At 38.7% G+C, this 72,089-nt stretch overlaps 1 protein-coding gene across 1 annotated transcript; it reads left to right on the forward strand.

Annotated features, from left to right (window-relative positions):
* Positions 1–13,704: 13,704 nt before the first annotated feature.
* LOC134530886 (protein Tob1-like) lies at positions 13,705–58,761 on the forward strand. The gene is made up of 3 exons (XM_063366163.1): positions 13,705–13,952; positions 52,740–53,792; positions 55,381–58,761. The coding sequence occupies exons 2-3, from the start codon at positions 53,029–53,031 to the stop codon at positions 55,856–55,858; spliced, it is 1,242 nt and encodes a 413-aa protein (XP_063222233.1). The 5' UTR covers positions 13,705–13,952; positions 52,740–53,028; the 3' UTR covers positions 55,859–58,761.
* The last annotated feature ends 13,328 nt before the right edge of the window (positions 58,762–72,089 follow it).

Here is a 72,089-nt window from a genome sequence, read left to right on the forward strand (position 1 = left end):
CCGCCCAACACCCAGGACCCATTGTAATAATAGGTATCTGGTCGGCATCTCGAGGACACATGAGTGAAATAAAACTTGCGTAAAGTTTTGGTGCCAAGCTAGTCAGAAATCCACTCTACCTTCTTCCTAGAGACCGGAAAAATTCGCTAATTCATTTCGCGATACGCTGGACTCGTAATTCGTTCCCCTTCATGCAGATTCAGTGATTGGACCACCGTTTATCTGAAGGACTCTGGGTCAATGAAAAACCCCTCAGTAGAAAAAAATGTATCAGATCGCAAACATCCCAGTTAACAGGTGTCTCGAGTCAGTAGCCAATAGCAGGAGATATTTTTCCCAAGTCTATAGACGATTGTGGAGTCCATCCTAGAGGTCAAAGAAGCCGCGAATTTTTCCATCCTCTGCTTGTGGTTTGAAGAAATATTTTATTTACGTGGCGTAGTTGTTTTAGGGCGAATCACGGATAGTCTGTATTAAAGTATGTGTTTTCCTCACTGAAATTATTTTGTCAATCAGAGCGACAAAGGAAAAATAATCAAATATGAAAAAACAGTATTGAATCCGATCAAACAATTTATACACACACACACACATATATTAATATATATATATATATATATATATCTTAATATATATAAATCTCGTGTCACAATGTTTGTCCTCAATGGACTCCTAAACCACTTAACCGATTTCGATGAAAATTGGCATTTATGTGTAATTTTTTCCAACTTGAGAGATAGGATAGTTTTTATTTCGATTAATGGTCTTAATCTGATAATTTTAGAGTTTTCTAATGTGATGTATGTATGAGTTGGCAGAAAATCACCACGGCAACGGCTGTAGCATTGTTGATGCTTCATTCGTCTCCATGGCAACGACTATTTCATTGTTAGTGTAGTCCTCATCACTCATTAAATACAGACCACCAATTTTTAGATATATACAGGTAAATAACTATACACTGGTAGAACAAAGTCGGTCGGGATTTGAAAGTGATATAAATTATTCAAATTAAGAAGACAATTACTAACTACATCTGATTTCTAAAAAGGTCCAGTGAACTCTTTACCAAGTCAACTGATTTCGATGAAAATTGGCATTTATGTGTAATTGTTTCCAACTTGAGAGATAGGGTAGTTTTTATTTCGATTAATAGTCTTAATAATTTATAATTAATAATAAACTGATTATCAATGTTGATTGGTGTTTAAGCCCGGGAAACAGTGGGCACTTCGTCTCCATGACAACGTTGCGTGCTTGAGAGTCGGGAAACCATCGGTGCTATTCGTTTTTTCTTCGGTACATTACAAAGCATTGTATTAAGTTTTTGTCAAAATTAATTAATTTTCATTTTATTTCATTTATTATAACTGTAAATAGGAGATTTGGTCTCATTTTTTTCCCATTAATACAACCGTGCGAAGCCGGGTCGGGCAGCTAGTATATATATATATATATATATATATATATATATATATATATATATATATATATATATATATACACACACACGCATTCATTCCAGCCTCTCTCCAAATTGTAACACGAATTTCGCAAGTATTTACTTCTTGTTAGTGATACATGTATTCAGCGATTTGCCAGGGTCATGTATTTTTCGCGTAAAAAAAATCAACGCTCATCAGTCTTCAAAAAGGTATGTCCGTGCCAACGGTTTCTTATTGTGATTGGCGGTCGTTCGCAAGAGAAGCCATTACCTTACTTGGCCAGGCCATTTAGGACGCGTCTGTTTCCACTCTGAATCGTTGTGATTCGTGTATTAACATGTAAACATGTATTTGAAAGAAACCCAACCAATTGTAAAACACAGACGCTACTATAGTTTTTAAACAACCAGTTATTGTGAAAATAATTTTGATAAAAATACATGGCCCTAGCGATTACGTAATATGTCAGGATATCTCTCAAAATACTGTGGCTTTATCTCACTGTTTTTGTTGGTAAAATTATGTTTAACTAAGAACCGAAAAAAAAAGCGAGGTTTAATTATCTCTGTGATAAACTTCACAGTTATACGCACACTCGGGCAAATATTACCCATTTATTGGCTGCTGTCTCGTGAGACGTCCCAACGTAGTAGACTGTTATTCGATTTATCTTTGTTTCAGTGTTTCTCATTGACCCAGATTCTTCCAAATGAGTTGTGAGCCAGTAGCGGAGGTAGCCTATCAGGAAATGAGCTCGCGAATTTTTCTGGTCTCTATGTTTAACATATCATAGCTATTTCCAGGTGAATTATAGACGTTTATTTCAACAGTTCTGCATCGTTATTGGTTCAGTCATGTGCGTAAAAAAAACTACCTCGATCTCAAAAAAAAATAATAAATGTAAGAGGGAAAGGATGAAGTTAGCGGTTTAAGGACCAGCAATCAAATATTTCCACGCATAAAAGTTGTCTTGACTTATGTAGTTTCTTTTAACATTGCATTTGTTTTAATATAACTATTCGCAATGCAAAGAAGAAAACTGTAAGGGGAATTCTGCCTTTGAGGAGAATATATATATACAGGATGAGTATGAATTCGACCGACCAACTTCGGCTGCAGGTTCATCACGATAAAATAAGTTGAAGAAATATACACGTATGGTTTAAAGTGCTTCCCAGGGCTGGCCTACGTCTTGAAACTGGATTTGAACAACATTTTTCTACTGTAAATAATACAGATAGTATTTAAAATGCAACACTAAGCGTCAGTATTATGTTTAATTGAATGAGGTTATATAACCAACGCGCATTTTCTCGCTGTCGCAAAATTATGTAATTAAAATAATTGGTGGTATTAAGTGGTCACAAATGTATCTGGCAAGTAAAGGTGTTACCCACAATTATTTAAAATAGGTTTTTTTCGGCAGTGAAAAAATTCGTGGTGGTTGTAGAGCTTAATTTAATTAAACACAATCCTGAGGCTTCATGTTTCAACTCACGCTTTAATAGATTTTTGTACTTTTTCAAGAAAAATCCTTGTAAACTCAGTTTCCAACGATACGACTTGTGAAACTGCAAAGCAGAACTCTGTACAATTTGTACTTTTAAAAAATATCTGGCAAGCATTACATAAAATAACAAACAACGCGTTAACGAGACAAAAATTTTAGTTCAAAGTACAACTAATTAATTCATAAGCCGGAAAAACTTTGTGTTTAAACGAAGCCTAAGAGACAGTTTGGTTGTATAAAAATATTTGTATAAAATTAAAAAACAGTACGTGTTTTTCAGAAAATATTTTAACTTACATAAAGTATTTGTTTAATTTCACGGAAACTTTATTTCAAGCGTAAGCGCCACACGAGAGTGGCATGCTGCTGGCCATTTCTGGACTACAAGTGGTTTAATTGGTAGAGAGATGGTGAAAATGCCACACTACATAAAGAACAACTAGAAACATTGACCGTTGATAACATTTTTTTATTTTTTGTAGATCACTTTCTCACAAAATTCTGAAGCGCAGTACCTATACTTAACTTTTGAGTGTTCATCACGTGCCTGGTTAAAATAAAAGTTATTGATTTTTAAATATTTAACGTATCAAAATAACTAATAACAGAATACCTGCAATATCTGCATTATCATTTGGTTACAGACTAGAATGTATAGCATTACACGTTGGTTTGTCATTGTTATTGGTTCACGGATACACGTAAAAAAAGGTTTTCTGTACTTTAACAAAAGATTCATTTTGAAACTAGTTACCAACATATAGTTTGTACTACAAGAAAGATATTGAAATCATGATAAAACGTTTTTTGAAATAATACTGAGTATTACTTACAAAAATTGGCGCATAATTTTATATTTTAATTCATGTTTCATTCAAATATAATTTTTTTAAACCATGAAAAATATAATAGAATTACAATAATTAGAGTTTATTTTGTTTCATTATGCTTATTAATGTGCGCAGTTACAAATAGAAAGCTATTCAGGGAACGGTTTACAAATAACTTTAATTATTGGAGATACTCAGACAACACAAAGCATACATTCCCGGCCAAGAATCCAAACCTTGTATTACTGCGAACAATATTTTTTAGCAATACAGTTGTTTTCAAATAAATCTACAAAATTACAAATATCTGTAATTTTACATTAATAATTATGTTCCATTAAAAAATATTTGCAGTGTAATTTGTCACGCCCCGAAGAACAAGAAACCAATAGAAAAATACTATATACAATCCAGACAGAAAGTGAAATGTGACAGCAGTCAATTGAAAAAATAAGGACATTTACTTGTCTATGCACAGATGTGTTGAGTCTAGCCTGATGTCAGAAAAATAACCCAATATGTGCAGGTCTCCACAAATGATACATCAATTACATCTCATTCAAAGATTTAAAAGTTAAATCCAGGCTAAATTAAGCTGTCACTTCCCCCTCACACCTTGGAAACACCAACTTCTCTCTAGGTGTGCACCACTGCGTATAACGCACTGGGAATTGAAGTTGAGCTGTGTGTGCAGTTATTTAAAGTACGGTGTGTGTTTTTACGCCGCTCGCCTACCTCGCCAACCTGAAATAGATTCAAGTAAGTCCTTGAACGACTTCCACATGCTCTGATGTACTCGTGTGCCAAAAAGGACGGATGGGAGGCTACGAATATAAATTGACATCACACCACCCTCCCCCAATCTCCTTCTCTTTTTTTTTCAAAAGATAAATTTGCTTCGCTGAACTGTAGGTAAAAGTGTCGGAACTTCTTTGTTGCTACAAACCGTCCATAACCCTCCCCTCTCCGAGAAACCTACCATTTCTCTTTTACTACATTTTGCCATCGAACTTTCCTAGCTCGCAATAACTTCGGCCGGGTCTAAACGCAGCCTTCATTGGTGAATTGTAGCAAACGGGAATATCGAGAATTCATTTCGTGATATGCTAAAATTAAATTGATATACTTTTGTGAATCTTCTGCTATTGGTTCACTGTTGATCTGGAGGACTACGGGTCGATTGAGACCCTCAATCAAATAAGTATAGAATCACAGGTTACCCGACGCCTCACAGGTCAGCAGCCAGTGAACAGGTGACGTTTGCCCAAGTATGCAGAGGATCTTAGAATCAACCCTGTAGGTAATTGAACACGCGAATTTTTTTCCAGTACTTAGCGAAAAACATTTATCTACCTTGGTAATTGTGACTGCCCTGATAGGAGGAATGAAAAACCTCTGTATTACAAATTGAAAAATAAATTGGGTCCCTTCATGTTAGTATTAATGAGGTTTGACTGTAAATGTTTGCAATATCCCTTGTGATCAAAAAGAAGTCGCAAAATTTCCGGGTCTGTAGAATGATTAAAACAAATGCGTCTATATAATCCAGGAAAAAAATATTGTGGCTGTGATTGTGCGCGTAGGCCGTGTTTGATTCCTTACCCCCAGGGGTGTAGCCAGGGGGGGGGGGGGTTAGGGCTTAACCCCCCCCCCCCCTAGCACCAAATCTTTAATTAATTTCTTATTCATCACTCAAACAAATTTCATATTAAAATTAATACAATTTTTACCATTACAATATTTAAATTTAAGTACCGAAAACTGCTAAAAAAAAAGCACTATTTGACATTTTAAAATCCAAATTTTCCCGGGGGAGGACTCCCCCACCCCCCGCTTTAATACGGAAGGGGGGGGCATGCTTCTTAACACCCCCCATACACAAATTCTGGCTACGCCACTGCTTACCCCACATCCTGGTTTTGTGTTGTGGGTCTCCGTCTGTGGACGACCTCGCTGTTGGCAAGACTTTAAAATTAAAAATAATAAAACGATTATTATTTTTGTTAATGAAGGGGAGGGGGGGGAGATGGTTAAGCGTGGAGAATGAGAACATTTCCCGCTGTCGCTGGGGTTTCCAGAAGCGAGCCAGTTGCGTAAAGAGAGCTATTCGGAAACTAAGTTACTGGGTTAATGTGTCAGATGAGATGCGTGACCGCGCTTCCAAACAAGACGGCGATGAATAAAACGTTGCAGGCGTTATAGCTTTTAAAGATCAGAGGCCCCGTTCACACGATCGCCTTTGCAAGATTTACCGCTTTGAAAGATGCACGGACGCGTCGAAAATATTGCTTGTCGTTTTGAAACACTTCGGAGCTCGTTGTGTTGATGTCTGCGTCATGCAGGGATCACAACAGCGCGACGTACGTTACGCGAGTAAAATAATGTCCCAGCCAATCTTGTTCGACACATCCGTGACGTCATATGAGTGTGATTAATTACGCGGTGTGGCCCAGAAGACGTTGCGGGCGTGACTGTTACTGAGATGAGCGTTCGATTTTTGTTTCGAATACTGGTTAGGCTGGTGCTTTGGTAATGTATAATATAATTCGTTTTTAAAAAAAAAAAAAAAAACTTTTTTCTAAATTTATCTGTTTAATCTTTGATATGTGTGTATGTAACGTTAACGCGATATTTTGCCGTTGCATTGCGTTCTTCGCGCTAATGTGACTCCAGCGTCAGACGCAAGCAGTGCGCTTCGCGATGGTTTTCGGTTGATGGTGAAGGCTGATATGGCCATGCATACAGCCCTCAAGTAACAAATAATAGGTATGTTATTTTATATATTATTGTTATGTTAGCAGTTTCATCGATAACGGGGTGGATACCGACTGTGACTTGCAACTACAAAACAAATTTCTTTGGGAAAAAAAATACATTTTAATTGCAACCGAAATAAAAATTTGTTTTGAATATGAGTCACTTCTAGGTCATATTACAGTAAACAAAACTTTTGTTCGATAAGGTGGCATATTTGATAAAAAGAAGTGATACATAGGCCAAATCACAAAATGTTTGATTTAAAAAATTTGTCTGTCTTTCTTTTAATTCGTTACAAAATCACACAAGACATAGCTAATGGATCTTGATTGAATTTAGCACAGTAATTTATTTTGTAAAGTACCATTAAAATACATACATTCAATTCCGATAAGTTATATCGTCTCAGGAGGAATTTCTTTATTTTTGCACACATCAAAATACTCAGAAAACAAATTTCTGTACTTTTACAAATGATTGCTTTGGAAACCAGTTGCCAAGAAATAGTTTGTCGTACTACAAGAAATATATTGTTACTTTGTTCAACTTTTGGTTATTTTAGTATTTATAGGGTACATTTTTCGAGATAATATTGAGTATTTTTTAAGAAAAATTGGTGATTAGTTTTATATTTTAATTGATCTTTAGTTCAAGCAATTTTTTTAAAAACCAAGGAAAAAATAATTAAATATTCAATATTTTGACCTTTTTTTACTATTTTTTGTTTCAGGCTTATTATGTGATCAATTTATACTGAAAAGTTATTCAGGAAACGGTTTACACATAACTTTAACAATTGGTGGTACTGGGAGACATTAAACATAATTCCCGGGAAATAATTTGAATCCAGTATTACTGCGAACACAATTATGTAGTGATTCAGTTGTTTTCATGTAAATGTACAACTGAATAAATATATGACATTTTACGTCAATACTTCTGTTCCATTTACAAAAGTAATTGCATTGTAAAACCATCCAACATGAACTAAATCGTGGTCACAGCAAGTACGATTGAATTAACATGTTCCCTGACATTTCTTCTTTTTCAATAGCGTGAGATCCATTGAGAGGATTCAGTTTGTACCATTGCTTAAGGAAAGAGCATAATTCTTGTAACGCTACTAAATGTAATACAGAATTGGTAATGTAAGTTGCGTTTAAAAGTAATAGTTTTATATAATGCCCTCCAAAAAGATTAAATTAAAACTTTCAATTTTAGATGCCATATTCTCTCGGGCCTTAGAGTAAGATGGGGCAAAAATCCGCGTGGGGCAAAGGTCCTGTCTTGGAATATTTCGTATAAATGAAAACTGTTGGCAACATTGACACAGTCAAGAAAAGTGTCACCATTGTGGTCGTTTATTGCCATGTGTGTCGTGCCAGTGTATAACACCTAGCGAACATAATCAGGTAAGAACTAATTTACTATAATCTGATGTAATTTTGCAGCAATACAAAACAATGTATGTCGCCGGGAATAACGATCGGGAAGGAAATATGAAACCACAGTAAGAAAGTGTGCTTCTTTATGGTTACTGTGCATTAGTATTAGTAGAGATTGTCAAACACAAGTAGCAGCAGGAGTCGCGCACAGGCCAGACTGCGCTCGGGGGCAAACATCCGCAACTAATGACGGGGTAAAGATCCGCACTGCGTGTTTCATGTGGATCTTTGCCCCTCACCCGTGTATGCCTAACATAGGCCTACATAAATTAAATTGTTTAAAATAATGTTTTAATTTGAAGTCTCAGCCTCTCTAATGCTCAATATTTTGCTGTGGGTTTAGGCTCTTGGAGTAAAATGTTTTGGCAATGTAAATGGTCATTGCATTCCTTTCTTTTTCATTGCAATATCCACATATTTAACTGTACAAACTATTGCAATGCGTTCTGACTCGGGTTATGTAAATTGTAGCCTTTTTATGCAATGGCTTCGTTACTTTCAGGAAAAGGTGCGATCTGGCATTGATCATTCTGTATTGCTTCTGCTGGATAATCATTAGTCACATTTGTCGCTAGAAGCAATTAACTTCTGCTGTGACCATAGAATACATTTGCTGACACTTCCACCCCACAGTAGCCACAAAATTCAACCACTTGACAGAAGCTTTTTTGGACCACTGAAAGCTTTCTATGCTGATGAATGCAACAAATGGTTAGTGACACATCCTGGAAGAAACATAACTCCCTACCAGTTTTATAAATTGTTCGGTAAAGCTTATGAAATGTGTGCAACATTAGAGAAAGCAGGAAATGCTTTTAGACCATGTGGGATCTGGCCTATCAATTCTGATGTATTCACGGACGAAGACTTTCTTCCTTCTAGTGTCACTGATTTCGCACAAAATAGTGAACGTTGTAGTGAATAACGTGGAGATAACAGAGCAGAATCTTCTCAAGTGGACAAAGAAGTTGACTCAGAACAGTCAACGTGTCAAAAAACTCAAGATATTCGTAGGTCAGTTCCTAATGTGGACGATCCTAATCCTGTGACTCCTCCCTACACATGTGAACCATCAATTGTCTTAGACATAAATATAGCCACGGAATTTTCGCGCATTCATTTAGTCGCAAGCTAGAATGCAAACCTCCACACTGTCGCACTGTGTTCATGATTGGACCGCAGTTATTTGGACACGCCCCTCTACGACCGTGAGCCAACGATGTCCAGCTAGGAGAGAAGTGAGCGAATCAGGTAGTGCCAAATAACAAAGATAAAAATGTTCTCGCTAAGAAATCAACCAATGGGAAAGTAAACATGGGTCGAGCACACCTATAACTTTGAATTCCATCCTGAGGCCAGAGGAATCCGCGAAATTTCCGGGACTCTAGACATAAACAAGCCAGGTTGCTCAGGCGCTAAAGCTATAACTCCAGTTTCACCCAAAGAAATCCTTCCAATGCCAAAGAGGTCTGAGCAAACAAAACGGAATAAAAGAAGCAAACATTCTGAAATAATATCCAATTCGCCATACAAGAATAAATTGCTTGAAGATCTGAAAGAAAAGGAGAAAAAATGGCTGATAAAGACGAGCGAAAGAAAAAAAGATTTGGCGTGAAGAAAGGAGGTGTTAAACAAGTAAAATCAGCCATTCAGTCAGACAAAATACAGTGCCCAGGCTGTGAGGCATTGTATGAAGACCCACCTAACGAGGACTGGATCCAGTGTACTTCATGTGAGGCATGGTGGCACGAAAACTGTAGTGCATACGAGGACACACTAAACTTTGTGTGTGATTTGTGTCAATGAAGCTCCAGAATTGAACCTGTCTGTAAACTACTAGATAAATTTTGTATTTGTCCCTTCACTATGTCAATGCTGTTACTGCATCTGTTCAATTTTTTATTTTATTTTATGCCATGGCATAAATGAGAACAAAATGATATTTTGCATACATTGTGTAAGTTGAAGTTATCTACTTTCTACTATGTCTACTATCGTTAGTCTATTGCCATTGGGTTTCTTTAACTTTTCATTGGTTTATTTAATTTCAAATTTGTAGAGCTAGAATATTTTTAATTTTCTATTTAAATATATATTTTAAGAAAGTTAGTTTTTTATTTTTAAATTTGACATTGTTTTATATATATTTAAGCAATATTTTCAAATTTATGAATTATTTTGTCTATTTAGATTTTTGGACTCTTTGTGTGATTTTGTAATTTCCTGTTTACAACTTCCAATGTGTTGATATTTTACAATAAGCATATTATAATAAATATAATGTTTTCCTGTAGATAATAAGTGTTGATCTCTGTGGGTTTAGATGTTGAAAGGTGCGGGTATTTGCCCCACTCAATTCGGATCTTTGCCCCACTAGTGGGGTAAAGATCCGGATTTGCACATCTATCGATACTTGTAACTTATGAAATAATGCACTTGTTTTCCTACAGTTGTGAATATAACTGAATAACATTAATGTGTGTGTATTCCAGAAATGAAGAAAAGAACATCCTCCTGCTATTTGGACAGTCAGAATATCAATTTAAACCTTAAGTGCGGAGCTTTGCCCCATCTTACTCTAAGCAGTGTCCAGATTCGAATACACGTCACGTCTTTTTAATTTTTTTTTTAAATCCATGTGAAACAAACATACAAAATGAATTCAGAGTTTTGTTTAACACACAAATTCAATTGTACAGTAAAATTATATTAGCATGAGCATGTTCTTGTCTGAATTAACCGACAAGGGTTTTCTTAAATCGCCTTTTATGAATTAGTGTTAGCAAATGGTTTTAGCAAACTGCAATGGGCATTATTTGTATGACTTAAGATATGTCGATATTTTTCGAAAAATAAAATTGAAGTTCCGTGAATGGAGGAAAACATATTTACTAGAAAACGCTCAGGAAAGTATGGTCATGTTTGAATCAGTACTTTTTTCGTAAGCTAAATTCTTCTGATCCTATTTTGTTTAAAAAAAATAGTGGCGTATTTCGTAAAAACATTTTTTATAACAAAGGTTATAAATTTAAAATTGAATGGTGAATGCACATTAATGAAAACCTACTAAATGAAACTTCGATTCCTCATTTATATGATCAAAGATATATGAAACCGTTGTGATATTATGAGCCTATAGGTACATTTACGGTTTGAATTTATGTTTCGTAAAATTACGTTATAATACATTCAACCACTTCGCAGAAGAAAAAAAAAACAGGTTTATCTTCTAAAATAAATTTGTTTGAATGTGACATGCATTAAAAAATAAATGCAGAATCATTTCCAATATTTCAGATAAAATCGGCACTGCTTTGTAATTTTTAGTAATTAATAAAATTTCTCAAGTGAATAATAGTTCATTGCAACTATTTTGATTAGTTAATAGTAAAAATATGTATTTGGTATAATTTATTCCTATAGAATAGTTATAATTAAGTTTTGTAAGAAGTTCTGTAAATCATCGCGTGTTATAATATGTAAACAGATTTTGTATCCTACATATGAATGTGTTTTTTTATTATTGAATTATTCATTTTTTCATCTGAGTAAAATGAAATTGGAGATATGTATCTTTTTCTACATTTAAGGAAGGCCTTGACTATGTTTCACTTTTGTTACGAAAATAAAAGAACATAAAAATTCAGGTAAAAAATGCTATTTGATAGTTTACTACTAAGAAAGTACTGCGTGGCCATGAATAAATTACTTTCTGTGGTTTATGAGACATCTTTTCTAGCATATAGAATACGGTAAGTTGAGTCTTTCTCAAGACTATTCGAATAAATTAACATGCTGTTACGCAAACGCTAGGAAACATCTTCATCATATAAGTATAATGTAACCCCGAACTTGCAGGGTAATTTTTATCACATGCCTGTATAATTACGATACGCGACCATAATTAACTGTTTAAGAAATAAAATAATTAGAATTTACAAGTGAAGCCTCAAGTTCCCAATATTTTATGAAATATTCAGTGCACTTTAGAAGAACAAATAATAAAACACACTTTTTCTAGCTGGAAATAGTCCAATAGAGACTTTTGGACGTACCGTACATAAAAAATGAATATTTGATGGAGTTAGATTCTGAAAATTCTGTTTACCGCGCCTCTAAAGTAGGCATTACGATACGAAATATTATAAAGTTACACAAGAATTTTTTTTATTTTGTTTATTTTAATCTTGATATATATTTATAAATACGCTAAACAAAAAAAATACTGACAAATTTTCTACTTGAAACAAGAATGATTCCTCCGCAAACTTTTTAGTGATTGTAGCCATGAAGATTCAAGCTCCACTATCGATTAATTTATTATCTGGTTTCTTGAAACTTCCCACGAGATGATGCCTGAGGGGACAGAGGGGAGAAGATAAAGTAAATCGGTTAGCGAATGGATGGAGTAAGCTTCCTAAAAAATAAACGGAAGTGGTTGAATGTTTTAATAAATCGCAATGAGACCACACCGATCTGACCTAATATTTGTTGACCATTAATCAGTGGTGGACCCACTTGCGAAATTTTAAGAATTTTGGAAGGTGGTACCAAGATTTGTAAGGGGGGAAGGGGGATGGAGAGAATGACCAGTTAAATGGTTACTCCAAAATTCTGAAATATTACAATATTTAAAAGGTTATTTCTACGCATTTCCAGTGTCTGGCTAGACTTGTTTTTTATGTACTTTTTTTATTTGAGATAGTAAAGTTGGACTAAAAAAATTAAAATAAAACTTTTTTTTTTTGCAAAAACAAATTGAAACGATTTCAAAGGTTAGGTATTACCTGAAGTAGATTTTTTTGTAATCTCTCAAAGGATTTTTTTTTACATCTCGGATGTTTTGGGGAAGAAAATTTCGGAGGGTCTATCCTTAATCGAGTTATTTCAGTAGCAAGGGTTATTATTTACAACCCGCTCCCCGTGTTTTTTTTTCTCACAGCAGCTAAACGGTGTTTACAGAAACGAGTGATTCATCTTCCTCCCCTTCCACTATTTTTTTCTTTTCGTCCTTAAAGCAAGTCCAAGCCGTTGAGCTGTTTGGATTAGCAGCGGGTGGAATGACGCGACATTAACATGACACTAAATATATAGCGATCCCTCAGCAATATGTGACCAAAAAAAAAAAAAAAATGTGCAAATGTACCTATATTGAGCAAAATAACTTCCGTTGCGAGTTAAAAATTGGTAGTCATATGTTCCAGAAACAATATAAACAACCACGATGACGAAAGCAACAAAAATAGTGCGTTTATTGCCAAAGTTACTCAATGTAAATTTCTAGGCTGATTTATTTATTTTTAATCACGCAAAATTTTGCCTGACGTTTCTGAACCGTTCCCCACTTTTTGACGTTTCGCCGAAGGTCTGGAGGTACACCAATCGGTTTCCTCTCTGGTAATGCAGAATCGGGACGAGGCATGTGTCTTTCCGAAGAATTTACGGGAAAGGAATGTTTCGTGAAGCGTGCGAACTCACGACGGCCTCCAAGAGACAAGACATGCATGCGCGCAACACACACAACCACTCCGCTCGGCCCGCACCCGGCGACTGGCCGGAGCGGAGCCCCATACGTGTCCCCCTGGCGTGACCTCTGCGCGCAGCTGCGGCCGGCCGCCGCGGCGCGGCGCTAGCGTCGCCTCCGCTCCCCCCCCCCCCCCCTCTCACTCGCGCAATACCCCTCACGAAGCTCCCGGCGAGGGAGGAAGTGGTGCCGAGGCTTTCCAGCGCTAGGCCTCAGTCTGGGCGTGACTACGCTGCGCGGTGCGTCTGTCAGTCGGACTGTCCGCCTCGACCACGAGTGGGAACACAGTGCGTTCTAGTGACTGTGCGATACATACGGCCCTGCGTCCCGGGGCTTAGCGACCAACCGCGCTCTAAGCCGCAAGCACCAAAAAAAAAAAAAAATAAAATAAAAGTGCGCAGTGCGCCAACGAGAAGACACGGGGCTTTCCACAACGAACATGTAAGTATTACTTTACTTCATTTGTTTTTTATTGAAATATGTTATTCTGTATCAACTCTCAGCGACCAAGCGGAACGTTTCTTGAATTGAAATATAAAACAAGCTAAATTTTAATATAAATACCTGTTGGCGTAGAGAATATTAGTTCTATAGTTAAAATTTATGTAGTGATAGTACTATCATGCTCTTTTATTCAAGCCAAGTCTAGTTCGTCTGCCGGAATAGTAGTTTTTACATGTAGGCAACAGTTTTTTTTTTTGCAAATTTCGGATCATTATGAGAGAACCATTTTTTTTTTATTAACTGCAAAAGCTGACCGGTTGAGCTTGAGCGCGCTTGCCGCATCTTTGCGTGACTCGGTGACTCTTCATGAACCTGCGGTAGACTAATAATTGCAGTCACTATTTTGCACGGTCAAAAGTACGGAGTTTTTTTTTCAGAGCTTGAGGTTAGGGGGAGGGGAGGAGGGTATTTTTAGACTAGACGACCGCAAGGAGGGCATACCTAAAGAGGTCCACGAAGTGAGGAACTGTCGCAGGAGCTCTCACACGCCGGGCCTGCGCTCGGAATTGCGCGACATGCCTAACCGGCAGTGACGTATGTTCCGGGCGAGCTGCGCCCCATATGGTACCTGGCCGTGACCCCCGGGGATGAGGGGAGTGGCTTGGATGCCCCCGCGGAGGGTCCAAACCCACGCTTTTCTCCAACAAGGTACGGCATTTTGTGGTGTTTTCCACGGGGCCTCCAGTGGTGGGCGGTTTTGGGATTCGCGGGGTGTCCAAGGAAGTTGGTGGAGAGAGTTGTTGAGGAAGGGGGGGGGGTAGGTTTACAGGCGTGTGGGTGGCAGATCCCCGCGGCGATCGATATAGCCCACAGCGGGCGTGTTCCGGGGCTTTAACTGGGGTTGTGTGCTCGCCGAAATATCGTGCGCACTTCCCCTCCCCCCTTCCTTATCGTTTACTCCTTTCTTCGTCATTGCAGTTTTCCCTTCCTCTCTCCCTCCCACCGCGGCTATAACTTCACCGCCCCTCCTTGTTGCCACGACGGCTGATAGAGCTAGCCGGCACTTCACGTGTGTTCTCGCGGAACTCTTAAAAGGGTGCCTCCACCCGGGCACATACGGTGGGAAGGGCTTCAGGAAAATAAAACCCCTTGCGATTTAAAAACTGCTCAAGATATCCGAGTAGAATCAGTTTACGAAAAATATTTAATAATACGCCGAGGGCGGATGAGCAGTTCTGTTTTCGTATTTTATTTCTAAACTGTATTATTTAGGAGAGTGAAAATTGCTCAAAGGCCTGTTATCCTAATATTTTATTTTTGGGATGAACCATCCGATACAGATTCTTGAAAGCACTATAGACCTTGCATTACACCTGTAACTTTATTTCTCCGCTATATAATGTTATGGTTACCACTCAGATATGAAGTTGACCCATGCACGACGAGATCAGAGTCTTGTGCTTACAGGTGATAACCGCGCTAGAATCACCAGCGAGCGAGCGTTGCACTTGTAATTGCGCCTCGCTGACGCTAATACACCTGTGACCAGGCGGTCTTGCAGAATTTTTTCCAGACGTTCGTTGTTTACAAGATAAATATTTAGCAATTTTCTCATTCATTTTTAGTACGGACAAGAAAAAAATGATTCCGCCTCTACGCTGCTAAATGTTTTCCCCTAAAATTTACTAAAATGATTTGCTATAAATCATCAAGGGATCTCCTTGTATTTAGGAGTAGGGACAGAGTTAACACATACTTCGACCTTGAACTCTCAAGTTGCATATTTGAGTATTAACAAAACTTTTAAAAAAATTCTTGCTAAGAACATAGCATACACACCCACTAGGTCAGCGATATTTTCGGGCCCTCTCCGTATAATTTATGTACAACTTTACAAACCCCACAGTTCTACTTTTTTTTTAATTTTTATAATATACGTTACCATGGACATAACTCTAACGTGATATGTTCACATCGCATTACTTGCAAGGTTCCTTGTGAATTCTATTAGCAAAAGATTGGCAATATTCGTCTTTGTGAATCTCTTTTGACTGCCCTGCACAGTCTTGGTCCTTCTTTACGTATGTTTATATTGTTTACAACAGAACACGGAACTAGCGAGTCAGAATCCGGCGTAGTTTCCATGAAGATCCGGTAATACGCGACTACGGAGAACTGTTCGTTCTCTTGAGTTGCGTTGAAGTCCGCAAATTCACTCTTATTTATACCTGTGCGGTGATGTCATACAATCACCTAATACATTCCTTGCACATAATTCGCACAAACGTTATGCGCTGGAGACCCTTCGACATTGCTGAAAGCTAGAGACCAGGGAATTTCACGGATTATTTTAGGCACAAGGGAGATTGCAAACATTTCATTTGTTTGATGAGTGGGTCATAATTAGGCGCAGGCATATCTCGCAAAGAAAAAAAATCTGAAGGCCCATTAGACTGAAATATGATATACCCGTACCAGCTGTTTGGTCGTTGTAGTTGGTGGCTGTCTGCTACAGAAGTCATTGCCTTTTTTGAACGGACGATTCAGGACGCGCTTATTTTTGCACTGGATTATTTTGATTTGTGTGCTGACAGTAGACATAAACCTATACCTGAAAGATACTCGGCCTCTCACGAACACAGAATATTTTATAGTCTTTTAACTCTCAGCTAGTCTTGAAATCATTTTCTGAAAAAATACATGTCCCCAGTCATCGCTTCCACACTCCACTCTACAACTGCGGACCTGTCAGCTAACAAATAGCAGTAGAGTGACTGAATCACATCGACACAATAAAAAATGAGAGGTTCTACATGAATAAATCAGCCAATAGGAAAGCATATAAGAGTAAAGCACACAGCGCTGTGAATTTAAAACTGACACCAAATGAAGCCACGAAATATCCTGGTCTTTACTTAAAATATATTCAGGTTGCTGTCTATATGAACGTTTTCGATTCATTGCACACGCAATCTCTTCATGAACCGTATGTAAAAAACCAACAGGACCAAATTTGAGCACCCCGAAGAACAGTCGTCGACGGTATGCTCGAATCCTTGCGCGTAGAGGCGATCATTCGCAAGGAATTGTAGCACTTAGAACCGTGCTACGCACCAGTATATATTCACCTTCTCCCACCAATCTGACGTCCGACTGAGCCTAAAGAGGTACAGGACTTTAGTTGATAGAGACCAAGAAATGTTATGGTTTTGTCAGGCGTCCGGCTGAAATGCACAGTTCTATGTATACTCTATCCTCACATGCTTTCCTATTGGTTTATTTCTTAACGTAGAACCTCCCCTTCTTTTGAGAGGGTCAATGTGATTCTGTCACTCTACTGCTATTTGGTAGCTTACTGGCCTGCAGTCGAAACAATTGTGATTCAATGAGCAAATAAATGCAAAGGTATACATGTGTCGGAATGATTATGGCCCAACTATCAAAGAAATTCAAAGGTATAAGTGTTTGCAATCGCCCTTGTGACTAAAAGAATACCCGAAATTTCCGTGTTTCCATAGATGGAATACGAAGTATTTAGATCTTGCTTGAAATAAGTGACTGGCGTTTTATTACGAAAGCCCTTTAAAGTAACTGTTGTTGCTACAGGCACGATGGTTTCTTGGATACATTCGGTGGCAAAGTAGAATTACTTCACTAAATGATTATTAGCCTACAGCTCTCTTAGACGAGCGAGCGTGAGCCAGTAATGAACAGGGAGAAGTGTTCACCCAAATATATGCTAGGTTTATTTCTGTTTGTTTTTTAAACATTTTATTAATCTACGAATGGTATCCAAAAAATAAAGTTTTTTTATGGTAATAGCCATTTAACGTTTAATTCAAAACTTTACAACCGATTACGTCCTCTTTGTTCACGATAGGCTAGAACTACGAGCATGAACAGACCTTCATGTTTCTCAGAACCATCAAGTAAACACCATCAAATTATTGGTAAAACTATTTATAACCAATCTTCTATTAGTTCTGTTGTGAATTCATTATTATAACTCCAGAGTAAATAACGTGACCTTTTAGTAGCAAAATATTTTTCAGACACCATTCACTTTAAATAGCTGTCAGGCGACAATACACGGCGTATCAGCAGGGGCCACAATTATTTGCGGATTCGTTTCACTCCAGACTTGACTGATTTTTCTTATATACAATCAAGCCATTTCAGCGTTTTTATTGGTTGATCAAAAGGTCACATCCTTTTTAGCAGGCTGCACGTGGTTGGACAAGCGATTCTTCTCCTTGTTTGTAACTGACTCAGGATTGTCTTGGGGCGTGTCAATAGCACTGCAGTCCAGTCATCGAAGTGCTACCTAACGAATGCTTTGAAACAATCGTGGCTCTACTTATCAGCCAGCCGTTGATTTCACTGTGAACAGACCGTGGCGAGGAATTAGCTTAACCGTCGATTGTGCGTGCCCTCTGGCCGCGAGATAGCCTGTCCGCGTGCCGGCCTTTAACCCGCGACTTGTTTGGCGACCGTTGAAACCATTTTGAATCTGCTCCTGCTTAGAACTGAATTCCAGAAGCGTGCCCTAGACTTATACTTCGCAATGGAATAAAAACCATGACTAGGCACCTGCAAATTTCGCGTTGTTTTTTTTGCGACGGTCTAGAATGAAACTATATTAATATTTTAATTATCGTATCCCGGGTTATTAGACACGCCACGGAGTACTGGAAGACAATGACCTATACACTTGTAAAATAATTCCAACCTAATCGTGCGCGACTCAGATGTGACGGCAACCAATGAACAGGTGACATCGACTTGATTATGCACGCCTTTTGTGAAGTAAAACTTGACACCAGAATATAGCGCGAAATTTACGATTGTGAAAGTATATGAATCGGTTTGCATTACAGTTTGTTTCCAAACAATAACTTCAATCAAATGTCACTAGTTCTCAGTAGTGTTCACATATTAATGTTTAGAGTGTAGTAGCTGCTCGACTCTAGCGAAATCTTGAAACGAGGAACAGGAGGAATTTGAATGAGTTGAACTCTGCTTAGCTCGCTCGCCGGACGAACAATGTTTACTGTTGGCCAAGGACACCCAGCTTCTGCGCCAGTGGCTATACAGGCTGCGTCTGAATTCGACCCAACAATTTCGGCTGCAGGTTCATCACGACAAAACTCCATACGATTTTTTGTTTTAAGTGCTTCCTAAGGATGGTATACGTCTTTGAAGTTAGAGCTTAACAATATTTTTATTGTAAATTATAGACAAAGTATTAAAGATGGATGTTCAAAAACAGCTCAATTTTGTCGCTCTAGAAAAATTTATTCTTGGAAACATTAGGGAGTAACACCTTTATTTTCCACATAATTTTTTGAAGTGTCAGTACCCCAATAATTTTGCCACAACGACCAATTCGCAGTGGTTGTAGAATTTAAGTCAAGTCAATGTAATGCAATTGTTCTACATCGAATAATTTATACATTATTTGCAATACAAATGTTGTTCAGCTGCAACTCCAAATACGTATACCAACCTTGGGAAGCATTGTAGACAATAAGTCATATAGCGGTTTCCAACTTTTTTGTCGTGATGAACCTGCAGCCTAAGTTTGTAGGTGGAATTCAGACTCATTCTTTACAGGTATAGTCTGTGCCCTGTAACCTTTCTCAAAATTGATGGCTCTCAAGAGTAGGTACTACCTACCAATGTTATACATATCCTGCTACTGTTGTTCCGTCAACAGAGTTCATGAACAGCTTGATGAAATATTCAGTTTATTTTTGTGCGACGGTGCTGCTATCTTTAGTCCTTTTGCCATACCAATTGTATTGATGGTTGCGAAACGTCAGATAGAATGCGTTTAAACCAGTTTGTAGCCTCACGCAGGGGCACCGTTTGTTAAAACAGTTGCCGATTTGATTCCTTACTGGCATTCGGTTTGGACACGTTCTGGAATACGACCCGCGAGTTAGGTTACGGTCGTATCCCAACAAGGCAGTGATTATTAGCTACCTTGTCCACACGTCTTGGAATACGGAGATAACAGTAAGCAAACATTCTAGAATTTGAGTTTAGTTATTTAAGACAAAAATGGAAAACAAAAATCAGGATGTTGGACCAGGACTCCAAACCAGCGTGGTCCCGGTGAAATTTTGTTTAGTTTCTGATACTAAGAGTCGTTGCATACTCGATGTTAGCAACCGCAGAGACGTTAAATACGACACTTTCACGTGCATAAGAGGGCCTGATCGCCCCTACGCGCCAGTCATTTTATCAGCGAGCATTGCTTTGGATTACAACTTGCGCGTGGTTTTATCTGAAGCTCTGTGCACCTCATGTGTGTCCAGACAAGTCTCAAGACTACGTAGCGTCTGTTGCAAATACTAAATCGTGAATGTCAAATCCCAAGCTTAAGTAAAAATGTACTGCGCTGACATTGATGGGACACAATCGCAGTGTGACGTGGCAGCCAAGAGGTTTTCGCAATATCGTCCGTTGATATTTCGTCATTGAGTGACACCCACCGCTTTATCAGTTGCTGCGTCAGTTAGCAGATTTCGTTTGGTTACGCAATTGCGGCATACAGCTTGTACATCCCAGTACGAAACGTTCTAGAACGTTTAGCGGCCAAATGATGCTCGAGAGGCATTTATTTTTCACACGGCCTGTTTCGCATCTCGTGTTTTAACTCATCAGAAACTATACTTTAATAGTTTCAGAATTTCCTGCATAGTAGTTTTTATTTTACATTCAACAGCTCTAGATTTTGACATTTAGGTCACCAAGTTTTTCAATGTCGTTTATGCAGACGTCACGCACGAGGCAACGGTTTTCCGAGTCGCGTACATATTGGTTTCACCCCAAAGGAAACTTGTACATGTATGATTGGGAAGGGGGGGGGGGGAGAGAGAGAGAGAGAGAGATTTACTTGGTTCGGGCTGTGTGTTAAAGTTGAAAATAAACAAGCTTCGCAGTTTTGGTTTACTTCTTCCCGGGGTGTCATCACGAGTAGTTAAATGGCCAAAAACCCGGCATGATCCAGGAAGACGTTTCAGGAGGGACTATGTTACAAAAAAAAAGAATGCATATGAGAAATTGCTTTGGAATATTAAAAAAATATATACCTCACATACTGAACTTTAATATTTCCATACAGATTTTCACGAAAAATGTGTTTATCACATGAATTTAATTATTTAAGTAACCTAAATATACCCTCGAAAATAAAATCTATTTATACATTTCGGGCTTTGGAAGGCACAAACAACCCCCCCCCCCCTCCCCCCCCCCCCCGAATCCTTTGCAACCGCTCTTGCTCGGGGAGCACAATTGGTTTATTTAGCATGTAGTCTTCTGAAAATAACTTTTAATTAGTTTCTGAAAATAATATTTTTTTTTGTTTCCCTGTTCTATTTGATAATGCTGTTAAAATGTTTTGCAATATTTCAAGTAGGTACGTAGTTTAACGTTTCAAACAGCTTGGAATATTAGGTTAGCTACATATAAAAACAATGTTAAATAGCATGAACAGTAGTTAGCGACATAAACAAAAAATACCTGTTTTTTTTTCGTCACAATTAGTACTCAAAAATACCATTTTCTGAATTTAAATATTTTTCCCCCCGATGATCACCTACTCTAGGGAAATTCGGGCAAACTAGTGTAAATTTTCGCTGTCCATATTTTTTCCCAAACTATGTCGAAGAAAGTATAAATGTGATACATTAAAATTGGCATCACACGTGAGTACGTAGAGCGAAGACGTCAGTCACTTGAGTAAAGCGGGAGGAGTCGGTGGATCAAAGCGCGGGGTTGAACTTACGGCACGCACACACTCCACATGTGTTCGAAACTATCAAACAGCTGTGCGCTGTTGACGCAGCAAGCAGCGCGCAGCGGTGCCTCCCGGCAACAAGAGGTTGGGCCGGGGGTGGGGGGACGGGGGTTCCCTCCCTCCTCGACAATCTACCCCCTCCCCCTCCCGAGCACCGCCAGCCACGTGACCCGCCCGGCACGTTGCGTCACCACCCCTGCAGCCGGCACTTGCGCAACAGCTCGCGCCCCACCTGTGGTTATCTTATCTGCGCCGCCTGCGTGTGTGTGTGTACGTATGTATGTGTACAGTGAGCAAGTGCTCAGACGCCTTTTTTAGATCAACTCCCACCCTCCCCCCCCTTCCAATCGTACTTGTGAAGGTTGCAAACAAAAAATAATGTCCTTGGGCCGCGAAACATGACCAGGCGACCGCAAGTGACTCGCTGTTCTATGGCGTGTATGTGTGTGTGCGTGAGTGTGGAGGGGAGGGGAGGTGGTCTCCTGAAGTTAAGGCCACTCTGGTTAGCAGAAAAAACCAAACTCGTATAAAGGCTAATTTTTAAGGACCGGAAAAATTCACGGAATGCCTTTCTCGGTAGGATAGAATTCAAATACGTATACTTCCACACTTCTTCTGCTATTGGCACACAAATTACCGGGAACACTCTGGGAAAATAAGAAACCAACAACCGAAGTATCGAATCACAGGCTACCAAGTTGAGACATCTCACCAGTCTGCAGCCAATTAACAGGTGACTTTTACCCGAGTATACAGAGGAAAGTGGAGTCTATCCTAGTCAGGGAAAACGCGAATTTTTCCCGATCCTACTAAAGCTTAATGTTTAATTTTTTGAAAGTAACTCGCAAGGAAGAATAGTAAACGATGTAAACAAATCAGCAAAGAATTCGTTTTCATTTAGACTTCAATTATTAAATGGAAAATATTGCACGCACTCTGGCATAAATTAGACAAGTATCAACATGTAAGCTAGAACATGCGAGTGTTATATTTAATTTTTTAAATCTGTGGAGTATCAGAGCAAATGATTTATCCACAAATGTTGACACTTCATCGGAAGAAGTTTCTATCTTCACTCTAAGTGATACTACTGAGCGACATATATTAGTTGCTTTCCACTAATTAATCATATAGCTGCATTATTTTCTAAATCATCAATTTAAATTTCCTTTACAACAGAAAATAATTCAGACTTTTCACAAAAAAACTTTTCAAAACCTTACAATATTTTTCTGAAAAATAAAAACAAATTGTCTAATTTTGTGCTACATCGCCTATAATTGGCATCAAGGACATCGCTAGTCGCAGACATCGCTTATTGGAACGAGAGGGTGTATATCCATTACAACATGAATGAGACGCGCTACATGATTGTACAAAAATAATTTCTGAACTATTACAAAATATTCCTTTGTAAACCAGTGCCAAGAAATATTTTTACAAGAAAGATATTGTAACTTTGGACTACACATGGCTATGGTTATTTTTCCATGTATGAAGTACTTTCTTTCCTGATAATAATGATATTTCCTACGATAATTAGCGCATTGTTTTATATTTTAATTGATGTTTCATTCAAGCATAATATTTTCAAACAATGGAAAACATATGTAGTCAAATATTCTACAGCTGGACTTTATTTTATTATATTATGCTTATTAATGTGCGCAGTTATTACTGGAAAGTTTTTCAGGGAACGGTTTGGCGAATAACTTAAACTGTCGGAAGTACTGGGGAAAAAACAAAGCATTAATGCCCTGTTAAGAATCCGAACCCAGGAATACTGCGAACACTATTTTGTGGTAATACATTTTTTTATTGTGTAAATGTTCAAATTTACAAATATATTTCTGTTCCATTTAAAAAAAAAGGTTGTGTAGGCACGGAGCGACTGCGATGGTCGCGTGATTGTGGGACTCATCACGACGCAGGCGGAAGGACACTTGGAAGCTATGATTTCGCCCCAGCCGCAGCCCCATAGGCCGGCGCGGCTGAAGGCCGGCGGCCAATCAGGCGGGCGGACGGTTCACACGGCATTGGCGACTTCTCCCGGCCCCGTCCCTCGCCGGAGTTGCGACACAGCGACGCACTGCGACAGGAAGGCCGCCAGCACCGCGGCGTCGTACCCACGCCACGCAACCAACAGAAACGAACCACTCATTGCTAGGGGCCGGAAATTTTCCGCTGATTCATTCCGTGATATGACAAGAAATTCAAATGTGTTTACCTCTGAGCTAATGCCTCTATTGGGACACAGTTCTTAGGGAACAAACACTCCTGGACAATGGAACAAACCCTTAACTAAATAATAGCCGAATCACCGGCTGCCACGTTGAGACGTCTCACCAGTCGGCAGCCGATTAGCATGTGACTTTTGTCAGAGTATGCAAAGGACTGTGGAGTCCATCCCAGATGTAGGGACCGGAAAAAATTCGCGTGTTCACCACCGACCTCCAGGATAGACTCCACGATCCTCTGCATACTCGGGCAAACGTCACGTGTTCCTTAGCTGCTGACTTTTGAGGCGTATTAACTGGGAAACGTGTGTTTCGATACCACTGTGATACATTTGATTTAATTTATTATTAATATATTTGAATTTTTGGCTTATCACGAAATAAATTTGTGAATTTTCCCGGTCTCTGCCCATATGTGACAACCACCAATGAGTACAAGTTTGTTCAATCTGGCCATTTTAAGAAAAAAATTTGTTTTATCCAAATAAGTATTCATTATAAAAAAGGTTATAACTAAACGTATTTAATATGTATCCCAAACAAATTTAGTAAATTAAGCCAAAAATATACGTTCACAATAATTTTATTACCACTGCACAAGTTTAACAAATGTTCGGAAACAAAACTCCCACGCACTATTTGTAACTGAAATGCAGTAGGCGATAAAAACCTCTTAGCCAGTCGCGTTTGCCATTTTTGTGGCTGATATGTCGAACGTGATTGGTTAGAAAAATATTCTCATCCATCCCATGGCACCTGTCACGCGACTGTGATTCCAGCATCTCGTATCTCTCACGCACGCTTTGCTCCTCTCCCAAAACAACGCTTTTACAACAGTTTGTTGTTCAGCAAACGCATACACACAGTTTGTCTATCATGAACAAAAACGTTAGTACTATAAGAACTATAGATATACTTATTTTGCTGCCATTGGTTTACGCTGTAGTTAACTAACATGTTTCAACGTAACATCCGTTGAAATTCAAGCATTATTTGCTCTGGTACTTTGTATTGACGGACATTAATGACAAGGTTATAAGGCGTTACGAAAATCTAAAAAATAAAAATATGGCCTTCTTTACTTAAAAAAAATCAAGTAAATGTTTGGCAATATTCCTACAGCTAATTTAATGACCGCCTCAAGAGAAATACAAGTAAGAAATATTTTTTCTTAAATAATTTAAAATAGATAGATAATTTTCGTTAGGAATATCATATCAAAAAGTAAAACGGAAATTTTTATTTTATAAAAGTATTATTTTTGGAGAGACATAAACTGTGTAGGCACTGATTCTAACTGTGCTTCTAATGACAAATTAAACTGAACACATTCTTTTTGCCCTAGCGAATATTATAATGGAAAAAAATAATATAAAAATGTCTGGGTAGCTATTGTTACGTGAGGTACTTTCGGAAAGACTATTCATCGCATTGCGTGTTGCGATTGTGATCTCCTTTTCGCCACAGCCAATGAGCACGAGGGTTGCGTGAGCGCAGGCTAATGTTTCGCAAAGCCGGCTCTACGACTTCTAAAGAATATTATTGGCCATTGTTCTTTTTCCTAGAGCGCGCGTTTACGACTTTTGCTATTTATTTTCCTTTCTTTTCTTTACATAATTTACACAACTTTTTATTTATGTATATTGTTCTACAGGAAATAAAAATGCTTTAAAACCTAACTATAAAAATTCACAAAAAATTTAATACTTTAAAAGCTAAATTTAATGAAAACTCAATTAAATATTATGTAACTTAAAGTAACACATTTATTCAAAAACAAAACAAAATAATCAAAATTAAATGAAAACATGTATTTAGGCACCCGGATATATTGCGGATTCATCTGGTGTCAGGCTGAAATTCACATTCCTATGTATACTCTACCATCATATTCTTCCCTATCAGCTACTTTAAAATATAGACTCTTCGCCTTATTTAAGTAGATCGATATGATTCTGTCACTCTACTCTGGTAGCTGACTGCCCCTAAGGGAGTGAAGGTATAATTGTTTGCAACCTCCTTTGTGATTAAAAGAATCTGCGAAATGTCCGGGTTTCTGTCGATAGTAGGCCTATACCTACTTGTGGTATGATTTAAGTATTTGTAGATAGACTGAAATTGAAATTTCGGATCAGCTCGCTGCTTATTAAAACGAGGCACAGAACAAAGAACAGTGAGTTTAGTAACCCAGTCTTTATTACGAAAAAAAAAAAAAATAGAATGGCAAGTATTTTTCTTGTAAAAATATTGGAAAAGTTTTAATATAAAATAAATGAAAGTATTTTGCAAATAGAACATTAACAGCCATATGCCATACACTTGTGTGAGATCACACTTGCTGTTCATAACTTTATCCATAGGTACCTGTAAAATCGCCATTATTATTAACCAATATCCTAGAATTCAAGCTGTTATTTTAATTACATCCATCAGTGATTCGTAGGTTGTTTGACATGCAACAAACTACTAGAAGCAAACAAACTTGCAACAATATATGTAACTTTGTAGCAGCCACCAACAATTTTCACATCCAGACTTTAAACAATAATGTGGAGTCTTCCCTGATGGCAATAATAATGGAAATTATTCAGTTCTTTAATTATCATTATCAACGAACGTTGATGAAAATACTTCATGTTACAAATGACAAAAAAATGTGTATGGATACTCACTACTAAGCCTCCTAATTATAGTTTAATGGTAGCCAACTTTGCAATAACTTACTTTAGTTAATTGCGGCTTCATGCCTCGTTAAAATCAGGAGTTATCATAGACAATGAGGTCTTATGCACTTTATTTTTTATATGAAACAAAATCTTATAAAATTACAAATATCTGTCATTTGTATTTTAAATTAAAACAACTGTATTACTACAAAAAAGTGTTCGCGGAAATACTGGTTTCGGATTCTTACCCGGGCATTTATGCTTTGTGTTGTCCCAGTAACTCCAATAGTTACAATTATTGGCAAATCGTTCCTTGAATAGCTTTCCAGTATTAACTGTGCACATTTATAAGTGTAATAAAACAAAATAATGTCTAATTGATGAATATTCGACTATCTTTTCCACGGTTTAAAACGTTTTTGCTTACATGAAACATCAATCAAAATTTACAATAATGCTCCAATTTTCGTAAGCGTGACAAGATGTATTCAGTTTTGTTTCCAAAAACGTATTTCATTTAAACAACATAATCATCGCTATGTATTGTACAAATTTACAATGTATGTATTTCTTGTAGGGGAAACCCAGAATTACTACGAAAAAACCCATCGCATCGAGGTAACGTCTGCCACTTTCCTATTTGCGAAAAAAAAAATATTGGAGCTACCCAGAAGTAAATCGTACCCGAGCTGGTTGCGAACCGAGTGATCCAAACACTTTTTTTTTTTTTTTTGGTACTGTTCGTTGGGTCTTTTGTAGTTTGTGACGTGACAGTTTCATTTAACACAAATTCAATCGCATGCTTTACCTGGGTCTCGAACCCGGAACCCCTCGAACATAAAGCCGTTGTGCGCCCGACTGTGCTATGGAGGCAGGCTTCAGTCATCCGTCGTGGCGCCTGTCAATTCCTTAAGAGACAAGCAAACCTCCCACCATCCGCCCGGCAAGAGTGTCGAAGCAACAGCCCAAGTGTTATGCAACACGCAACACCGCTACGTGCGCGGGTTGCTGCTCCGTAGGGAACGACAGTTTTGCCATCTCTGAAAGGTTAGAGCCACGATTCTTTTCGTTGATTCGTTGGGCAGGAACGTAGACTTGAAGCACATGTACACATTCTTCACGTTGGTGATTGGAATGCAGTGATATAGACATGCACTTGATGACCCCGAGCCAGTTACACTAGTTTTTTGATGCCAAGTGAATCGAATATTTAAATTATTCGCGAAGTCGAATCGAATTTGCCTATATTTTTCCGGGTAAAGATGTATTAAACTTATTCTACAAGCAAAACATTAATATTTTAGACTTTGTAATGTTTGAACTCATTAAGTTATTTACCAATTGGACCCGATGCATTCATTAAAAATTATAAAACAGCTATGCATAATATTAATATTGAGCAATCATAAAAACAAACCGAGCGCCTTCTTTCTTTTTTTAAATTAACCAAATTTATTTAATCAAAACATATAGAAAAAAGAAAAAATAAATACTCTTCCATGAGCGAATGTTTTAAATGTTTCAATGTTTTAAAGCTTTGGAACAAACTCGAAGTTTCACATCAGACGCGAAGCTTTCAATCACAACCGAAGCTTTAAATAAAACTAATAGGAAATTTCCTGGCGAAATCAAATCGAATGTTGAAAAAAGTGTCGATTGATTCGCTTAGTCGAATTTTCGCACGTGCCTAGTGGTTTTCGAACCCCCTGTAACTCGCAAAAATACGTGACCTTGTCATATAACAATGAGCACTCTAAAATGGCATTTTTATACATTGGCAATTAAAGCAATTAAAGTGAAACGAATACGCTCTACTTAAATGTTTTTGCACACTACAGCCACCTTCAAATTTCGTGCTTTGTGGTCTAAGTGTATATCGTATATTATGTATATATACATTATATATATATATATATATATAGAGAGAGAGAGAGAGAGAGAGTTAGTTGGATTTTTGTATAAATAATACTTTTGGTCATAAGTGAGTTGATATTATAATTCTTTATACATTTGAAAAACAAATATCATCTAATATTAATTAGTGACAAAACATTTGTCGTACAAACATTTTATGATTGCAAACAAAGTGTGCTGGAATATATAACCACCGTCTTTCGCCACGTGAAGTCCTACACCTCTGACCATTGGAAGCTGGTAGCGTTGTGATAAAATTATTTCACTGATTAGGTCAGTTTAAAGAAGTTCATTCTAACGCTATTTCTTAATTCAATAATAGTTTAATTTGTGTTATGAAAGGAACATACATTCTTCAAAGTATTGATGATGTTAAACCACCTTGTTGCGCTGACAGCCCTGTTTCAATAATTTAGTAACGATTCTTGTAACAAGGAAAATTTACCAACCCAAAATTAATCTTCAAGATGGTCATCCACTCCCCTAACAGAGATCAGTTATAAGACTGTTGTCACGTGTAGTTTTTTAGTAAATAGCGACTGCAAGTTGGCTCATGTGAACGCGTGTGCCTCAGGTTTCTTCGGAAGACGCTTTTCCAACGGCTCCAGTTGTTTTTGTCCTTGGCGAGCAACGAAAACATGTTGTTTTTTCTTCTTTCGTTGAGAGTTGTTGAGTCGGCCAGCTAGATCGTGGCATGATGTTGGTGTGTGGTTGTCGTAGTGGTCAGAAAGTCGGGGTTTTTGGTTTCGTGGCCTTCTCATTTAAACGCTGTTATGAAAGAAACATTGGTAGAGGGGACGTTACGTTTGCGCGTAGGTTCGGTTTATCAGCGCCGGACTCTGTAAGTGGCCGGCACGTGATGGCTGGCAGGCAGATAACTTATCTGGCAGGGTACGTGGCTGTAAAAACACACGCTTACGTGAACTTAGAACGCTGGCAATCTGCTTTGTGCTGTGTGCTGATGAAAATATCACTTGGAAGGTGATTGCACTGCGGCATGTTGTTGGCTGAAACCTAATACTTGTTAATAATTCGCCAGCATTTGTGTCTTATAATTTTTCTTCATATCTTTCTTTCGTCGTGGTGAAACATCTTACATTTCAAAACATTTATAGTAAAAGGAACTAACTCCGCCATTAATGAATTTTCTACAATAAGTTAATGACACTGCAAGCTTTTTTATACTGTCAAAATAAATGTCCAACAAAAACTTTTCACAGCACCATAAATTAACAGTGGCTCATATTAAAAAAAATAGTTTGTCTGAAAGAAAGCAGGCATTATACTTGGGCGGTGTTATACAAAAATTGGTTAACCAGCAGGGTTCAATGACACTACCTATACAAAGTAAAACTTATCTAACCAACGTTCCAAGCTTTTGTGTCCTTCTCATCTTTCTTTCGTCGTGATGAAACATCTTGCATTATAAATGTCTGTTAGTGAAAAAAAAATAACTGTATCTAATTAAATTATATCTTATGGGAGTAAATATTCGACTTATTTTCAGTCAAATGATTTCGACTATAATTAATTGTTAGGGCACTGCGTGAAGTTATCCTTTAAAAACCACTGACAATATGGTTCAATATTTTTATGTATTTAAATTAATCATCTTAATAATAATTTTTATGACACTTGCGTAGCACCTTGTTGCCATCTAGCGGTCAAACATTCAACACACCGCTACAATACCGGAAAGTGCGCGAACAACTTTGGGCTCAACCTACTCAGTTCTAAATATTTGTGGGTTGGCCCATTTTCGCACGACGCCGTCCGCTCTGCAGTGTTGGCAAGCTTGGTCAGCGCGCGCGGCAGAAGTCCGCGCTCCAGGCAACCGCCCGCTGGAGGACTCTCCAACTGATTCGACCTCGATTATGCTAATTACTGCCTCCGGCGGCCGCTTGCAACGAAGATTCATTGTTCCAGCCCTGAGTCGCAGAACGCAGCGCTCCGAGGTCAGGGTTTGCGGGACCGGGGAACGATGCGCGCAGACAGAGTCTTTCGGTGCTCGCCACAGAGGCGTAACATTCATGTGTTCCCACGTTGCAAATACACTTACGATAAGAAACTCTGACACGAACTCTAACGTAGAATTCTTCAAAATAATGCCGAGCTTGATGAGTACACGCAAATATTGTTTTCAACTACATTTCTGTACGTTAATCACTCGTATTATTCTGCACCCACCGCTAGACTTCGCTGCCGGATAGCTACGTAGACTATCGAATCATTCCAATTGCAGACCCAAAATTTTAAACTATATAATGAAATGCCTCCGATAGAAACGAAAAAAAAAAAAAAAAATTAAAAAAAAATTAAACCCCGGTGTTGAACCTGATTTTCGAAAAGGAATTTTTATTAATATAAAGCCCATCTTGTTAAAATTTGCTAAACGTTAATACCCTGAAGATTCCATTTTTCTTTGTGAATTTATTTCACGCCATCCGCCACAGATGGTAAAACCGTTATTACACATTTCCTTTCAATGTGACCGTGGTTCCATCCAAGTAATTACACCTATCAAATGCCATATACAGAGATCTAAAATGTTTAAACTTAAAAAAATTATATTCCCATGTTACGATTTTACTAAATACGTTCCGTGCTGAGATCTCAATAGCGGAACGGGTGCAAAACGAAATATTGCGATACGACAGCGAAATATTTCACGGTTTCTACCCGAGCGACCAACAAAAATAAACTATTATACATAAAATATTTCCAGCCATGACATACGCACCAAAAATACAAAAGTTATAAATATTTGCAGGTATTTTTTTAATTGACTTGCTTGAGAAAATAATAATTAAAAATATCACTGCTTGGGGGAAAATCGAACTATTTTAACATACCAAGTTATCATACAAAACTTAAAAAAAAAAACACAGATAATAACAATAATACCTTAATACCAAATTTCTGGCACTCATTTCAGTAACATCCCACCCACGAGGCAAGAGAATAGAAAACTGTTCAGCTTGCAATGTCTGCTGCGCCTGAGAATTTTGTCGTGAAGACGTCACAGACGTGTTGAACGTGATTGGTTGAAAATTTATTTTATACGTGTCGCGCCCGTTGTGCTATTGTGGTTCGAGGTTACTACGAAATTGGTAAGCTTAATTCTAAAAAAGTGCTTCATGTGAAAGGAATTTTAAAAAAAAGTTAAATCATTGTTTGCGATTAGTCATGTATGATGCTTTCAAAAGTATCGAGTCATTGCTCCCGATAGTCAGTGTGAGTCAGTACACATTTGTACAAGATAAGGTGTCTTTTTTTTTTTTTAATAAGTATTCCAGTGAACATTCAGACTGACAGCTGATAATTCTTGCGTAGTAAAATGAACAATCATAGATTCATGTAACATCACACTAGCTAATAACTTATAAATAATAATTAAGTTAAGTATTTAATTTCCATCTTAAATCGATGAAAATAACACCTATAGTCGTCTAAGTCATCAAACTGATCTGCTAAGTGCATCTTTCACATGACTGTAAGCTGTATATCGACCGTTCTGAAGATGCAAAATTGCTTTAATAATGTACTAAATTTCAAAACCAAATTAATACGAACAGTTTAAGCATATTTTTCCACTGCGGAATGGTAAAACAAAACCTCTCAATTACAGCATTGAAATTTCGTTGCAATAAAAAAAAATTATAAATTTTATATGTAGTCAAACATTATGGTAAGTTAGCAATAAGCTTACGTAGTAACTCTAAGGTGTGGACGTTTTTTTATGTTTATTTTTAAAATTAAAGTATCAAACATGTGATTTCTTCATAGCGTGCCAACGGTATGTTGGTCTATGGACGATAATCCTTATTTCATAGTAAGATATTAGTAGTTAAACCACGAAATACGCATAAAACGACGCAAACTGCCAACTGATTATGCAATTGGTAGAGTAAAGAGTATATTTAACATAGCTAATTTTGACATCAAAGTGTATTTAAGAGTTTTTTTGTACTATGTTTCATGAAACTTGTCTCAAATTTGACAGTTCATAGTTTCACTGGTCAACTGTTGTTCTGTCAGCAGTGTTCATGCGGATGTCAGTTTTCGAGAACAAACATCATGTGTTACCTCGCAAGCTGCATTTGCGAAATGTACACCACTGGAATTACCTTTTATAATTGTCAAATTTGAGACACGTGGACAGGGCACCAAGGAGGGCTGCTGACAATGTAGCCATCAGGGTGGCACAACTGTACAGGCGAAATATAGTCACTAAAAAACTATGCGGTTGAGAAATGCCAACACCAAAAAATAAATTTTAAATATAAGGAGATTAATAAATGTGTTAAACATAATAACATAAATAAAGACGTAATTATACTAACATTCTTAGTTTAGAATTTATGGAATTATTTTATTAACGGAGTGTCGTATCAAGTATAATGGGGAAAATATTATGCTTTGGAGTATTTTTGTAAATGTTGAATTATTTTGGTAGCAATTATATAATCATAGCTTTTAAAATGGAATCGCCTATACATATTTGTGTAAGGAACGAAACGTTATAATTATGCTTTAATTTAAATATATTTATGCATTTTTTTTGTATTTAAATATTGTTTTAATGTTGCCAACATTTACTTTTGAAAAAGTTAACGCTTTTAGGTAGTTACGTTGCCTCTAAATACCGCGCAGTTCCTGGATTTCCGAAGGAAATAAGAGCGTTCGTTACAGCATTCAGTTGCCACTCTTTTATCTTCCTTGCGTTGTGGTAGCCATGTAGTTACTGTAGAAGAGGGCGGGGAGGGTAAGGGCGGTAGCACGGAATGGGGAGGGGGACTTGCAAAACAGCGGTCATCTGTGTCGCAAGGTGACCTTCTGCCCGCCATTGTTCGCAGCTGTGTCGACACCAGCCGATGTGACGGCGCGTTCGCAGGCACCCACCGTGTTCGCAATTCTCTAACCCCCCCCCCCCCCCCCCCCCCGTCCCACTCCTCCGAGCCACCCATCGACCAAAACCTTTGCCGTATTCCCAACTCTATTCGTTGAGGCATGTCGCGGTGGTCAAAAGGTCTTACGTAGCACTCGCCTCACGCCAGAGGCTATCACCTGGGTTCGATTACTGCCCTTTCTAATGACCTCGATGCCCTCAGTCGTTTTATTCGTCGATGCGACGTTGGTCCACCGCTGTCTCTTCTTTGTGCTTCCGTCAAATTATAATTCAGAGAAGAGATGGGTAGACACGTGCGTTTTCCTGACTTTATTATTTAAAGACAGTCTACAATGTAATACGTTATAAACTCACCTGGTAACAGGCTTGCGAATTTTTATGAGGTCAAATATATTTTTCTGGATCTTATTTTTTTTTGTTGGTCGCCCTCCAATCAATGTGTTTTTTTTTTTTGCAAGAAGTAGAAACTAGTAGTCGGCGCAACGAGTGTTAGTTTACCAAGTTTCCTATTACATGTAATTCCCAGATACGTAGAAAATAGTCCGGTAGAAACTTCCACATTTCAAACAGAAATTAAATAAATTTAAAGTAGTTAGTAAATTACTAAATTTAGTACAATTGTTTGCCAAAAATTAATATTTAAATTCAAAAACAAATATTAAATTAAACTCATAAAGTTTAAACGCTAATGCTAGAAACTGCGAACAAAATTTACTAGATTTGTTAACAACTACCAAAAGGGCGTTTTCTTAACATTTACAACTCCGGCAAAAAGGCAAACGTAAATAAAACGGGAGGAGATGGTGGCACACGTCACAGAAGTAAAAAGCCAATGTATTGACTGATTCGTGTCCGAGTGCGAGCAGGCGGACCCGCCTGCGCCTGACGCCACTCCGACTTGCTAGCCTCTAGCAAGGGTAGTTTTCGGGCAGAGGGCAACTAAACGGGGTTTCAGCTTTTTTCGAAGTGAGTAATGTTTCTTTGCTAATTAATGTTTATTTAGAAAATTGTCTTCTTTCTCTCTCTCTTTCATTCTCTGCCTTTTTACCCCTTACGGTATACTTACAAGTCCAGGTTTGAATTGTTAAAGAAGATTCGCTTCTATGACGTGTACGGAGTTACACGCACTCACTTTTTTAATTCACCCCCCCCCCCCCCCTTTTCCCACAAGCATGCGCGACTGCTGGGGAAGTGCCGCGGTGACGCAGTGGCGCGTCTATTTCCGTCGCCCGGCTGTCCTCCCTCAGTCGCCCTGTTCGTGCCCCAGGCCTGGGGATCGAGAGGGGAGGGCACGAATACCTGCTCCGCCCGTGACGACATCGTGCGATCGCAGCTAGCAGGGCGGACACGCTAGTCAAAAATAACCCCCTCTCCTCCTTCGAACAAACCATCCTCTTTCCTTCTCCGACCCTCCGCCCTCTTCTTCCTGCTCGAAGCGCAGTGCCTGTGACGCCAATGAAAGGTCAGGCACGTCACCTTTTCCTTGAAGCTAAGGTTTCCTTTGACTTGAAAACATCTTATCGCTGTCAACATTGATAGCCAATCGAATCTTTCTTGTCTGACAAGATACCATCAGAGTTTCGATCGCTAATAACTACGAGACATGGTTGAGCACACAACGGATAGAAGATCATGTGTGCGTGTACTCGTTTGTCGCGCAGTAGTTTTATTTTTGCCTGTAGATGATGCCATCGTGACAGTTTAAGCACATGCGCGTGAATTTTTTACCAATCAGCTTTCAGTCCAGTTGTAAATAGGTGTAGCGTGGACGCGCCTGTATCTTGGACATTAATTCGAGTAGTCATTGCGAAGACCTTGAGGAGCACTGCTAGGACCCAATTTGAAAATTTGTAAATTCTGCCCGTGCTGTGATCGCAAAGCATTATATCTAAAAAAAAATTTAAAAATAAATAAGTATTTTGTATTTCGTAAACCTTGAAATGCAATCTCATTGGTTGCCATTTGTTACGTTTCCGTGCATTTTGGAAGCGGCAGACGCGATAGTGGAATGTTCGGGGGAATCCGTCACCGTTTACGTGATCCGTCTCTTTTCCCGTGCCGTTGTAGACGGACCTCTTCCTACGGCTGGGAACCAGCTGACATGAAGTGGCGCATCTGCTGGCTGCCACGGCCCGCCTCCGGATAGCTGGCCGTGCCTGCCCTCTGGTGCATCTTTCAGAGAGCGAACACGCCACGTGACGTCACAAACGTGTGTTCGGCATCCATCGCGTGATCTCGGCCTCAGCAAACGTTGTCACGATGACAAAAAGGTTACCTATTTCACTTGAACCAAAATTATTATATAAACCTAGGAGACATAGCACGACTCTGGTCGGAATATGTCTGTTCACAAAACCACGTCGCCTTGCAAACTAAACTCATATATCACTGTAACTTCGACATGTACATCGGGAACTCGTTACATTTTCAATTTTGAGTTTTTATTTGATGATCGATTGTGTTTCGTCACTGGCCAAAATGTCACAAACCTAGAAAACCCCTCTGAATTCGAAATAGTGTCAGTTTTTCCATATCAGTGGACTTGGATCACACATTTGTTAAAATTGCTCATCTTGTATCTGCGGATTCCTGCAGTTTATTGTAAATGATGAGAGCTCGCTGGTTGATCAGTGGCTTTCATTAATTTTACAGTGAATTTCTCTCCTAGAGCACATATCTAAAGGTAAATGACTACTGATTTGTCGTCGGTAATAACATTTTAGCAGAACTTTCAGTAACTATCATTTCAGTGGTTCCAATGTCCTGATTGATAGGGGCTATAAATATGCTCGGATCCAGTGACCTCTAGAAATGTCTCCTTAGGCCTTAGTATACTCGTGATACTTATCCTGTGCTCATTAGCTGCTGGCCAGGGAGACTGTTTAGCTGGAGAAGCCTGTGGTATGATTCTTCGTAACCGTAAGTCTGAGGCTTATCGTGAAATAAACCCGTGAATTATTGCAGAAAATATTTCTGGTTTACAATGTGGGTTCACATTATGTTCATATGTTCGCGCTACGGATTTGCCCCACATCTGCTAATGACCAGTTGCACCATTAAAGTTCACAGGTGAGATCTTGGTGTCATAAGCTGGTTTGATCTTGGTTCAACCACATTTTTCGTTGCACCATTGTGTTTTCAGCGCTGAACGAAGGTCATTGGGAACTTAGAGATGAACCTACAATTCTGGCTGTTCACACTAATTTTTCCGTAATTTTTAATTAATCAAACGTTAATATAAGATTTTTTTTTCAAAAATTCTCTTTATATATAACATATATAATAAAAATGCAACTTCTTCTTGTGTTATAACCACTTCTCGTATGAAATACCCACATTTTAAGTGCTTAAAATACCTTATCCATTAGTTTAATGCTTAAATAAGACTTTATTCGTCATAATTATTTTCCATAGTAAAATCATGTTTTTTTAAAATAAAAATATATTCATATTTCCGGGTTGCTTCGTTACGTAAAAACTTTTAAATACCAGTATGTGTTTTCAGTCGTGATTAAGAATCATCAGATGAGACAGCGACCGCATGTCTTGTGGCAACCGTTATCATTCATTCGTTCGCCGTGTCAAAAACGATTGTAGCGCCCTAATATCGTTTCAGCCTACCAATAGAAGCTCAACTATCATTTCTCCGACACTGCTGCCGCTTATGTCGCAGATTGGACATGCGCGAGCTTCGGTTCACGCGAGCGAAGATCGTGCAGTGCCAGTACGTGATAGGCGCAACGTTGAGAGGAATGATCCAGGGATGGTTCTCGGGCCAAGATCACAGATCAAAGAGCAGAACGGTGCAACTGGCCACAAGCCACGCTCCTCCACATAAACTTCATCGCAGGTCGTTCACGCTTCCGCACTGTAATTATTTTGTAAGTGGAACAGAAATATTCATGTAAAATTACAGAAAATAAACTGTACCACAATCGAAATAATGTTCGCAGTAATACCGGGTTCGGATTCTTACCCGGGCATTTATGCTCTTTGTGTTGTCCCAGTACCTCCAATAGTTACTTGCAAACCGTTCCCTGAATAGCTTTCCGTCATTAACTTCGCACATTAATAAGCATAATGAAACAAAATAGTGTCCAATTTTTAAATATTCTATTATTGTTTTCGATTGTTTAATGTAATTATGCTTGTATGAACACATCAATTAAATTATAAAATTATGCGTCAATTTTCTTAAGAAAAACGCAGTGTTATCTCGAAAAACGTATTTCATATACGCAGAAATGACCAAAAGGCATGTGTTTGTACAAAGTTACAATATATATTTCTTCTGGTATTGCAAACAGGTTTCCAAATGAATATTTTGTGAAAGCACAGAAAATATTTTCCTGTGCACATTCCCGATCCTCACGCTGGCCAGCCCCGGGTTATCGGTGAATCCTGTGCCCTGCGCCGGTCGTGAAGTGAGTCCTCGGCGGCCTCCAGCCCGGACGACAGACGACGCGCGGTGGTTTGCTTCTCGCGCGAGGCGTCTCCGAGAACAGTCACGGCGCCGCGACGCCCTCGCTTGACGTCTACCGGCTGTGGAGAGAGGTCGCGTTGACGCCGTGACTGCTTCCAGATTTGCCAGTGTCCGCCGAACACACATACTGGGCAGTGAACTCCTGTGTGCTTCTTATTCCGTACGCTCTTAATATGAAATACACAGTCGAAATTGCTTTAAATAAACGATTTTTTACTGAAAACGGTGGATCTGTACAATATATTTCAGTTACCAGAGGACCCTAATATTACAGTAGTTTTTTTCATCAGTAGTCCTGTGAATTGCTCTTTTTTTCTGCTACAATTTATAGTATAACCCTTATTTTTTTAACAGTCAGCGAGTCAGCAACAACTAGCTGACAGGGCATGTCTGTATTATTAACTTCACTTGGTTCCATTTCACGATAGGATTGAATTGAAACACTTTTAGCTTTGGGCGTTTCTGCGACCAACTCGTAGTTCTGAAGACTCATGAGTGAGTGAGTAGCTCCCAGGCGAGATATGAATCGAATCACCCCGGTGAAGACGTCTCTCCAGTGAGCAAGAAGCCAATGAGAAGGCGAGCCCGAGCGCGTAGAGGACAGTTGAGTCTATGATATTGGTCACGAACAGCGAATCAACTGATTACATTTTTGCTGTTTCAGTTTCATATTTTGAGATCTCCGTGCAAGACAGAGCAAGGGGAGCGATGGAAACGGAAAGGCCCCATCTTGTTGTGACGTAAAAACAATTGAACCCAAGATGGCGTCGTTCGATTGGGCGCACGAGCTCTAAAACCGAAAGGGTGCAATAAGGGAAACATTGGCTCGCGCATCGCACGCCTCTTCACCTCTAACGCCCCAGGCACAGAACTGGCGTGCGCTCTTTCCGTCGGTAATGCCCCTCTACGAGACTTTAAGCGGTGGAATATTGCACCTATCTTTACTCTCATCCACAAGAAAGCCACGTAAAATAGCCCATTTTAGACTTTCCCATCGTCAAAAAAATACTCGTTAAAAACGAAATCATACAACGAAACGTGTACAGGCAAGTGCAGTTGTTCTTAATGCTATTCGTAATCGAGACACTTGCAACGGTTGGTAAATGGTACGACTAAACAGGAGCGCTTTTGTGATGATTTGAAGACATGAAAAACAAAGTTAACTTAATACACGTGCAGCGGAATACAATATCACGGCTACACTTGTAAAATTTTTCACCTTAAATTTACGAAGAACGCTGGTTACAAATTATCCATGGATTCTCGTAAATGTTCGGGTTCTAAGTTCACATACTTTGAGAATGAATCCACTACAATAATTTTGGTATATCAGCAAAACTTCTAAATTCTGTAAAGACTACATACTTGCATGAACACTCCTGCTTCTTCCACACGTGTGTTTACCCTATTTATAAGGGGGGAAACAGAGCTCAACGGCGTAGTTTATATGAAGACACGGTTATCTGAAATTAGAAGGAACTCTTCGTTGATTTCAGATGAATTCTTCTTTGGAATGTCTGTCAATTTACTTCAATTTCTGACCGTGTAGTAGAGGATTTTGTAGACCTTCCTTAATACATTTTTTACGGCCGCTGTTAATTGTAATTCCACCTTGTCGGCACATTCCCCATTGTTAACTCGGTTGCACGATGAGCTGCGCACAGCCGTTGACGTAACTCCTGCTTCAATTGTCGCCTGAAGTCATTACGGGAGGTTTACAACCTTCGCGTGGCGCACTTACGCACGCACGGACGTCGGGACAATGGGTTTCCACGCTCAAGCATGCACGCACGCGCGTCGAATAGCATTACAGAGTTCGATACAGGCGTCGACTCCGCTGTCGCCGTGAAAGTGTCACGTGTTCCCGTGTTGAAGGATCAAATGTACGATTTCCAGCATATGATTGTAAAAAAAAAAACCTTTTTCGAGAACATGCCTCGTGTATCGACACGCCATTGCGCATTCTCTCGAGAATACGTTGCGTTAGCTACGTAACTACAGGCTGCTACATATATTTGTAAATTTGTACATTTACAACAAAACAACTGTATCACTACAAAATAGTGTTCGCAGTAATACTGGGTTCGGATTCTCACCCGGGCATTTATGAATTATGTGTCTCAGTACCTAATATAGATAAATTTATTTGTAAACCGTTCCCTGAAAACAGGGGCGTAGCCAGGGGGGGTTTTAGGGGTTCAACCCCCCCCCCCTTAGCACCAAATCTTTAATTAATTTCTTATTCATCACTCAAACAAATTTCATATTAAAATTAATAAAATTTTTACCATTACAATATTTAAATTTAAGTACCGAAAACTGCTAAAAATAGCACTATTTTACACCTTAAAATCCAAATATTCCTGGGGGAGGACCCCCGAACCCCCCGCTTTAATACGGTGAGGGGCCATGCTTCTTAAAAACCCCCATACACAAATCCTGGCTACGCCACTGCCTGAAAAGCATTCTACTATTAAATGCACATATTATTAAGCATGGTAAAACATAATGAAGTCATATAGTTGAATATTTAATTATATTTTCCATGGTACCTATAAAAATAAAGCTTTAATGAAACCTCAATTAAAATATAAAATTATGCGTCAATTTACGTAAGAAATACTCAGTATTATCTCGAAAAACGTATTTAATATTTGCAAAAATTAACATAAACATGTGTTGTATAATGTTACAATATCTTTCTTGTAGTATTACAATATATTGCGAACCATATTCGGTAGGGGCAGGCATTCTTCGCGAAAAAAACTTGAATGCCTATTAGACTACATAATACTGTTTCCACATCAGCTGTTTCTTCATTGTAATTTGCGGCCGTCTGCAAGATAAGCCATTTCCTTATTTGACAGTGCCATTCAGGACGCTTTTATTTCTGCGCTGAATTATTGTGTTTGGTATGCTGACGGTAGACATAGACTTCAAGACTCGACCAATAACGAAACACAGACGATGCTAAAATGATTTAACTCTCAGCTAGTCTAGAAATGTTTTCGCAAAAATTGTTTGCCCCTAGTAATAGGTGTAGAGAGTATTTGTGGAAGAAAGGGCGAAGGAAGCTATAAAAATAATTTTTTGATAGACCGGTTACCAGGGGTATATAATATCTCCGCATTTTTTTAAAATGATGTTTTAAAACGCATGTTTACACTGTAGAAACTTTTTTGTACTTTCACAATGAAAGTCCTTGAAAATTCAGATGCCAACGAAATCACTTGTAAAACTGCAAGGCTAGAGCCTGGTACAATTTGTAATTTTACAAATCTCTGCCTTGTTGTTTTACAAGTAATATCATTGGCAACTGAGTTTTAAATAATATTCCTTGTAAAAGTACACAACATTTTTACAGTGTGAGCTGTGAGAGGACCCTCAAGAACTTTTTCAAAACCTGAAATTTTAAATATATAATTTTACTATGTATATCATATATCCTAATGCGTGTTTCAAGCTAAAGCTTCTCTCTAATTTTACATATTCAGTGGCTATAAATTGAACCATAAATTAGTAATTTTAAGTTGGTTGATAAGTTTCTGTACAGATCTGGGGGCCATTTCCCACTACGCACTCCGCTATGGTGGGAGAAGGTACAGGGATACACAGAAAAAAATTTCCGAACTTTACAAAAGATTCATTTGGAAACTAGTTACCAAGAAATAGTTTGTAATACTACAAAAAACATATGGTAACGTTATTCAACACAAGGCAATGATTACTTTTTGCACATATTAATTTTTTTTTTTTAGATAACACTGAGTATTTATTACAGAAATTGACGGGAAACTAAGTATTTTAATTAATGTTTTATTCAATCATGATTTTTATTAAAACATGGAAAAGATAATCTTATATTCAATAATTGGACTTTATTTTGTTACTAGAAAACTGCTCATGTTAAACGGTTTAAAAATAACTTTTAATATTGGCGACAACACAAAGCATAAAATTCCCCGCGTAAGAATCTGAACCCAGTATTACTGTGAACACTATTTTTATAGTGATACAGTTTTTTTTTCATGTCAATGCATGAACTAACAAATATCTGTAATTTTACAAGAATATAGATATTTAATTTACAAAAAAATAATAGTGTAGCGATGAAAAGAAAAGGGACCAGCCAGCATGGCGTGTTGCGGTAGGTGCGAGCTGCCGATGTCTCCGCCCATTTTCACCGGGAGGATCGGGCGAGCACGGCGAGGTTCCGGAAATAATACCAAGAGTTGCGCGGATGAGAAGAGTCCGAAGGGGGGGGGGGGAGGGGGAGTAAAAATACCAGCGTGCCCTTGCGGTGTCCGGTGGCGCCGCGCGGCGGCCTGGGATCGATACGCTCTCGTTGACGTCAGAGGCGCGCCTAGCGCTGGTCAGGGCGAGTCCTCCCCTCCCCTTCCATCCGTGCCCCGGTGACGTCACCGTGAGCGGCGTGGAGGCGGCGTCGTGCGCGCAACAGCGGGACAAGCGACACGATTCCGCCCAGTGGAGGATCCAGGATTTTGGTTTGGGAGGGGCTTGACCCAGCTGAGGCTAGGCTTTATCAAGGCAAACACTAAAACAATAGTGGACCAAGATGCTTTTGGAGGGGGCTTGAGCCCCTTAGCCCCCCCTCTGGATCCGCTACTGATTCCGCCCGCCCGGACGACAAGGGTCCACGTCCACGAAATTTTTTATTTTTTTTTAAATCACAGTTTGCAACGTGACGTTATAACATAATTAAACAACCTGGTTAAAAGAGTCCCAGTCAGAGGGTTCCACCCCTCTCAAATATCACGAATTACGAAAGAAAAAAAATTAACTTCAAGGTAACCCCAACCTTTTACAAAATTTGTTTGGCACGGTTTTAGTAGGTAGACTACACGCCTATTTGCGTACATTAAAAAATATTACGGAAACGCGTATTTTTGCCGAACACGAACAAAAAATTCATAACTCTGAAATGTTTCAAAACCGGGTGTGTTTGAGCACTGTTCACGTCCGTTCGAAAATCCAAGATTACCGAGACATACTGTATGTGTGTGTGTGTATAATTGAAGTCCTAGATGACGGTTCTGATTTCAACAACAAACAATAAACGTAAAGGAATTTCTTATTTTTAGGGATGGAAATTATCTTGACCGTATTATTTAATGTTCTACTTGAGTATTTTATTTTTTTCCCAACTTATCATATTTAAACAGAAAAACTCATATTTTATAGGAGAAAATAGTTTTATAGGAGTATAGACATTACACACATTTATATGTCTCGTTATAAAAAGGTAGTATTTAATTATTTTTGAAGTAGAAAGTTCTGGCGAATTTAATATTGTTCGTCGACCACAGTTGTGCCTTTGGGCGCAATTTTCTTAAAATTAATGATGAAATGCATTTTGAAATTTTCGAGTAAATTATGTCTAAATAAAAATTTAGGTTAAAATTAAAATTTAGATACAATTATTTCGTATCTTCTTGCTTTTTAAATCGCCGTATGAGTAACCAGTACTATTATTAAGTTACTTGTAAGTACAAAGCTTTAGTATTATGGACCTATCTGTTGCGTGAATTAATTCGTTTAATTTGATAAATCAATAAGTCTTCCAAATAATAAATTCACGTTTACACAGATGATTAAATAATAAACATAATACATTTTGACATGAATATAAGGCGTTATTATTTTGGAGAGTGGCTTGAATCAGAATGTTTACCACTTCGAACGAGGCATCACGGGATAAGTAGTTTATTTTCGTGGATTGTTCGGTCGTAATTGCAGTCGCCATCATCAGGTTAACAACCTCATGTTGAATGTCTTGGTCGTTATCTTGCCTTTAAATACTATCGCCTGAGAAGCGAGCTTTCTCTGTTTTGACTACCTTGTGAGCTAGTCATTAGCTTCTTTCCTTCTGACAGTCAGAGGCGATGTGCCTTCTGCTGAAAGAAATGTTTGGTTTCAAACTTTTCTGAACTGAGGTTCCAATATTCTTCTCGGTTTGTAACCATCCTCCCGGTTTGTATGTGATGGGAGTTTCAGTGCGTCTTTCCTTGTATTTGGGGGTGTTGATTGTCTTCCATGGAGTGTTCTGCTACACAAATCCCTTTGGCAATCAGGTTCCAATAAATATATATAAATATACAAGAAAAAATATTGTTTATTTGTACAACATATTGCTATGATTATTTTTGCATGTATGAAATACTTTTTTGGAAACAATTCGGAATATTTCTCCTCACGCTTAATTTTAAATTTTTATTGATGTTTTATAGAAGCATAATATTTTTAAACCATGGACTAGATAATCTAATATTCAACAATTGGAATTTAATTTTTGGTCATGCTTATTAATGTTTGCAGTTAATACTGAAAGCTATTCAGGGAACGGTTTACAACAACTTTAACTAATTGAGGTGCTGGGACAACACAAAGCATGAATTCCCGGGCAAGACTTTGAACCCACAGTTTTTTTTTGTAGTGATATGGTTGCTCTCACGTAAATTTACTAATTTAAAAAAAAATTACAGTGCATGACTGATTGTAGATTTTCGTGTTTGTAGTCACTAATATGTAGGCCTACAGATATGAAAACTTAGCATATTCATTTCGCTATCGGCTAAAATCTAGATACGTTTGCCTGGTTGCTGCTTCAGTGATTAGGCCACAGTTTATCTGAAGGACTCTGGGCCAATGAAAAACTTTTTTTTAAAAAGAAAGGAAGTATTGAATCATGAGCGTCCCAGTTAACAGGTTTCACGAGTCAGTAGCCAACGAGCAGATATTTGTCCGAGTGGATGGAGGATCATGGGAGTCCTATCATTTAGGTCATTAAAATTGCGAAATTTTCCGGACTCTACTGATATGCTCACTGTTCCTGGTGATGGATGCTTCGCCTGCCAGTTTGTCGCACGCACACTTTGCCCCGTACGAACATGCAATTATTGAACTGAAGTCTCAAGGAGCGTTGTTTCTTCACAGACAACGCCGAGCTGACTGCTGAATGAGTAGACAGTCCCCCCCCCCCCCCACCCCCCACCCCAGCACGACATTTTTCTTTCTTTTTTTTTTATACGTTATACCTGGGTGCTTTAACCTTTCCGAGCCGTCGCGCGCGCGCATGCGCTGTCCTTGGTCCACTGAGCGGTCGCCTTGTTGGACCGGCTGTGCGAAAGGATTGGGGAGGGGAGGGAGCGTGGCGATTCACCGACCCCCGATCAGACCGCGAACATGTCCGAAGTTCGCCCGCTCGCTCGAGTGGATTCTAATACTTTAAGGACTTTTTTTTTTTTTTTTTTTTTTTTGCGATTTAAATACTTTAACCTCGACTTAACGCAATTATTTTAGATGTAATTGGCCTAACCAAAACCAATATTTGATTTGAGTTACGATCATCAAAACGCGTGACAAACCATCCTTCCGAAAATAAAATTCACAAATTTTTAAATTGATTTTGATATTTTAACAAACTGTTTAACGTCATTTTTAGGTAATTGGCCTAGCATAACCCAACTTTAATTTTAGTTATAATCACATAGTAGGGTGAAAACCCAGCCCACTAGAAAAAAAAAACAACTCATATTTGGTTTGATATAATTTATACAACACACATAACCTAGCCCACATTTTACGTTCCCAACAAAATAATAAATATATGTATGCATATATATATATATACATATATATATACATACATACACAGCAAAGATGCACGGAAAACAACAACACAACCACCACCATTTCTGCCAGTGCCGTGTCGACTGATCACGCATCACCCGTGGCGTGCTGCAGACAGCCATCCCTGCGCGGTGCGTGGGGTGTCCACTCTCCACTCTCCAGCGATCAGTGCGCCAGCCGTTCCGATTGCTGAAACGATGTAGCCAAACTTCGGAATACGATCGAAACTCCGCAAGCCAGTGCAGGAACGCGGGATCTCTCGGGCGACTGACCCGGGTCCGGTGAATAGCAAGGTTGCTCTTCCCCCTCCTCCTGATGTGTTGACGCGTGGCTGCCGGCGGATCGATGTTGGTGTCGCAGCCGCACACGCCAGCGTTGAGGCCAGTGCTGCCAATCTTTGCAGCGTCATGGCGGCCGAGCTGTTCGCGGCGTGGTTCGTCTCCGTCGCTGCGCTGAGGGAAAATGCGGCGGTCGCAGGAAACGAAGCACTATTAATACAGGGACGACCACGAGATAGGTTGGCAGGCAACACGTAACTGATCCTGCGTCACACAAAAATAAAAAGTTCTGTACTTTACAAAAAGATACATTTGGAAACCAGTTGCCAAGAAATAGTTTTCAATACTAAAAGAAAGATATTGAATCTTTGTACAACACATGGCTATAGTTATTTTTTCATACATAAATTACACTTTTCGAGATAATATTGAGTATTTATAGGGACCAGAAAATTTCGCGTTTTCATTTTCATCCAGGGTAGATTCCACAGTCCTTCATATACTTCGACAAATGTCACATTTTCATTGCCTACCGACTGGCGAGACGTCTCAACTTCGGTTATTATTTAGGTAAGAATTTTTCACCGGCCAGGAATATTCACTATGAGCTGTGCACCAATACAGGCAGTAGCTTGGAGGTGAACATGCTTGAATTTTATCATATCACGAAATGAATCCGCGAATTCACCCGATCCCTAAGTATTTCTTGTGAAAATAGTTTATATTTTAATTGATGTTTCATTTAAAATTAATTTTTTTAACCATGGGAAAGAGTAATTGGGCAAACAATAATGAGACTTTATTATATTTTATAATGCTTATTAATGTGCGCAGTTAATACTGGTTTACTTTCATCTGGGGTACTGTGAGCCAATGAGAGACTCTCAGTCGAAAAAGTACAGCGTCACAGGCATCCCGGTTAAGACTTAACACAAAACCAGGAACCAATGGAGATGTGACATTTAGCTTAGTGTGCATAAGACTACGGAGTCTATCCCAGAGGTTGTTAAACCCAAGACTTAGAAGACGTCGCGAAAAAACGCACTAGAGTTCGCAGCTTAGCGAGTCGAATGAATCGCGACACCTCCGGGTCTTCGGTAGACAGTAAAGGGATGCGTTGTTCCAATCGTGAGCGACCCAGTCCTAAGGATGACCATCCCTTGGATCTTGTCGTCCAAAGAGAACCCTGATCATATCTAGAAGAATTGCGTATAGCGTGGATAGAGATAGTAATTCACGGAGAAAATATTTTAGGCCAAGCTAGCATGAAAATAAAATAACTCTTAACTTCGTTTTATAATGATTGGAAGAATTACTTTCTTCCGTCACGTAGTCCTTTTTTTTTTTTTTTTTTTTTTTAAAAAGTGATTGACGTTCTGTATAGCAGTATGCGTTTCCTGATTGGCTGAGTTCTTACTCCAGTGAGCCAGTAGTAGGGACATGTATTGTCCACAAAATGATTCCAAGTCTATTTGTTGTGTTAAAACACTGTAGCATCGTCTGCGTTTTGTGATTGGTTGAGTGTTTCTTCCAGGTACATTTTGGTACACACATCATAGCCACTCGGTGCGGAAGCAAACACTTTCAGATGGTCTGGCCAAATAAGTCAATGGCATCTCTTTCAGAAGGCCGACGATTACAAATTTTAAAAAAACTGGCACAGTCATATTATAAGTAGGGACAGGAACAATCCGCGTGTTCAGTGACCTCCAGGATAGATTCAATGAGCCTCTGCATACTTGGGTAAACGTCACCTGTTCCTTGGATGCTGATTTATGAGGCGTCTTAACTGGGTAAATTATGATTCTATACTTATTTGATTGAGGGTTCTAACTGGCCCAGAGTTTTCCAGATGGATGTGAACCAATAGCAGAAGCCTCATGAAAGTATAATTTATTTTAAATTTAGCTTGTCTCGAAACGAATTTGCGAACTTTTTCGGTCTCTAATTATAAGCTTTTAAATATTTCGCTGAAATTTCCTGCCACTTCCAATTAGAATAGATATATTACAAATACATACGATCAGACTGTATCGGAGCTTATCAAGTAGTATATTTTCCCACGATAAATTGCCGCCTCTAAGCACGTGGCAGAAAATAACGCATAAGTAAGGCCATGTACATAATTCGAAACGATTTCCAAGCAATTTCCAACTATTGCGAAGCGTTTTCTGTGTTCCGTGGTTGGCTGGGTTTAATTCAGGGACGTTTCTACTGTCAGCGCTCCAGTCATAGCAATCCGAATGCGGAAGCAAACGCGTCCTGAATGGCTCGGCCAAACAGGGAAATGGCTTCTCTTGCAGTCGGCCGTCCGCCAATCACGAGAGAACATTCGCTAGCACGGCAGCATGGGCTTAGATCCCCAGGGTAGGAAGAGAGAGGGGGGGGGGAGCCTGGATCTAAGCTTTCGCTTCAAAATTGTTGTATGGATAACATTATGTATATTTTTAATTTTTCTGTTTATGGTTTGCATATAGGCCAACATATGGGCAGCATACACAACATAAAAGCACCCTATCCAGAGACGTCTTGTGTCGGTTGAAACCAATGCGCTAAACTCTCGGGCCGCCTCCCCCCCCCCCCCCTTCCCGTCCACCGCCCACCTATTTTCGATATTTCACGGAGCCCTTTTGCGAATCCTACAGTTGCGCCCTTGAGTATGGGTATATCTTTTTTTTTTTGCATTCTAATGATCAATCAGAATTATTTCGCGTAGAATATATTCCCCGGATGGCGTCCGTTGTGGCCGCAAGGAGAGCGTGTGGCTACGTGGAGCTGGGCTGACCCCGAAGGCTGCGGCGGCTCCGGGCAGCTTGGCCTCGCCCTAACAGGATCACAGGAAGTCCCTCCCCGCAAGACGGTCCTGCGCCTCCCGCACTGGCGCCTCACAGAACAAAACAAAAATATATCTGTACTTTCACAAAAGATTCCTTTGGAAACCAATTGCCGAGAAACAGTTCGTAATACCGCAATAAATATTATATAACTTTGCACAAACACGAGACTATGGCTATTTTTGCATATATTAAGTACGTTTTTTCGAGATGGTACAGAGTAGGTATTTCATACGAAAGTTGGCGTATAATTTCATATCTTGGTTGATGTTTCATTTAAGCATGTTTTTTTTATACCACGGAAAAGATAATCGAATATTCTATAATTAGACTTCGTTTTGTTTCATTATTTCTATTAATGTGCGCAGTTAATACTGAAAACCTATTCAGGCGAATCAAGAACGTTCTATAATTTTACATGGCAGCTTTGTTCAGTTAAAGTGAAGAATGAACTCGTATCTCCAATATGATACAGTAACTATGGAGCAACTGCAGACTAGAACAAAGTTCAGTGAAGAATATCAAACATAGAACCTATATATATATATATATATATATATATATATATATATATATATATATATATATACGGCTTCGCACGGCTATACTAATGGAAAAAAATTAAGCCACATCACCCATTTACAGTAATGGTAAATAATAAAAAAATCAGTGAAAATTTATTACAATGCTGTATAATGTACCGGAGAGAAAATGAATAGCACCGATGGTTTCCCGACTTGTGCACACAACGTACAACTGATGTACCCGTACTTCGCTACGGCAGTCTACAGGCAGATCACTCTTGCGCCGCTCATTATACTTGCCCCTCCTTGTGGGTACGCCACTGCCGCGCGATGCCCGTTGCCATGGAGACGCAGAAGGCATGAACAATGCAAAATCCTGTTGCCTTGTTTTAACCACCCATGGGATCTAATTTTCGGAAAATGTCATCCTGCGTAACATAAGGAACATTACTGTGAAGTTTCAAGTCTGTAAAATATAAATACTTGAAAAAAAAGGGTAATTTTTGATATTTAGATACCAGCTAAATTTCAACGGTGATGAGGACTGCACTAACAATAAATAGTCGTTGTCATAGAGACGAATGAAGCATCAACAAAGCAACAGCCGTTGCCATGGTGATTTCCTACCAAAAAATGGAAATTTTGATATATTACCCCCCCCCCCCCCCCTCCCCCCTTCGAAACTCCCCTTGGGATCGGATTTCCGCAGAATCCGTTCTTAGTGAGCGTCTACATCACAAAATGAATAATTATGCTAAATTTCAAGTCAATTGGGTTTATAGTTTTAGAGATCTCGTGATGAGTGAGTCAGTGAGTGGTATTTCGCTTTTATAAATCGCAATAAATTAAAATTGCGACTATAATTTGAGATTTAAACTATCCTATCTCTCAAGTTGGATCGAACTGCACATGGTGTGCGAATTTTATTATAATCGGTTAAGTGGTTTAGGAGTCCATTGAGGACAAACATTGTGACACGAGATTTATATATATTAAGATATATATATATATATATATATATATAGAGAGAGAGAGAGAGAGAGAGAGAGCAGCAAATAATCCTCTCTAATAATCATTAGTATAGACCGGATGAATCAGTTTCGTGAAAGACGGAAATTCTGTTTTTTTTTTATTTTTGCTGTTCACTGCTGCAACCTATGAGCGGCAGAGCGAACCACGTCGTCCAGAGAGGAAGCCCTCAATTCACGTGGCCAAGGTCAGCGGCCCCGCACGCACGTGAAGAGGAAGCGCATGTTTACTGCCTTTGAATTAAGGGGGCTGGGAGGAGGGGGAGCAACGTGTCCCCCTCTCCTCTTTCCTTGCCGTGTTTCTGATTGGCCGTTCGTCACTTCCGTGCGTAGAGCAGTCCACGTCCGTGTTAGAGGGCTAATTTAAATATCGACGTAGATCAGCCTTCTGTTACTCTCCCCCTGCCCCAAAAGCTTACCATTCATCGATTTAAAACAATTTTACGGACACACGCCATTTCTGGTTTTAAAGGGGATCAGGCCTCGCCAGCTTATAATTTCAGATATTTTTATACCGTTAACAATAAAGCTTCCTTACTAAATCTTTTGGTTTGACATGGCACAGGACTTAGTATTGGCTACTTGTTGGAGACAAAACTTGTGCTCTGGTATGATTATCATGACAGTTGTAGTCGCCCGCGTGAAATAATAAGTTATTTCCTCACGGCGCTTACAGACGGGAGCCTGTTAGTAAACATGCGATTGCAAAAAGGTATAGAAGGTCTGCAAGATATTATTTATACCTTTATATGCCAAATATTGGGATAAATAGTTCGAAATAAGAATGATAGCAATAAGATTAAAAATCTAAGATGGCGAAGCCTAATCCCCCTTAATTGTAAGTTATAGAAAATCCTCAAGATTGGACTGAAAAGTAAAACTAGCCTTTTTTTTTTTTGCTACTTAAAATGATATTTCAAGGGTAAAAATAAAGGTATTTCACAACAAGAATTAAGCACAAAATCACATTAAGTTATCATATCTGCTGTTAATTTGCCACCTTTTTAATTTTTCTGTCGATGCAATTTTCATTGTGATTTTTGTTGTTTCATTTACCACCTTTAGTTGCAGGAGAGCTCAGAACACAATTCAGTCGTCCAAAAAGTGGTGGTTTGAATTTTAACGGAGATTTTTATTCAGCTAATATACTAACTACTAGAGACATCAGGTTATCAGTTCTCGATGCGAGCATGTAACAAATAAGTTGAAATTCACACGATTTTTTTTTTCCTCGTGAAGCACACGAGTATATTTTATAGGTTTTAGGGTTACTGTATAAATTTTTCTCTTGTTTGTCTTCATTCTAATTTTTTGAAGGAAAGAAAAAAAACGCCAACATCACATAGAAATATATTTATATATGTACTCTTTTTAATAGAACAAATTTTTCCATTCCATTATACATTACATGTAATCTGAATATTTGTAAAACCTTGCCAAGTTTTATTTTTTACATTTCATTCAGTAGGACGTTAGAATTTGAAACTTCCTTTCCTATGAATACATACCGGAAGAAAGTTTGCGGTTTCATTTCGCGATGGACTATAATTTAAACTTGGAAAACTTTGGGACAGTGAAAGACCCTCGACCAAAGAAGTACTGAATCGCACTAGTTGAGACGTCTTAGCAGCCAGTGCGCAGAGGACATTTACCAAAGTGTGCAGATAATTGTGGAGTTCATCCGAGTGGTCATTGAACCTGAGAATTTTCGGAACCCTCCCTAATACTTGTTCAAGACAGAATTTATTTGATAACATTTCGAGCAGTTTGTTGACAGGATGACTGCTAGAAGTTGGTTAATAAATTATCAGTTTATTTGGAGTTTTACCCGACCTGTAAAAGGATTTTCATTCATACAGACAAGGAAAATTCGCAGGTTCATTAACATAAATAGGGACAGAAAATTTCGTGTTTTATTTTGAGCCAGGCATGTATGGATACAATTATGGCTTTGAATTATATTTTAATGGGATGAAGAATATTATTACACGCTCTAAAATTCAAGAAAGCAATTACAAAATCATAAAAATAATGTGGACCTGTCATCTGCAATGAGAACAGAAGGTAATCTTTGGTTGCGGCCAATAAACGGAAGCCACCGACTTGTTTCTTCTCAAGTGGGTAGATTCTAGCCTGGTGTCGGAAAACTACCCAAATTTCACATTTTCAGATGTGTCCATTAAAATGTACTCTCTTAGAAGTGATATAATTTGGCGAATCCTTTGATATAGACGTTCCGAGTCATTCATTGTCTGCACAGGACTGCCCATAAGTCTGACTGGCCAACCCAAGCTTCGGGAAATACGGCGTTCGTAGGTCTGCCACTTCGCCCTTTGGCAGTGGTTGGCCGAGCGTGTTCCGCCACTATGCTGGCCAGTGGTCGGATGTGCGGACTCCCGAACGAGTGTCTGCGGCTGCACTGTGTTGAGGACGCGGCTCGCCTGTGTGTTGCAGATCGAGAGGATACTTGGAGCCAGTCTTCGCCGCAGAGACTGCCGCCGAAAGAGTCCCGCCGCAACCACACGACCCCGCTCACTCACATTCCCCGAGCTCCGCAGCGGCTCGGACCCCGACAGTCGGCTTGACCCCCCGCCGTCGCCCTTCTATGAGTGCGTGCTGCGGCCGCGGCGCGGCGACCGTGACCACGTCCTGACCAGCGCCGTCGACGTCGTCGGCCCGTAGCTACCACCTGCTGCTCCTCCGCCGCCACCAGCACCACCAGTTCTCCGCGGCGACACCCACCATGCACATCGAGGTCCAGGTGGCGCTCAACTTCGTCATATCCTACCTGTACAACAAGCTGCCGCGGCGGCGCGTCAACATCTTCGGCGAGGAGCTGGAGAAGGCGCTCAAGGACAAGTTCTCGGGCCACTGGTACCCGGAGAAGCCGTTCAAGGGCTCGGCGTTCCGCTGCCTGAAGACGGGCGACCCGGTGGACCCGGTGCTGGAGCGCGCCGCCCGCGAGAGCGGCGTGCCCATCCAGGACGTGCTGGAGAACCTGCCGCAGGAGCTGGCCGTGTGGGTGGACCCGGGCGAGGTCAGCTACCGCATCGGCGAGAAGGGCGCCGTCAAGGTGCTGTTCAGCGAGCAGGCAGACCCGCACGACGAGTCGTCGGCGGACCGCGAGGTGACGCGCACCTTCAACCCGGAGGCGCAGTGCTTCAGGCCCATCGAGGCGGTGGGCTCGAGTCTGGGCGGACTCAGCCTGTCGCCCGGGGGCGGTCACCGAGCCCCCTCGCCCTTCTCCGCGGCGCCCGCCTCTCAGCCCGCCGCCGCCCAGCAGCCAGCCGCCCCCGCCGCCGCCGTGCAGCAGCAGCAGCCCGCCCCCGCCGCCTCGTCGGCGCCCTCGCCCACCGCGCTGTCCGCCTCCTCCTACAAGGGCTCGCCCAGCCCCGTGGCGGCCTTCATCCCGCGCTCCACGGCGCCGCTCACCTTCACCACGGCCACCTTCGCCCAGACCAAGTTCGGCAGCACCAAGCTCAAGACGAGCAGCAAGCGCGCCAACAGGTCAGCATCTGCCCTCCTCCTCCACTTTCTCGCCGTCCATCAGTATGTTCAATCACCGGACATCATCCATGCTACCGTCGAGGTTTATCAGAAGCTTTCCATCCTTCGCCCTGGGTTCCTCGTGAGTGGGTCATTTCTTCTTCTCCTCGTTTATCACCGACTTAGATCCTTCCAATTCGTATCAAAACAACTGTTCGTGTAAAAGGCGGTGGGATAGTAAACCCACTAGAGCAGTTGATATTGAAATTGTATTTTCAAGAATGCTTTAGCCAGTCACCGAACAGCACCGTCTTGAATTTCCGCAACGCCGTTGCTGTCAGGCCAACGAGTAGTCAAACCCTCAAAATTTTCCATTATCCGTAAATCTAAGTCCGTGCTCATCGTAAGTGTGTTAAAATGGTCACGATTATTTACATCCCTATGCCATTGAAAACGTGACTGGCGTAGCAGTTTTCTCGGGGTATTTCCCTCCCCCCTTCAGCAACACAGTGATTTGCCTCCGCTATCACATCTTCGTCGCTCCGAATCTCATAGTCACTGATGGCCTGCATGTATGCCAAATTACAAGCCCCCAAGCCCATTTCTGTTCCCAGGGCTGATAGCTTCCTCAAAATCCATTAATTTTTAAAAAGATCATTCGCGTTTATTTTATCTATAAAACCCGGAGAAATATCAAGAAATTTATTTAATGGATTTGCCAATCGTATTTACGTTTTTGTGTCATTAGCTTGCAATATTTAAATCCAAGGCAAAAATGATTTGTGGAATAGGCATACCGATTTTTAACAATATTTTTAGAATTTTACAAATAATTAGAGATGGTTATATTGGACTGGGATGTAAGAAAAACATGTTTTAGACTTATTTTCTAAGTGATGGTTTGAATCCACTTGTTCTTAAATCTGAATCTTTGAATAGATTTTTAAAATACTGCCTCGAATTCTAATTTAAATATCAAGATTTAGAACTAAAGTAATATAGGAGCAAAAAACACATCAATTTAAGTTCTAAAAAAAATAATTTTTAAAATAAAAACTAACATTTCAGGTTTTCACGAAAAACACTATTTTTTGTGCATGTTCCCTGGAGTGCTACATAACAATTCCCAAAGACTTTTAGCAGGAAGAAGATACATAAGTAATTTAGTCCTTATTAATTACACACGTGCTGTGTTTGTATGAGTTTCCCCCTCCTAAGATATTTTTCTAAGAATATATATATATATTCTTATATTCAATTTTATATATTTGAAGATATTAGATGATTTAATTGGCCCATCCATAAACTATTATAATTATTGTTACACAAACTAGAGAATCTAAAAGTAGCACTCACTAAATTTTAAAAAGGGAAACTACTCGAAATCAGTAAAATATGATTTCAAATCTTTCAAAAATTTATCAACATGAATGTGTAAATACCTACAGTTCATGTATGTATGTTTATGTCTGTTTATTACCGGTTGATGTTGTAGTGAATTACGTTACCTCCGAAAGTGAAGTCAAAGGTTTGCGTACCTTTCATTCCTTTCGCTGAAGTGACCAGAGGTAAAGCAGAGGTAGAGAACGCGGTGCACGGGTTGTTGCAGAATGTCGCCCACGGAGTTCTCCAACTACATCAAGCAGCGCGCCATCCAGCAGCAGATACACCACCACCATCACCACCAACAGCAGCACCACGCGCCGCCGGCGGCGCAGACCTCGCCGTCGGGCCGCTCGCTGTCCCCGGGCGGCGGCGGCGGCGGCGGCGGCGGCGGCGGCGTCGACCCGGCGACGGGCTACTTCTTCCAGCCGGGCCCCGCCTACCACCCGCAGTTCCAGTCCTACCTGCCCGAGCTGTACCCGGCCGCCGCGCGGTCCTACCTGGACCCGCACCAGTTCTACGGCGCGGCCCCCGGCGGCGGTGGCCCCGTGCCCGCCTCCGCCGCCGCCTCCGCCGGCGTCTCCCAGGACAAGCAGCAGCAGCAGCAGCAGCAGCAGCTGCTGGACGGGCTCAACAGCTTCGGGCTGGGTTCTGTGGCGCCCTACCCGCCCAGCCCCTACCAGCACCTGCTGGTCGCCAACTAACCCCGCCCCCTCCGCCCCCCCTCGTAGTCGAGTCCGCCTAACTGCCCACCAGACCCCCGACCCGCTTGGCACCACTCGCCTCCTGTCCAGTAACCGTCTCTGTTCTCGGCGAGAGTCTGCGCACCCTGTGGCACCCGGTGACCTGATCGCATCACCAATACTCTGTGGAAGGTGGCATGTCCCACTCCCGACCCCGCCTGGGACGGGCTCTCGTCTCTTAACCACAAAGAGCCCACCCGCACTCCTACGGTTTTTTTTTTTTTGTTTTCAACTACTGCATATGCGTCGCACGGGTTTTCACTTTTATTTAAAAATATTTTTACCCTCCAGTACCTGGCGGGCAATTCGCTGCTGGACTTAGCGAAAGTTAAAAACATTAGACGTGTAATGTATTTTGTATCGCGGTACGGAGCAGTTAACAACTGTTTGGTTTCACGTTCTGGTCGTGTACAGTCGATTCTGAACCAGAGAAAGGTATTGATTGAGAGTGGGAGAGAAAAAAAAGAAAACTAAAAACTATGTAAAGTTTTGATAATTTATTTTTTCACTGGATTAGGAAATAGGATATAAAACCTTTTAAAAAGGATGTATTAAATATAATTAACTTTTGCATATATATGTACATAATATCAGGTTTTTGTAAAGTTGACAGTGATCACCTCTAGTCTTTTGAGTGCACCATTCTTTCCGGTTTTAGTTGGTTTTTGTGTGTTAGTTCAAGTGGCCACTATGATCTTATTACTAAGCCATTTTTAAGTCTCAGGTTTGCGATGATGGTGTGAATTGGACAATTTTTTTTAATTATAATATGTTTTCCTGCTTTGTTTTACACGAGTTTTTTCTTACAAGTAATTTACATTCTCATAACATGCATGAAAATTTTATTATCAATCATTATTGAATATATTTAGGTTGTCTATCATTCTAATTTTTTAATGCAGCAGTTGAGTTTTGAGTACTATCCTGGTACACGACCGTGTCAACAAAAACCATTTTTACTTAAAATATTATAACTGCAGAGCAGAACAAACTAAAAATTGTGCGTGTAAAAGGGCCAGGGACAACTTATTTCCGTAACTTTTGCGGTCTGCAACTATTTGCTTGAGATGCTTATTTCAACGTTAGTGCCATAAAGCAACTGAAGCCGATTGCTGTTTAGGCAGACGAAAGATTTGTCAGAATCGGGCAATTTTTCAGAAGTGTTAATTCATCCTTCATTGTACGGAAGAAAATGTTTGCCGAATTCAAAAGATTAAGCGTTTGTCGGTTAGAATGTATGTCTTGGGGCAAACGTTTGCTAGGTAAGTGATGGACTTCAATAAGTACAAAAACATACTGTAGCGCAGCAGTCGAGTAAGGTACGTTTATAACTGGCTTGGCTAAATAATGTGTCTGAAATGTGATATCCTACATTGTACGCGGGTAACAAGTCTGTTCCGCGTGACTTATCTCGTATTTGACAGTTCTAAAAAAAATTATAATAAAGTACCACTGATCTATACGCGTACTTCTGCCTCCTGTTCTGTCAACAGTGTTCGTATGGTTGTCGGTATACGTGAACAGACATCATGTGATGGTTGGCAAGTACCGCTGGTACTTTTGTTTTGTGATTTGTCGAATTTGACGCAAGTCACGTGGCACATACTTAATCTTGTGATGTGCTTCCAGTCACCGTTGACGGTCAGAATGTCTGGTGCTCTCGCTGCTACTGTTCTAACTAGACGAACGACATACAAGGTATACAAGTATACAGGTATACCCGGTTCATCTTACTTAAAAAATGCCGTACAGATTGCAGAAATATTTCCACAAGTGTGGGCAGTGTTCCGCAGACGCTTCAGCGAGGTTATTCGAATTGCCCTACAGTTCAGGCTCGTTCGGGAGGAACATATTTAGTGAGAGCTTGCTGGGTCGAGCTAGTATTTTCTGTTGAAAACATCACAGTTTTATGGTAGTAGGTGTTTGGTGTATTATTTTTTTTCAATGGCGCACCATGGCATATGTTAGTACATACTCGTGTACATAATGAGTGTTATCTAACAGAAACATTTTTAAATTCAATTCCTGAATGAGCATGATGCAATTTTTTTTTGTGTTGTCCATTGGTTAGTTCCTGGAAGTAGATAGAGATGTGTTTGTTGCATTTATTTTGCAATGAGCTATCTACAATTTCAGGATTTTTTTCTTCTTCTTCGAAATTTGCGCCATTGATTGCGATGTAAATGTGTATAGCACTCGCGTGCTTGATGCATGGCTCGGCACGGCATTGTCAAATGCATCAGTATCGTAGTTCATTTACTCAAAAGTAGTTTGAAGTTGTTATTGTGTGTTGTTATAAATCTAAACCCATTTGTATATTTGTGTCTGAGAATATTTTTTATCTTTTATAGACATATTATTTCTACTAAGAATTTTAGGAAACATTAAAGTTTTGGTAAGGCCAGTTGTAAGTATTTGCAATTTTTTTTACATTTTATATGTTTTTGCAGTTTATTTTTATATGATTAATTATAAAAAAATAACAAAAAAGTAAACAAGCTGTTTACGTTTATGTTGTAAAAATGACACTGTTTTGTATTCTTTTGTGGATTGATATAGAAGCCAATAGCTAACTGTAGGATAGAGGATACGGAACTAAGCTATAAACATTGTTTAGTTGATGTCTAGTCTGCTTCTATTCATTCCCACAGAAGATAGATACGCATGTTACTTCCAGTCCCAAACTGTTGTTGCTGTTATTGTGGTGGGATCTTTCTCACAACAGTAGACGTTTATTTTAGTTGTTTTTGGTTTATAAGTGTTAGGTTTTGTTTTCTTCGCCTTCTAATGTTGATGTTCTGTCAAATAGATATTTTTGCATACTTTTGTAAAGTTTTGTGACAAATAAATTGAATGGAATTTTTTTCTTTTTGTTTTATTTTCTTATGTTTAATTATATTTTAGACATTATTCATCTGCAATGAGGCGTATTAGAGATAAATGTAAATAGATTCGTAAAAATAAGCATATATTTTACATTAAGTTTGTGTTTTAGGTCTTGGTAAAGTATTCGTAACTTATTTTAATGTTGTAGCTGTAGGAAATCAAAAACTAAAAACCGTAGAATCGAAACCTAGTCGTCTTTATACATATTTCTTGTTCATGCTTAATTTTTAACTTTTAATCACTGTCTTAATTTTTGGTCATAATTTTTTTCAGAGAAAAACTTTTCAACACAGCACTGTTGACATATATTATTATGTTATTGGTTAAATTGTTACTATTCTTTGTAAAACAAAATTATAGTTTAAATTTGTTGGTTCATTTGTTGTTTAAATTACGAGTCTGCGTTATATTTACTGACATGTCCTAGCTGACTCCTAGATTACCCGATATCCGGATGTGGAAGGCAGTTCTGATACATAAACTCAAAAAAATGTTTTAAAAATCGTAACGTAATGTGGTTAATGTCAATATTATTAATCATGTTTCATCCCTGACTTATAAGCAGAACTATTTTTTACAAATTACTCGTCAATCTGTAAAACTGGAGTTACGGCAGTGTGTATGTATGTATATATAAACACATCCTGCAAAAAGATACCGTGTTATCGCTTGTTTAACAACAACTACATATTCACTGTTCATTAGTCAGCAATATGGCTGACGCTCGCTACCAATCAAGTATGCCGTAACTTTGTGGCTACAAGCGTCCATCTGCTCTAAACATGGTGCTAGCGATGCTAACCCCAACTGTTTTCCAGATGAAAGAGCTGCTAACTTGTCATGAATCTCGAAATCTGGGGTCCACTGACGTAATTTTTGAAAAGTACGACAGCGTGACTTCATCGTTCATTATCCATTTAGTTTTGCAGAATAAGTCACTGACCACACAACCTCAACACTATAGGATAAAGTTGTAAAGGTAAATATGGCACAGTTGGGTAATACGAGGTTACAATATGCATGAATTTAGCGTTCACACAAAATCTTGTGCATTCATCGTCCAATCTATTTTTATTTTTTTTAAATAGCCAACATAATCTGACTTTGACTCTGAATTACTTAGTCAACATTTGTTAACAATTTAAACATTTTTTTTTCAAAATAGTTATGTATTTACATTTAGTATGAATAACGATATACGCACGGCACAGACAACATAAAATTCCCAAATTCGATTTATTTATAAACTATTTGATATCAGCCGTTTATTTTCAAAATTTATAATCTTCATTCTGAATGCATTGGTTGTGGTTGCTAAAAATTAAATAAATTATTTTTATGGTCTTCAATAAGACGAAAGAATGGGAAAGAAATATGGTGATTGTTTTGTGAATCATCCGCCGATTTCGGTCTGACCTTTGATGATGTATTATCTGTTGCATGATATCTTTAAGAAAGTTTTGACGGATGATCCAAGTTCATACTTCCAAGCGTATCGTAAATCTACTGCGTATATTTAGCTTTTTTTTAGAAAAGGCCGTAAGTTCTGAAAATATCATAAATAATATTGGAGCAAGTTTAATGGCGATAACTGGCTATATACTAAACTTATAAATACTCTGTAAGCATGCGCTTAAACACACTTTACCTGAATTAGTTAATGTCAGTTTTTAAATTTAATGTATGATATTAACGTATTTCATTAGAAGGAACCACCACGAGTGATAATCTATGAACAACACTAGCTTAAAAAAGGTGGCGTGCGAAAGAATCTGCTCGTTGAACATAAATATGTCTCTAGGTCCTCGTGTGGACAACACATTAGCTGGCGTACTCAAGGGAGCTTAAATCCAATATCGGCACGGCTTGGTCATCACGGATTTTGTAGGGCTAATCGACAATGCTGAGCAAGAATAGTTTATGCAATTTTTTTTTGTAAATCAACAGAAATATTCATGTAAAATTTCAGATATTTGTACATTTATACATTTACTTGAAAACAACAGTAAACCGTTTAACCTGAATAGCTTTCCAGTATTAACTGTGCACATTAATAAGCTTTATATAACAATAAAGTCAAATTATTGAATATTCCATTATCTTTTTCGTGATTATAAATAATTACGCTTGAATGAAACAATCAAAATTTAAAATGCGTCAATTTTCGTAAATAATACTCAGTATTATCTCGAAACATTTATTTCATATAGTTATGCAAAAGTAACCATAATACAACGTTTCACTATCATTCTTGTAGTATTATAAAATATTTCTTGGCAACTGGTTTCCAAAGGAATCCTTTGTAAAAGTACTGAAAATGGTTATTCTGCTCGAGTAGGTATAATTGGCCTGAGTATCCCTTACGTGCATTGTAATAAATTTTCACTGAATTTTTTTATTTACCATTACTGTAAATGGGAGATGTGGCTTAATTTTTTTCCATTAGTATAGCCGTGCGAAGCCGGGTCGGGCAGCTTGTATATGTTTATATATATATATATATATATATATATATATATATATATATATATATATATATATATACGCAAATCACGAATCACGAATTTGGCGAAAGTAACTCCAGTGAAGAAAGAAATTCTGCAGGTACGGAAAAATAGTGTACTTACCGAAGCCTAAAAAAAATTTCGATTTCTCTAGCCGACGAGTGTCAATTATCCTGGGTCCAAACATAAAGTTAAGTGACAGCCTAAGTCAAGTTCATGTTGTTGATCTTCTTGCCTTAGATATGTATCTAGATCTTTAACAGAATGGCTTAATGTTTACTGCAGATTCCCGCTTTCCACGTGTCACATTTTGCTGGCTTTCGACTGAAGTTGCACCTGGAAACCGCCGCGCAACCGAAATTCGCACTGAGCGATTCCCACGCATAACGCAAATTTTGTTCGACAATCAAATAAATGTCACTTATTCAGCATGCAGGAACGTGCAGAGAAAAATTATGAATAACATTTTTTAAGTGAAAAATTTTCTTAAATAAACTTTTAACTTAAAACTAAAATTTATATTTCAATTATATTCAATTTGTTTCACGCACAATGGTTCACACGCTCAAGGAATGCTTAAGATTGGGCTACGTTCGCAACAGCACACACAAGCACGAAAGTTTAATATATACGAATAGATAGCAGACATTGTAACGTATCACACGCAAAGGAAAACAGCATGCGTACGGCGCACGGTAAGAAGTCTAACATTCTCTGTGACAAACACCATACACTACGTCCGCAGCACAGATAAGCAAACGTTTGTTTTCACGTGCGTAATAAAAAATTTGAAACCAATTAGAGTATGGAATTTATTTTCAAGGCCATGCTTTGTAACTGCGAAATCAAATCCATCGCTTTATTTAAGCGACTGCTTGATTTATCAAAAACTGAAAAATTGAAAACTGTTGAAATGCTTCGAGGCACTGTGTTGTTTGCGAATGTAGCTTCAAATTAAGTGGTGTGTATTTGCAACTGTGCGCTGTCTGGTTGCTGTCCCAAATATAGTCTAGGCTTAGGTTCAAACACATACACGTACACCACAACACGACAAATGTTGGCTAAACTGAAAGGGTTTCAAGAATTGTTCTCAGTAGATTACTATTCGAGTCGTCTTTGGACATGAAAAAATTTTTAAAATTGATCAACGAATGTTTCAAAAATATTTATTTATATACTTTGAGCAGCTATTTTGTGCGTCAGGTAGGCGGGGTGCCTATTTGAATTTTAAAAAAATGTCCCAATAATGTTTTTTTAGCATATTTTTACTAACTTTTTCGCTTCATAAAATCTTTCTGTTGTTTTTAAGAGAGAATATTACCCCCGGTTTGCCAACTCTTGCCACAGTCGAGGCCGCTAGGCCTGCCTACTCGTCCCGTTTGGCCAGATCATATTCCAATCAACGCCTCTAGTTGTTTGATTGATGGTTGCAACAAGACGTACCGAAACGTTGGTCTCAACTTCATTTCCACAAAACGCGACCTCAACCCAAAAGGCGAAGAAGCTCTTAGAGATTCTGGCCACGAAAGCCAAAGGTCTCAATAACAGCCTGCCGTGAGAGGACCTATTCATATACACAGGAGATCCCGTCACCTTTATCTTCGAAATAAAACGAAGTCACCACTGATGAAAGAGGTGAGACGACTAGGAGGAGAAACAAATATTAATTAGTTATCTTTTTAACAATAAAAAACTTTATATCTACATATTAGAAAAAATAACAGGTGGGCGTTATTTGTAACTCGTAACTTTAAATTGCTGGCCTGAAAATTAAATAACATTAATGCGAAATAAGGTTGTCCCTACGACCAAGCATCTCGAAATTTTGAAGTTTTATATTCGCACCCTCCTCAGTAATTAAAAATTGAATTTTAAAAAATTATGTAGTTTACTAGGAAATTCAGGAATCGATAAATTTTAACATCAACATTGGAGAATAATTTTCTGCAAAAAAAAAAAAAGCCTGAAATTTAGTTTTTCTATGACATGAAAAATTATGGGAAGCAGTTAAATTAATCCATTCCCATACTTTTGTAGTAAGTAAATGATAGTTTGAAATAAGAAATTAAAATCTTTACATTTTAATGAAATATACAAATTCATCTGTGGGTTTTAAAAGGGCGTTACATTTTTTTTTAAAGAAAAAGCACCACTTATTTTTAAGAAAAAGAATTGTTAGTGTTCTTACTTTATTTGGTTTGGATACACGTTTTTATGTAAAATACCTCAGTACGATGCTCAGCATTGTCTTCCGAATTTTTTTTTGTGTTGATGCCCTTTTATAAAACAACTGATTCAATTATTATATTGTCATGTTTGAGTAAAATTTCAAAGTTTAGTGACAATAGCGTTATGTTATACAATGAGAACTTAAAATAATGTTTTTCTTTTTCTAAATCTATTCAGAAGAATTAACAAAATACAATTTGACACAAACGAATATAAAACCAAAAGGGCTAAATAATAAAAAAAATTGCTACACTACAAGTATCTCCGTTGCTTCCAGTGTCACTACAATCTGTTTATTCACTTGTTTGTACTGTCCTGTATCTTGCTTTTTATTTGGTTCACGTTTGGAAAGAGAAAACATCAATATTAATCCTCCTGATTATGCCAGAGTACCATTTTATTTTATTATTTTTTTTTTATTTTTGTATTGCCGTGGCGAACTTAAAATGGACTTTTTGTTAAACGTTAGAAGTGTTCCCGATGATTGGCAAGCAAAACGCGAATTAAGGTCATTAAAAATCGCCCGTGTTAATTTTTGTTATGCTTTAATGTGAGTTGATAGCAAATACGAAAGGAAGTATTGTCGCACAATGAGAAATGGGTCACAAACTTTAGGTAGGTACCATAGGCAAATTATTTTTTTTAGCAGAGATTCGGTTACCACGCTCGTCCCTCCAAGTATTTATTCGCCCCTCCTTCCCTTCCCCACGTATTACTGCTTCATAATTACCGGAGCCCTGCTATGCTACTACCTTATCTTCCCCCTGCCACCCTCTCTTTTCACCCCAGTTAAGTGGACTGGAGTGTAGTTTCTCTCCTTCCACGAAACAACCCGTGTCCTCAAGTAGACCTAAAAACTTATAGATGTGTACGTGGTTCGTGTACTGTGTTGGCTTTCTTGTGAGAAACTCATGTTAGTCTGTAATTTATGTTAAGATTTTTTTTTAATCAAGTAAAATGTTATTTTGTTCTTTCTGCGGAATTAATACTGTGTCGCTGCGTGTAAGAATTTCACCAAAAGAGTTAATGATTCTTCTTCTGAGCCTTGTCCCGTGGTACGTTGCGGATTGGTTCGGGGGGCGAGTCGTGGCTATTTTTTTTTATTGGCTCGACGACTGCAGCGCTCGTGAACCGCTGGAGTGTTCTCTTGGTGTGGCGGCTGGCGGAGTGCCCGCGAGGCGTGAGGACCCATAACTACCGTGGTCGTAACCAGGGGCGTAGCCAGGGGGGGGGGGGTTTAGGGGTTTAACCCCCCCCCCCCTTAGCACCAAATCTTTAATTAATTTTTTATTCATCACTGAAAAAAATTTCATATTAAAATTAATAAAAATTTTACCATTACAATATTTAAATTTAAGTTCCGAAAACTGCTAAAAAAAAAAAGCACTATTTTACACCTTAAAATAAAAATTTTCCCGGGGGAGGACCCCCGGACCACCGCTTTAATACGGGGGGGGGTGGGGAGGGGCATTCTTCTTAACACCCCCCATACACAAATCCTGGCTACGCCACTGGTCGTAACAGACGTAAAGAGTTGATTTTCTCTTCATCTGCGCTTCCTGGCGCTCCTGCCCTAAAACTAAGTATGCAGTAACACATGCTCGGGGCCGCCCTCCGTTCAACTACCGACAACGCTGAGGTAACCATTTGCGAACGTCAGTTCTCAGTAACACGGCTAGAACTCTTCCCCCCACCCAAAGCCATTAATACCGTGTCCGAAAACCGCTGATCTTCAGCTGGATAAAATAACCTCCAAAATAGTTGCCAAAAGCTACACTCCTCAGCAGCTATCAGTAACCTCGGGATGTAACGGAATTCTCACCAGAGATCTCAGTTACTGACAGCAAGGAAAGTACTCGGCTTTAGGGGCTGTAACGAGCCAATTAGGAGCAGGAGGTGGCCATACATATGCTCGAAGTCGCATTTCGTCCAGCTGATGTTATGCACCACGCTTGCGGGAGTACCCGAAAGAAATTGTGGAAACAGTTTTTAACGACTGTTTTTTATGGACGTGGCTGTTTAACAACGGAAAATCTAATTCATGCATATTATCAAGCACCGTTGATTTCGGGTCGTTGCAATACCACGACGGTGGGGTAGAAAGTAACTTCAACCACGTCACAGCACAGTTCCTAGCTCCGCGACAGGGAGGTTGAACGGAGCAGATGACGGGTCCCTCCTCGAAACGCATTTCCGCCGGGCCGCCACTGGTTGCTCTCTGCAGCTCTTTGATTGGAGGGCCGCATTGCAGGAACTTGGTTCGCGCGCGCTGCAGCACGGGGCGCGAACGTGGCCTGTGGACCGCCCCCGGAGAACTACAGAAGACAAAGATATACTGGCTTCGTTTGAACTCACTGGACGATCTAGCTTCTCGTGGAGAATATCTTGTCCGTGCATGACTAACCTCTCAAACCGTTATTTTAAATATTCTTGCAATGTGGAAGATTGAATTCAAACTGTTTTTTTTGTACATTCTCCACAGATGGTTTACACTGTATGTCATAGAGTATCCTCAAAACGGCCAAATAAATAAATTACCCATTCAGGGCCACAAAATGTCCAATGGACATTTTGATCTTTTTTGTGATATATATTCGAAATGAAATATTAAAAAATATATATTATTAGAGATGGTGATATATCATAGAAGTGCATTTGATAAAGGTTATATTCAAAAACTGTAATTTTTCCTTACTATTTTGACTGGAAGAGAAATTTCAGACGAAACATTCGGACGATCTGTAACTTCTCCCTGGTCCATTCTAGAGCCTCTCAATCTTCCTTCACAAACGCTGCCAGTAAGGTGATAACTCTTTGCAGACATGAACAAAGCATAAGTGTGTGTGTGTGTGTGTGTATATATATATATATATATATATATATATATATATATATTGGACAGGCGTTAGACCCACCGCTGGACAACCAGAAAATCTCAAAAGTAATATCTGTGGTCATCGGCGTCCTTGACTTCTTTATTGTAATTTTCAATTACGTAAGTTTATTAGATTTGGCATAAATGTTTACATTTGTTAAATCTATGAGATAACATTGTCAGTTTCTTGTTGAAGAGACTCGCTTAGCGCTTAATTTTGCAAGCCTGGTATCTTTGCTTTTTGAAGAATTATTGTGTTGTGTTAATTTGTAGATTATTATTATATTTTTACATTAATTTAAATATGAGTAAATTCTACTGTTCTTGCCAAATTATATATATATTTGTTTACTGTACATAAAATACTACTGTTGCTTAGATTGTGATGTATAGCTTTGACGTCAGTGAGAAGAAGTTAAACTGGAGTTGTAGATGAGAATTTGTCAAACGGAAATGGTAACGGGTACCTGATAGTCATTTCTGTCCAAGAATGACGAGTTGGTTGTTTACGGTTGTTATAAAGGACAGATCATGAAATGAAAATATATATATATAATGTTGTTGTCGTGCAAGAAGGTAAGGCTTCAAAAATCGATAACATTTAAGGTTGTGGGGTAAAGCCAATATACATATTGAAGACTTTAAAAATCCAAGAAAGAAGGCTACGTGAATGCAAGAACCTTGTACCTTGTAAGATAATTTAACTTTTTTTCTTTCAGGATACGATAACGCATAACTTAAGAAATACGTTATTGTCGTACAATGTTTTTTTTTTTGCAGTAAAACGGCTAGTTAACCATAAGAGAAAATTGAATTATGAATGTTTTACATTTACACTATTTCTTAAGAGTTTTGTGAATGAACACGAATATACAACATGATGTGAAAGCTACTCACAACTGGCTAAATTACAGAAAAGCAATGGAAATAATTACCTATGTACATAGAAATTTATCTTGGAAAACTTCTTTCTTGGAAGGTCATGCTCATTAAATTTCCCTCACACCAAAATAGCTAGTAGCTTTAATTTTCTAGAAATATTTAATTTTCAGTGTGTATTGTGTGACCAATAACGTTGTCAGTTGCTTGTTTTGTTTCACTGTTCTGTCGAAACTGTGATGTAAACAACTAAAAAAATTTGTTCTGAATAATCTAGTCGCCTAGAGTTTACTGAACATTTAAGTAATTAATCCAGTGTTGAAATGCTGAGGATGCAAAGTAATATCGAAATATGTTTATCTTTTTTACCTAAAGTGATTTTCAGTGTCAATATTCAACTAAGAAAATACTATTATTAGTGATAGTATTTTGCAGTATCTTAGGGTGTAGACCATGCAGTTACCTAGAGAACTGAGATTAAGGAACTATAAACGATGTTCTTTCGCTGTCCGGCTGTCAAACGGAACAACCCAACGATGGCATCGAAAATTTAACATTGTTGGGGTGGTTTTTAAACGCTCTCGAGTGTGCAAGAGTGAGGTTATGTTTAGATGGTGAGCAAGATGGCAGCGCGCTGTACAGTAGGTCAGCAGCTGTGTAGCTTTGCTAACTTCCCGTCGTGGTCAGTCGTGGGGATGACGTCCGCGCAGCACAGCAAGACCTGTCGGCGTCGGGGCAACGAGGAGTCTCCGACGACGGAGATCCAGCGACCTCTCGCCAGCCGTGTTGTGCTGCATGCGATTATGAAACAGCGAGACACTTGCGTTTGCGTAGGTGAATTTTTAAACAAAAAAAGTAAGTGGGAGCTTTAGATGGCATTCAAATTCAAGCGTTACATTATTTCTAATACTGGATTTACGTAAGTCTATTTATACATGCGTTAACTGCCGCTTCTTTTGAGACGTAATTGCATTCATAATTGTTTTAGAATTAACAGGAATCTCGCACTTAAAACAAATTGAAAAATAGTTGTATCATGTAATATTTATGTAAGCCATTAATTAAATTTGAAAAACGATAGTTTTATTGACTGTGATTATTAAAATTTTTGAACGAAAGGTAAAAAGTAGTTGTTACAAAACGTAGATAAGAACATTTTCAGTGTAAATTCATTATCCAGAGCATATTCTGTTCTTTAACTTCATCTGCGTAATAAACTGAAGCAAATTGTGACTGTTTCTAGAAAATAATTAAATGTATGCTGGGACCGCCAACGTATACCTTAGAAGTGAAGATGATCATTACTGAATTATGTACTCTCGTTTAGCTGTAATTCGCTTTGGTATTTAAAGAAAACTTATATACGTCCTAAATTTTTCTAGTTCTGCGTGAAGAAAATATTTTTCCAAGTATAGATTAGCTTTGGGAGGTGAGTAGGAGGTAAAAAAAAAGAAAACAACTTTTTTCTTTATGTGCGTGATTTTCTATAATTCTTTTGTTCCGCCGTGAACTCTTAGGGGTGCAAATGAGGCTATTTGAATCGCAACACACTTTTTTCGTCGGTTTTCCATTCTTCGCTGTTTCATGTTGTTCCGAGACTTCTTTGTGTCTGTTATACTCTGTGCGTGTTCTCGTCCTCGACTGTTTGGATGTAAATGTGACCTTGTTCGCCGGATGTTCCAGGACATCGCTACGACCTGCCGCCCTAATTTGCAACTGTGCGCAGACGGCCCGCCGAGCCGGTAGATTTACCGCTAGGCTGTGTTTGGCACAAAGTCACAGCCTAGCATGGGAATGTTTCTACACTCCTGGGTATTTACTGAGCTCGTTAACATTATTTCAAGTTACATAAAGTTTCATCGTTGAGAACTCTCCCTGCGTTCTCTTTACTTGAAGGGATAAATAATTACTAGAAAAAAAATTCAGAGGACATCACTTAGGATATAATTATTTTTTTGGAAACAGCTCTTGTTTAGAATTCTTGAACTGTGTAGTGGTGTTTTTTATTATATTTTTGTAACTCTTTTTGGAATATCTTTTTTAGAACACATAAAATGTGAAATGGTTCCTTTTTTTCATTATATATTTTGTGACCTTTATGAGGAGTAGTATTATGATGTATTTATTTAATATAACGGAAGTTCAATTGTGTGGTCATCGAGAAAATAATTACATGTATTTGTTTTTGAATTTTGTTTTTTCAGTTATATGTATACGTGAAGCGATCGGGAAAGTGCTGGTGTTTTGAAGGGCTGTTCATTATATATAAAAAACTGTTACATTCAGATAATATTAATAATATTTTATTGAAATATTAACTGAAAAGCAGCCCCCTTTTCTAAGTAACCCAATGCAGAACCGTTTTTACTGAACTTCCTTATGTATAAACAGTGAGTGGGAAACTTCAAGAGGCATTGTAATGTTTCTGTCACGTCACATTGCTTATTGTCTTGTGATTGTCGTTTGGTTTTCTGAAATCGCGTTTTATATCAAGCTTAACTGGGTAAGAATAATTATTTCGTAAGCACCATCCAAACGGAAACGAAATGCACACTGTTAAGAAATGTTTCACCTTAAATTTAAGAAGTACCTATAGTAGTTATTAATGACCCAGGAAAGTTATGGATATCTTCGCAAAGTTATGGATATTTTTAAAATTGTATGGATGAACACAAAATAATCGGATTTATGTTGAAGAGTAACCACAAAAGCTTTAAAAATATTGTAAATCTACAACAAAACACACTTTTATTGATTTATTTACCTACGCACAAATTGGCCAAGGGCAGGTTTCCATCAAGTACGTGACTTTCATACACGTGCATTAAAAATTTTCTATTGATATAAAGGTCTCATAGTAACACTGAAAAACAAAAAATTAATAAATCTAAAATAACAATAGTTACTTTATTATAGGTAGCCTGGATTCAATTTACATTGCACTTCTGGAACAATAATCCCAATGTGACTTTTGTTTAGAATTAATTTTTCGTAAGTCATTCTACAGTTAGTCAGCTGAGAACGTAAAAGATTTTCTGTAAACATTAATTCTTTGTACCTGGTTTGATAACCGTGATAACGTGTCACTTGAAATAGCTTATTGAATAGGTATTTAGGCTTCTAATGAATTTTAATATTTACTACCTGCTTCGCTAGTTGTAACAGTCACCTATTTTCAAATTTTAGCCATTTATAACGTCGCAAATATTCCGTTATATGCTTGCACGAGAATATTTACCTTGTTTACAGCCAAGCGCAGAACTAGAAATTCTGAATTATTCGTAGTTTCCGCGAAGATATGGATTTCTGGAACTACGAAGAACTATTCGTTTATTTGCTGCAAATTCTTTTTATGCGTCTTTGAAAAGTCCGTAAATTAAATGTTATTTATAACATTGTATCTGAAGGTTTATGCTTAGACTTAAAATGATCAGTGCAATTTTTTTAAAATTAATAACCCGTTAACTAAAAGCCCTTTATTCAGTAATACATAGTCAATTTAAAAGTCTATCCTAGCTATCGCATAAATGACCCCATAACCTGAAGTTGCATACGTCGTAGCTGTTGTTATCAGATTGAGGATAGCTACTGGCACAGATAAACCACTTTAATAACACTGACCTCAGCGAGACACGACCCATTTTATTTTTGTAAATATCAGCTCAGTATCTGGAACTATATCAACCATAGACTAACGATAATGCAGACAGAGTCTAGTATTTATCAAAACTCCCATTACCTAATGGTTTGACAATATAATATGTACGTATCTTCACCACGCATCTCACAAGTGTGGTCTATCTTTATCATTACTCTATGTCACCAATGCCACCGGTTAGCCTACAGCTCACAGGGATGAAAGCCACAACCACAACCCGAATAGTTCCGAGGTTTACCGAAGTAAAAGGTTAGGTCAGTGTAATAAATTTTATTTCTTTATTTTGTTTCAGGAGAATAGGTTAGTTTAGGTTACGTTAGAGTTATTTAAAATTCTCTATAACTGTAACATTTTCAATCCTTACAAAATGGTGTTTGTTCACGAGCGATCGGCAAAATTCTGAAGAATTCGGAACTGCTTGAGTGTGACTCTTATACCCGTGGAATGTAGACTTCCGAATCCCACCGCTTTCCATAGAACAGGCGTAGTTCCGTCTAGAGCACACGATACAAAATTATGCCAACAGCTAAAAATCTTGAAACCTGCTCTCGGAGTGGCACTATAATTACTCAGTCTATATGTAGTTAAAAATCAGAATATAATTATTTAAGGAAAATGTGTGTGTGATAGAGAGAGAGAGAGAGAGAGAGGAAGAGATGGAGAGAGAGGAGTTTAGAACTTAGGTAAGATCTAGGATATTGCCGTGCATGCTCTAAAAAAACTCATATACATAAAGGTTATGTTACGTAAGTTTTCATTATTGTAAACACCTGAGAGATTTTTTACTTCCATTATATTAGATTTAGTGAATATCTATTAGAATTATTGTTTGACAGAACAACGAATGCCAGGGAGGTAAAATGTTAAAATTTCAAAAACAGCCCTTATTAATAGTAATGACGAGAAAATGAAAATAAAAACTACTATTTTTCCCAGTGAATACTAGCAGGTGTCACAGTGAACACTACCAGGTATCACAGTAAACACTACCAGATGTCACAGTAAACACTACCAGGTATCACAGTAAACACTATCAGGTGTCACAGTAAAGCAGGTATCACAGTAAACGCAGGGACTCTTTCGACGAAGACGGCGTCTGAAATGAACGAAGGGTTCTCCGTTGGCCCAGATGACTGGCTTTTCGTGGAAGACACGCTAGAT

Source organism: Bacillus rossius, chromosome 3, assembly GCF_032445375.1.
Source record: "Bacillus rossius redtenbacheri isolate Brsri chromosome 3, Brsri_v3, whole genome shotgun sequence".
Classification (NCBI taxonomy): domain Eukaryota; kingdom Metazoa; phylum Arthropoda; class Insecta; order Phasmatodea; family Bacillidae; genus Bacillus; species Bacillus rossius.

Excerpts from the sequence above, each read along its gene's own strand:
- LOC134530886 (XM_063366163.1), top strand. The coding sequence starts at position 53,029 with ATGCACATCGAGGTCCAGGTGGCGCTCAACTTCGTCATATCCTACCTG. Across the intron at positions 53,793-55,380 it reads AGCAGCAAGCGCGCCAACAG|AATGTCGCCCACGGAGTTCT; the intron begins GTCAGCATCTGC and ends GGGTTGTTGCAG.